This window comes from Ursus americanus, chromosome 14, assembly GCF_024610735.1.
Source record: "Ursus americanus isolate L20-20 chromosome 14, mUrsAme1.1.p, whole genome shotgun sequence".
NCBI classification, from domain to species: Eukaryota; Metazoa; Chordata; class Mammalia; order Carnivora; family Ursidae; genus Ursus; species Ursus americanus.
The window spans coordinates 51,639,674-51,700,621 of NC_142140.1; the positions used below are offsets into that span (position 1 = coordinate 51,639,674).

Consider the following 60,948-nt stretch of genomic DNA (forward strand, 5'->3'; position numbering starts at 1 on the left):
GGAGGCTACACTGTGAAAAAAATGAGGTGCCATCGTGCTGGAGGAGGCCCCCCTTTCCAGGACCCTTAGGCTCCCTGGGGAGCTGCTTGGGCGTCTGTGAGTGAAAATAAGTGGGAGTTCGTAGAGTTCAGGGATGACAGCGCCACATTTGTACATGTCGGAGCTCAGACAGAGTCGCTGCTTTTCATGCCTTCTCAGCATTTGTAAAGCTGGGCTGTAGAACAAGGCTTTGAGTGGAAGTTTCTCCTCTCTTCTAAGCCTCTGGATGCAGGCCTCAAAAAATATCATAGTGGGGGCACCTGGGTGGCACAGCGGTTAAGCGTCTGCCTTCGGCTCAGGGCGTGATCCCGGCGTTCTGGGATCGAGCCCCACATCAGGCTCCTCCGCTATGAGCCTGCTTCTTCCTCTCCCACTCCCCCTGCTTGTGTTCCCTCTCTCGCTGGCAGTCTCTATCTCTGTCAAATAAATAAATAAATCTTTTAAAAAATACCATAGTGGGTTATTGAAATGAGTTCAGATTAATTAAATGAAAGATGTTCTGTTTCTGTCACCAGGGAAGAATATTAATGCATCTGTCTTCATCTTTTTTTGCCTTGTAGACTTCTTTTTAAAGAGCAGTTATGTTTACCAAAACCTTGATCAGAAAGTGCAGAGACTTCCCATATAATCCCTCTTTCTGAACACTGTCTCGTACACACACACACACTTTTTTTTAACAGCATTTAAAAAAAATGTTTATTTTATTTTTTTGGTTATCTCTACACCCAGTGTGGGGCTTGAATTCATGACCCTGGGATCAAGAGTCACATGCTCTTTCAGCTGAGCCAGCCAGGCACCCCTTTATATATTTTATGTCTTGTATTACTTTGGTGCATTTGTTAAATTTGGTGAGCAAACTTCGAAGTAGTTTACGTTAGGGTTGACTCATACAGTCTCAGGTCTTCAGCTAATATGTAAAGACATATTTTCATTATTTCTGTAATATACAGAATATTTTCATTGTCCTGAAAATCTCACGCGCTCCTCCCTGCCCTGCCGTTCATTCCCTGGCAACCAAGGATCTTTTAGTGTCTTGTCTTTTCCAGAATGTCATGCTTGGAATCATAACAGTGTGTAGCCTTGTTATATTGGCATCTTTCACTTAGGAATATGATTTTAAGATTTCTCCCTGTGTTTTTGGCTTTGTAATCGCATTTCTTTTTATAACTGAAGAATGTATCATCCTGTGAATTTACCGGTGATTGTTTATCCATTTGCCTGTGTTTGTTTTGTTTGTTTTTTTTAAGTAAACTCTACCGCCAACGTTGGGCTCGAACTCACAACCTCAAGATCAGGAGTTAACGTGCTCTACCAACAGAGCCAGCCAGGCATCCCCATTTGCCTATAATTTGTGCTCCTCTCAGCCTGTCTGTACCAATTGTTGTGGTTGGACTGGTCCTTGTGGTTCCTGTTATGCCTGTAAGACTCCCTTCAGCAATAACCACCAGGAAACTTTGAAAAAAAAGTTTGTATAACCTAGAGGATCTGGAAATTATACAGCATTCTAGGGCTACACATCAGTGTCCCCAGTAGAGAGAGGCAGCACACAGGCTTGCGTTCTTAGTTTATGGGGGGGGTATGCTGTGGTTTTACTGCTTCCTCATTATTGGTGAATTTAAAACTTAAGAACAGGAATTTAAATCACAAGAGAAAAAAAAAAAACGAGTGGCCGAATGGTCAGTTACCGTAATCAACCAAGATCTCTAAAACAAAGGAGGTGTTTTGGTTCTTTATCTAGTCATGTGGCTGGCAATGTGTTTATTCTAGATACTGTCTTTGAAGTGGGTGCCTCTTTGAAGTGAATGCCTCAGCAATCAAAGCTTAGGTCAGGCACTTGCATTACAAAAAAGAAAAAAAAAAACCCAAACTGTCCTGGTTTGCATTACAATCTGTCCTGTGATGCAGAGGCCACAGAGTCGATGGTGAGGACCTTAACTAACCGCCTGGTTAGCTGATGTGCTACAAGTCAGGGGTAGGGTTTGTCCAAACCCAAAAAGTACACCTCTACGTAGGATTGTAGTAGCAAATACGTAATAATTGAACAGGCAATAGTCTGAAGTCCAGTCCAAAACCTTCTTGCCAAACTTGAAGAGTCCCACATTAAAACTAAGTCAGTGATCTTAGGGGCCCTGGAAATCCTTTTCAAAGAATTGGGTAATATTGTGGAATATTTTAACATCATGGGCCATGTGGTGTAAGTAGGTTTGAACCCGTCCTGAGTTGGTAGATTAGCTCCATAACTCGTTGATCTAGTTTCTTCCTCCTGAGAATGGATCAGTTCAGGTAAAGGGTGTGTCTCGTTTCAGGAGGCAGTGATGCAGGGGGGCTCCCAGCGTTAGGCCTGAATGGTATAAGTATTTGCGGCGGTTAGTAAGAGGTGTTTCTGTGGAAACAAAAGAAAAAGTGGTTAATGATTGGAGCAGGTTATAATCCCAGTTTCTGAGTTCTGAAGGCAGCCAGTCAAGATGCTTCTTGATGTTGGGATTGAAGCATCTTTATAGACAGTGGGAGGGCAGGCAGGGGCAATCTGATGGATCTTCCTGCTTTGCAATTTGAGTGTTTTGTGATCTTTCTGAGAGGCCCACGCAACACTGGCATGAAGATTGACCATACGTATATGAGCTGTTGTAGTGGTTTCCCTCAAGTTTGTATAAGATTGTCCCACATTAGCTTTCGTGCTTTTGGGAAAAGGGCAGTTTTAGTTCTCAGTGATTCTAACTCAGAAGAATGGGAGAAAAATTGGAAACATTAGTTTGGAGAGTTGTAGCCAGATGTTGGAGGAAACAAGAAGAATTTAGAATCCAGTTCAGTTCATAGGTAAAAAACAAACCCTCAAAGACAATGAACATAACTAGAATCTAATATCTATAAAGGTGTATTAATGACCTAATTTTTCTATGTGTAGTCACCCCCATTGCTATCAGAGATAACCATAGTAAACTAATTTGTTTGCAAATTAAGCCTAGTTTTAATAAATTTGGTCTGATATTTACATAAGTGCAATAAGAATAGTGATTGACCATATAGAATGTCTTTTTTAAAGATTTTATTTATTTGAGAGAGAGAGCAGGAGTGAGCGCTTGAGTTGGGTGGGGAGGGACAGAGGGATGGGCAGACTCTCCACTGAGCAGGGGAGCCCGACACAGGGCTTGAATCCAGGACCCCAAGATCATGACCTGAGCCACCCAGGCGCCTAAATGTCTAAAATCTGCTTTGTTGGAACTTTTCAAAGGAATCTCAGGTTGGACTTTTAAAAATCTCTTGTGGCTACGAAGCCAAGCCTAGGACTTAACCTGTCAAACTGCCTGCATGCAACACATATGGATTGGGATTAATTCCTCTCTTCTCGGGGTCCTCAAAAATAGAAGTTCCTGCACCTGCCAGGAAGTGACCTTCCCTATGCACCTGCTAGGGCTGCTGGGATCCCTGTAAGGTACTGGGCCTGATTTTTCCACGGGGCTTTATTGGCTCCATAAAGTCAGCCTTAGTTCCTTAAAGCTGTCTGGTCATACCTGAGTCTATCTATGTATGTGTCTCTGTTAAACATGACTTTTCAGTCAAAGCCTTGGTAACGTAATCAGTGTTTCCAGTTGTGTTTTTACAAGAAGACTAGACTGATTTTATGTAAATTAACCATATTGTCGTGACAATACGAATACTCACTAAAAGTTTCTGAATTCTGGAGGGATCAGGTAGGGAGAAAAGGTGATTGTTTCTTTTTGGTTCCCAAAGGTATACTTAAGAGGAAGGGTTTCCTTATATCTAGAAAACAAAAGATTTAAAAATCCCAGTATTAAACAAAAGTCATAAAAATTATAATCACCCTTACCAGTTCACTCAGTCCGATGTAATGAATTCTCGCTCTTGCTCTTTGGTTAGTAGATTTCCGGATGCAGTTTTTCCTAGAGCACTGTAGATTCTTACCCAGTTCAGTGGAATGATCTGAAAGTTAACCAGAAACATGTATTCTAGAGTACTTTGGTCAGAGTTCTTTCCATGAATATCTCTGAGGATGAAACACTTTTGCAAAAGCATCGGAATAAAACAACTGTCCGTAAGTGACAAAGACTTAAAAATGGCCGTGGTTAAAGATCTGATGAGAGTTCATTATAATGCAGGTGCCAAGAAAATTTGTTTATTTCTGTGGCACACAACATTCCAAGATAACTAGAATTACAGGAGATCACATTATAGCGGGGCATGGCAGATTTTTAGGAATTTCATGTAATTTCTAGAATGCTTACTTTAATAACATTCACCCATACCTTGTGACCTCAGTAAGTTGATCATGAGTGACTTGAAGGTGCTTCCCATGTAATTTAACATACCCGATAAGCCTAATTAGTGTCATCTGTCTGTCTGTGTCTGTCTGTCTTCTGGCTGCAAACATTGCTGGGCAGTTTAGTTACCTGCTGGGGTGTTAATATTTCAAAGGCACGGTAAGATTTACATCTTCAAGGGACAGGGAAAGAAAATACAAGTTTTCTCCTAGGGGTTTAGTGCATTTTGGGTGGTTTTCACAGTTCCATTTAAAATGTAGTAGTGCTGGGGCGCCTGGGTGACTTCAGTTGGTTAAGCAGCTGTGTTCAGCCCAGGTCATGATCCCAGGGTCCTGGGATCCAGTCCCGCACTGGGCTCCTTGCTCAGCGGGGAGCCTGCTTCTCCCTCCTCTGCCTGCCACTCCCCTTGCTTGTGCTCTCTCTATCTGTCAAATAAATAAATAAAATCTTCAAAAAAAATGTAGTAGTGCCATCCTGTAATTAGAGGGAGCGCCCTGCAAGGAATAATTCTCTGGAGTCAGGGTCAAATGGAGCCTCCATTTGAGGAAGTAGTAAAGCTCATCTTAATGTTTTCCGTTCACTGTGAGCCTTAACTGTGGTCACTGTGGTGTCAGGATGGGCCTGGAGCGAGGCAACACATACCAAGTCTGGAGAAGGTCTCTGGTATGAATATTGGTGGCTCTGGGAGCCTTTGCCTTCCCCTTTCCCTCTTTCTCCTCATCAGAGGCCTTGATAATCCTCACAGGGGATTCATTTGGTACGGGATGGCTTGGGAGGCGTGATTCTTGGTTCTGCCCTGTCGAGTGGGGTGGAAGCTGATGGAGCTTAGGATCTGTGGTATATCAGTGGAAAGAAGCATGTAACCCAGATGGATCTTTAAAAAACTTAATGGATTTTAGGGGCTTTGGAGGTACCAGCCAGTTGATGTATTTTGGCAGCTGTGGGTAAGAATTCAAAGCCTGTTCCAAATAATCAAAAACGTGCAATTAGCCAGTTAATTCCCCTCTCTCCTTCCTGCTGCATAAAATCTTCAAGAAACGTTTGAATTTTAGTTAAGGTATAGTTTTCAATCTCCGTTTCTCCTTATAGATTTTTTCCTGTTACTGTAATCTGGTGTGGTGGTACCAGACCCTTTGGGATGACGTCACTGGGAGCCCTCATAGCTAGCAGTTTTCCTCTCCAGGGTGTCCCAAGAGACTTCTCCTGGCTTGAGGTCAGCCTCCACCGGTGTGACATGCACAGGGTCTTTGAGAAAAGCTCATAGGCCTCTAGAACATAGGATGGGAGTGTTGGCATGTTGGTATGTATGGCATTGAAAAACACCCAGGAAGTGTCCCTGGGCTTTTGCATTTATCAAGGAGTTCGTGCTCCTACCAGATGTTGGATGACATTTATATTTGTCCATTATATTTTAGCTACATACTGTCGGGCCCGGGGATGAAGAACCACAGCAGTGAGTGTAGTGAGTGTAGAGACACAGACAGCATAGGCCTCTGTTCTGTTTTTCCTCTCGTGGTGCCATTGGTTTCTGTGGGCAAGACTGTTTGCCCTCTTCTGGGTTAGGACACGGAGTCCTGGCATGACCCACTGACTCGGTGGTCACAGGTGGAGTTCTCCCGAACTGCAACTGCCGTCACATAGACGGTACTTTCCTCCTGCCTTTAGCCTGGAGCTTCTCCTTGGGATATGACAATAGTCTTGTGATTCAGGTCACCCTCCTTAGCTCTCCTGGGCTTGAGGCGCGGAGGACCCTTATGCATATTCATAGTCAATTAAGGCCTTTAGAGTTAGTGCCCTAATTGTCTCATTAGAACAGAAGGCCTCAGTTGCGCTGCTCTGGGGGAGATCCTTTGATGAGTGTGGCAGCTGTGACCTTTTGGGTTGGATCCCGCCAGCGCAGCGCACAGCTGGGGCAGTGTGTGAGAGCACTGGCAGTGTGACAGACGCCCCTCCCAGATGGCCGAAGCTCCCTGAGGTAGGTGCTTAGTAAGCAAGTTGCAGGTAAAGGGCATTTCTCTTAATGAATTACGAGGGCAGTCATGGCAATCCGGCCACCTACGCCAGCTATTTTGTGCGGGTCCCAGCCTTTCAATCCCCGGTGTCCTGGTTGGACTGGCCCTTGTGGTTCTTAGGATTGCAAGACACTTCGCAGCACTCACCATCGGGGGACTTGGAGAAAAACGGATTTATTACTTAGAGAACCTGTTAAATACACAGCCCACCTGGGGGCAGGCAAGGGGCTTGGGATCTGCTTTTATTGGGGTGAGGATGGGCGCCTAGGGTTTCATGAGCTTTCTTTTGCTTGGTGAATTTCAAACCCAAGAGTGGAAATTTAGGGGGCAGGAGGAGAAAAAACAAGTGGCCCAAATAGTTACTGAATCAATCAAGATGCTTACAACAAAGCCCGCCCTCCCTCCCCTCTCTGGGCAGCAGCTTGTTCTTTATCTGGGCGGGGGGGGGGGGGCTGCCTGGGAGTGTGTGTGTTTGAAATGGCAAAATGGCCATCTTTGAAGTGAATGTCTCAGAGCGGTCGGTGCTTAATTCAGGCACTTGCATTACAACCAGCCAACCAAAAAACAGCTGTCGTGTTTACACCAAGAGCTCGGTGACAACGCTTTCTTTTCTGTGCAATTTCCCAATGACGGGATTTTCAGATTGTTTTCATGCGCTTCTTGACCATTTCCGTATCATCGCCGAAGTGCATGTTCAGATCAGTTCCCATTTTTAATTGGGTTGTCTTTTGTTGAATTTAAAGAGTTCTTTGGATGTTTTAGATACCAGCCCTTTATTAGGTAAGTGATTTACAAAGATTTTCTGCCAGTTCGTGTCTTGTGTTTTCATCTTCTTGACAGTCTTTCTCTGAGCAGGAGTTTTTCATTTTAATGAAAACAAAAATTTTATTTTTTTTTCTTTCTTGGATCTTGCTTTCACTGTTGTGTCCAAAAGGTAATCACCAAGATGCCCTAGATTTTCTCCTATGTTACGTTTTAGGAGTTTTGTCATTTTATATTTTATACTAAATCTGTGACCCATTTTTATTTAATTTTTGTGAAAGGTGTAAAATCTTCGTATAGATTTTTTTTTTACACTTATGGTTGTGTAGTTCTTCCTGCACTATTTGTTGTTGTAAAGACTATATTTACTGTTGAATTGCATTGCCTTTGGTCCTGTCGCAAAGATTGATTCTGTATTCTTGTGTGGATCTATAGAAAGTAATTGACTTTTATATATTAACGTTTTGTCCTTCAGACTTCGTTTACTCTCTTCGTGCAGTTGACCCTTGAACGTGTTTTTTTTTTTTAATATTGATTTATTTTAGAGAGAGAGTGTGTGCACACAAGCAGGGGGAGGGGCAGAAGGAGAGGGTGAGAATCTCAGGCAGGCTCCGATTCCCTGCTTAGCACATTGCCTGATGCGGGGCTCGTTCTCACCACCCTGAAATCACGACCTGAGCAGAAATCCAGAGTTGGCCGCTTAACCGACTGAGCCACCCAGGCACCCCTAAAAATTTTTTTTGAAGAGGTGATAGAGGAAGCCACAGGGTACTTACTTACAGCTGCCCACACCAGTCTCCCCTGGCCTGAATCAGAAGCGCCGCACACAGGGGTAGTGCTTGCTGCCTTCTGAATACCTGCGGAGGGCGGCCAAGGCTCTAGCAGCCCCTGGGGACCCTGGGACCCATGTAGTAACCGGGTGGTCGGGTTGAGGGCTTGGTGCGGGTCTTCGTTAGGCTGGGCTGACGTGGGGGAACTCTCCCAGAGGCAGGCTCAGCACTGCACAAGAAGGCCCACGCCAGTGCCGCACCCACTGAATCCTATAAGCAAGTTGGCCTCTGGGGCTGCACTGGGACCTCTTCAGTCCCTGGGCCCCTCCCAGGCCCAACTGGGAACCTTGCTGTGACCTGGCCCAGGTTCTCCTGGATGCAGGAGCCCTCAGGTATGGCTGCAAGGACTGATGGGCATGGGCCTGTGGTGTAGCCCTGAGCAGGCGGGGCGCTGTATGGTGCCTCCAGCCTGCTGTCACCTCCCTCAGGCTTGATCTGTGGCAGCTGCTGAGATGAGGCTCCAAGGCTAGGAACATGGCCATCCTGGGGCCAGTCCCACAGCCACTACCCCCCGCCCCCCCCCCTTGTCCGGGCCTGATCCAGCACAGCTGGGCCTACCTATTGGCAGATTTTTTTCTCAATAAATTTTTATTTATGACTTTCTTGTTTACTCTAGCTTATTTTAGTGCAAGATTATATTATATAGTACGTAGAATATAAACAGTTACATGCTAATTGACTTCGTGTTGTCAGTAAGGCTCCTGGTCAGTAGTCTGCTGTTAGTAGTTAGTTTTTGGGCAATCAAAAGATAAACCCAGATACTGAACTGACCAAGGGTTGGTGTCCCTAACTCTTGAGTTGTTCAAGGGTCAGCTGTAGTTTAAAGGGCTTATTTTGGGGCGCCTGGGTGGCTCAGTTGGTTGAGCATCTGCCTTCGGCTCAGGTCGTGATCCCAGGGTCCTGGGATCGAGTCCCACATCGGGCTGCCTCCTCAGCAGGGAGACTGCTTCTCCTTCTGCCTGCGGCTCCCCCTGCTTGTTTTCCCTGCTTGTTTTTTCTTTCTCTCTCTGACAAATAAATAAGATCTTAAAAAAGAAAAAAGAAAAGGGGTTTTCTCGCTACTTGGGACTCTTGGAGATTTTCTCCATAGACAGTCTTGTCTTTTGCCACAAAAATAGTTTTATTTATTTATTTATTTATTTATTTATTTATTTATTTATAAAGATTTTATTTATTCATTTGAGACAGGGATACAGAGAGACTCAGAGAGCATGAGCAGGGGGAAAGACAGGGGGAGAGGGAGAAGCAGGCTCCCTGCTGAGCCGGGAGCCCGATGTGGGGCTCCATCCCAGGACCCAGAGATCAGAGCCCAAGCCAAAGGCAGACGCTTAATCATCTGAGCCACGCTGGTGCCCCACAAAAGCAGTTTTATTTTATTTACTTTTAAAAAGTTTTTTTTTTAAAGATTTTATTTATTTATTCAACAGAGAGAGAGACAGCCAGGGAGAGAGGGAACACAAGCAGGGGGAGTGGGAGAGGAAGAAGCAGGCTCCTAGCAGAGGAGCCTGATGTGGGGCTCGATCCCACAACGCCGGGATCACGCCCTGAGCCGAAGGCAGACTCTTAACTGCTTTGCCACCCAGGCGCCCCTACTTTTAAAAAGTTTTATTTCTTGCTTCCCAGTCTGCATACTGTGTTTTTTGTTTTTTGTTGTTGTTGTTGTTCTGTGTTTTGTTTTTTTTCGTTTTTGGGTCTAATCGCATTAGTTAAGAATTCCAGTACAAGGTCGACTAGGATTGGTGAGAGGGGACATCTTGCATTCTTCTTGATTTTACCAAAACACATCTAGTTCTTTCAGGGTAGTGCACTTGAATTAAACAAGAGTCCATTTGGTGTAGAGGCAGGTGTGTGGGCAGAAGGGGAAGCATTCTCCACCACAGTGATTTGGTCTCAATCTCCAGGGAGCCTATGTACCTGGACTTGACCTTCTGTGGTATACGGAGAAAGGTGTGTCATCTTTGTCCTTAGTTCCTAATAAAAACCTCTTGAAGATCTTGGAATTACTTGAGTGATAAGGGTGATAGTATCTTTTTTTTTTTTTTTTTTTTAAATAAGGCAACTCTTGGCCAGCTCCTCGATAGCTTCAGTGACACTCTTGTGAAATAGATTGTTTTGAGGTCAGGCCTTGTTAAGAAGCTTAGTATATTCTGGACATATTTTTAAATGGCTACTTTTTTGTCTTTAATTTTGGAGACAGTGCTTTACCTGGTACCTCAGGTCTGTGATGGAAGAGTTGTTGATTTCAGGTTTCTTTGCTTTTGTCTTCTGAGGACTGGAAGCCAGCTTCTAAGCTCCTTAATGCCCAACCAGATATCAGAAGTCTCTGGCTCCTCTTTTGATGTTTGACTGCTGACAGCTTTCAACCTTCATCTCTCCTTCCTCCCCTTATGCCCCACATCTGTATGAGGGGACCAGACAGCCTGGGTGTTTCTTCCTTTGGTTTTGGCAAGTGATTCAATCCACAGAAGGCCCTGCCCCTGTACCCCAACTCTCACCCTAGCCCACCCCCAAACCCAGGCTGGGCTGCTTTCCTTTCTCTCAGGCGTTTCCCACCTGCTTGGGAGGCCTGCCCTGCGCTGCCCTCCTGGACACTTGCATTATGGAAGTAAGAAGGCTTCCATACCCTCTAGGCATGTGTGTGTTGTCAGCGTAGACAGTCTGAGCCAAATGCTGCATATTTTGCGATCCTGTTTGCTTTCTTTTTCTATTGATAAATCCTCCAGATCTTTTGATATTAGTGTATGCTGCCATACGCTGCCAGACTTGTATGAGTCTCTCAGTGTAAATGCACAAAAAAGTCTGTGGACATGGTTGAAAAATTCTTAGGCTGTAGATAGTGATCAGATCAAACTTCGGGAAATAGCAGTGGATTGAATCACTTGACCCTCCTACATTCTTGCATTGTTTATTGAATAACAAGTTACAATTCATGTGGTCTTCTACACTTGGGATTATTAAATTGATGAGTTTTTTTTTCTATTCACAAATTTTTATTCTAATCACTGTGAAATGGGATCTACTGGACTTTGTTGTTGTTGTTTTTAAGATTTTATTCATTTACTTAAGAGAGAGAGAGAGCCTGAGAGAGCACAAGCAGGGGAAGCAGAGGGAGAGAGAGTACAACAGAGGGAGAGGAAGAAGCAGGCTCCTCACTGAGCAGGGAGCTAATATGGGGCTTGATCCCAGGACCCTGAGATCATGACATAAGTTGAAGGCAGCCATTTAACTGACTGAGCCACCCAGGCACCCCTCTGCTGGACATTTTATTTTCCCTTTTATCTCATTACCAAGGTGATGGACATTTTTAATATATGGTATTTCGTCCTCTGTTCAATATGTTTGACTTTTTTCCTTTCGAATATGCATCTGGTCATTTTAACTCTGCCAATTGACCTTTTATATTACAGGTGTTGCTGATACTTTTCCTTGATTGTCTTTTAATTATCTCAATTTTAATATAGTAGAATTTGCCTGTCTCTGAGTTTATGGCTTACTCTTTTTCTTACGAGAAAATTCTCCCTATTCCTGTGTCAATAAAATGTCTGTGAATTCTAAAAGTTTCCTAGTTTTATCTCGCACCTTTTTTTTTAAAGATTTTATTTATTTATTTGTCAGAGAGAGAGACTGAGGGAGGGAGGAGGAGAGAACACACAAGCAGGGGGAGAAGCAGTCTCCCTGCTGAGCAAGGATCCTGATGTAGGACTCGATCCCAGGACCCTGGGATCACCGCCGGACCCGAAAGCAAACACCCAATCAGCTGGGCCACCCAGCTGTTCCTTATCTTGCACATTTAAATCTAAAATGAATTGGCTGTTTTCCATAGACTATTGGGGGGAATACAGTGAGTTTTTGGAAGTGATTAACAGTGTATGCCTGCGCATTTATCAAGTGTTCATGATATTTGCCACTTTGCTTCAGTGACTGCTGTGCCCTTGACTGACTTTTCATATTAAATACCAGCCTGTTGAAGGCACTTCCTACCCTTCTCTGTCTGCTTATCACTCTGCTAGTTAGTACTGTATTGTCTGGAATAGTATAGCTTAAAAATCTTAGTGTGTTAGGTAGACCACCACCTTGTTCTTCGAAAGACTGTCCATTTCTCAACATTTGTTCTATCTGTTGGACTTGGAGAAGTACTTTTGTTGACTGCTAAAGTATCTGGAGGGATTATGGAATTTTATAAAAATACTATTTGGGGGACCCCTCGGTGGCTCAGTTGATTAGGCATCTGCCTTCGGCTCAGGTCATGATCCCAGGATCGAGCCCCATGTTAGGCTCCTTGCTCAGCGGGGAACCTGCTTTTCCCTCTGCCCTGCCGCTCCCCCTGCGTGTGCTTTCTCCCCCTTTCTCTCTCTCTGACAAATAAAATCTTTATAAAAAAAATACTATTTGGGAGTGGCGACATCTGGGTGACACTGAATTCTTGTTAAGAACAGTTGGCATTCGTTCACTTACTTTCTTCTACTTTGACATTAAGCAACAATTTTTACATTTTCCTACAGGATCATTAAATACACTTTAGTCTACTTTGGTGCTGAAATTGGTATGAGTCAATTAGGAGCAAACTGAAATGTCATCTCAGTGTGATCACATAGGATGGGCTCAGTTCTTCAAGCAATGAGTTGTGAATACACATGTAAATTATTGTCTACTGGGGAAGTTTTGTGGACACTCAGTGTCTGCAGAGTTTGTTGGGGGCTGGTCATGTCAACACTGTTTGCCAAACCTGTAACAAATTACAGACTCTCAAAGGGAAGATAGGAGTTTAATGTACCGTAATGTTTGCATTAGCGCTTTGGGCACACTGAGGCACACTTACCTTTAGGGTTGTTAGGGTCACTCCCAAAATTCCAGTCCCGGATACCAGCAAAGGATGAACTTTGTCATCCAGGATTTCTAAGGGTAAGGAATCTCAGGCCTGCTAATGTTCACTCTTGGATAATAGGACTTTTTATGAACATGCTTTAGGGTTCCGTTGTGGAAAGAGTTATTAGGGCTGACCCAGGCAGCTCCTTACTCCCTGGACCCACGACAGGAGGTGTTCCTAGTTTGCTGTCACTCTACTGACTGTCAATTCTAGCATTAGAATTGCTGGAGGGGAGCTTTTCTCTTGTTCCCTAAGCATGGACATCATTGGATGACTGATCTCTTTCAGGGACCAGCACTTAGGGGAATTAATCCACTGAGAGATTCCTGTGCTGGGGATGGGGCTATCCTGCTGCCTTCCCGGCAGAGGAACTCAGCAATGAGTGAAGGAGGGGGGAGAGCCTCCAGAGTGGCTGGTTGGGAATCACTTGCAACAGAAATCAGACAAAAGGGATTTGGTGGGGTTTTTGGGAGGAAAGCACTGCTGAACTCTGTATGTTTCACATCATGTCAAATTCACCGTCAGTGCTATCATGGAATTACGTGTAGTCCCTTGCAAATTCCATGTCTTAACATGTTCCTCAAGGTCACCAAGGCCCTGGTTACAGTGATAGAATTCTGTCAGAAAATCTCTTCTGGTATCTTATCAGTATGTGTGTCTTTGTGTCCTAAAAATTGGTGGGAGGCAACTCTGAGGCTCGTGACTGTATGAATTTGGGGGATGTCTAAGTTGTCACACCTTTCCTTCTCATGTCTGAGTTGTATATTCAGAATATCTTCCTGGCCCGTGAAGCGAGACAGATCACGGAAGGTAAAACTGATCCTGTGATAAATGTTATACAAACAAATTATAATTACACTCTGTTATGAAAATATTGTTGTTTATGCAGCTGGATGTGACTGTTTGTAATGGCCTGGAGGATTTCAGGACATTTTGACCAGCTGGATCTTGTAACAGTTTGCATTCTCCTGGCTTCTCGTGTTTGGGGATGGGAATAGAAGAAAAGGGTTCCATTTTTTCCCCTGATTTTGATCATGCACTTCTGACCCTGTGCTTCATGGAGTGCTCTGTGATGTGGGTATTTAAGAAGGAGATGAAAGTTTTTTTCACAAAAAATTGATGGTCTTAAGATGGAAATATTTCTTTCATTTGTACAGCATTTTTCCAAGGTGTTCTGTTCCCTGACAGTAGAGACATGGAGACTTGAAATGATAACAATAAAAATGTAGCAATAAATTCCTGTGTTTATGATGCTGTTAAATTTATGAGGAAGTGAGTATGGCCAGAGAGGAAGAGTCTGATGGCCCCATCATAGAATAAATGTTGAGAAATCAAAGTCCTCTGTGAATTTCTTACAAATTGACTAGAGATCGCCAGTGCTGTCCGTCTCACCCATCCTCCTGTACACATATGTGGGATGTTTTAGGACTCAGTGGCCTTGGAGGATGTGACTGTGAACTTCACCCTGGAGGAGTGGGCTCTTCTGAATCCGTCCCAGAAGAAACTCTACAGAGACGTGATGCAGGAAACCCTCAGGAACCTGGCCTCAATAGGTGAGGGTGACGACAATCTTATGAGTCCATTAGAGAACCAGTGTGAGTTGCTCATCAGTGCTGTTTCAAGAGGTGAAATGTGGAAAGGGAATGTGTTGGTAAATAAATCAGCCATGGTGACTGTTCATCATGGACCTAGAATCTAAAAAACTAATCTAAAAATATTTTTTATGATTTTTCCTGGTCTGCATTTTAGGAGAAAAATGGGAAGACCGTAACAGTAAAAGTCCATATGAACATCATCAGACAAATCTAAGGTGAGTCCCACTCACATAAGAACAGTGTCTCTGGGGGCGCCTGGCTGGCCTAGTCGGTAGAGCATGTGACTCTTAACCTCAGGGTTGTGAGTTCAATCCCAAAGTTGGGTATGGAGTCTACTTATTAAAAAAAAAAAAAAAGAAAAAGGACAGTTGTTCCATGAGAAAATCTTTGTCATAATGTTAAAAAAAAAAAAGCAAATAAATAAGACCATTTTCAAGTTTGTTTATTTTTAGGATATTTTCATCAAAAGTTTTTTTCTAGTATGACGTAGATGTTCAATGTTGAAAACTAATAATGTGGAGTCAGTATTCAGAAACCCCATTTATGATTGTCACTTTTGATTATAGCTATGATCAATTCCTTGCAGAATGGTTAGCATGTACTCACCTTCAAATAATCAGAAAACACAAAAAACACATTTTTTTGGTAAATGGTAAGAATGTCATTGAAATAACTTAATAAACATGAAATTATTAAGAAGCCATTAATAACTTGCTTCTCATTTTTACAGCAGGCCTGTGGTAGAGAGACCCTGTAAAAATAAAGAAGGTGGTCCATGTGGAGAATCCTTCAGCCAGAATCCAAATCATAAGCAGATAAAGAAAACTCCTACTGGAATAAAGCTGCGTAAATGCAGTTTCTGTGGACAAGTGTTCAGGCATCATTCATCCTTTAGCAGGCATATGATCTCTCACACTGGCCACAAACTGTATGAGTATCAGGAATATGAAGAGAAGCCTTATAAATGTAAGGAATGTGGGAAATCCTTCAAGCATCGCCAATCCATTCGAGTACATGTAAGGACTCACACTGGAGAGAAACCGTACAAATGCAAGCACTGTGGGAAGGCCTTCAAGCATTGCCAGTCCATTCGAAAGCATGAAAGGATTCACACTGGGGAGAAACCCTACGAATGCAAACAATGTGGAGAAACCTTCCGGTATCGCCACAACTTTCAGAAACACGAGCGAACTCACACTGGAGAGCAGCCCTATAGGTGTAAGCACTGTGGGAAAGCCCTGAGTTGTCTCAGTTACTGTCGAATTCATGAAAGGACTCATACTGGAGAGAAACCTTATGAATGTAAGCAGTGTGGGAAAGCCTTCAGTTATGCCAGTTACATTCGAATCCATGAGAGAACTCACACTGGAGAAAAGCCCTATGAATGCAAGAAGTGTGGGAAAGCCTTCAGTTGTCCAAATTACTTCCGGAAACACGAAAAGACTCACACTGGAGAGAAACCCTATGAGTGTAAGCAGTGTGGCAAAGGCTTCAGTTGTCCCAGATCCTTTCGAAGTCATGAAAAGAGACACAGGGGCGAGAAGCCCTATGAATGTAAAATATGTGGTAAAACCTACAGTTGTCCAATCTACTTTCGAAATCATGAAAGGAGACACAGTGGAGAAAAATCCTACGAGTGTAAAATATGCGGTAAGTCCTTCAGTTGTCCAAAGTACTTTCGGAAACATGAAAGAAGTCACACAGGAGAGGAACCCTGTGAATGTAATGAATGTGAGAATACCTTGAGCCCTCTCACTGTATTTCAAAGACATGTGATGAAGCACAGCGGAGATGGACCTTACAAGTGTAAGGAGTGTGGGAAGGTCTTCGATTGTCCCAATAACTTTCGATGTCATGAAAAGATACACAGTGGAGAAAAGCCATATGACTGTAAGGAATGTGGCAAAGCCTTCAGTTCCTCCATGTCCCTTCAAAATCATGAGAGAAGTCACAGTAGGAAAAAACCTCATGAATGTAAGGAATGTGGTAAAGCCTTCAGTTTTCCCTGTTCCCTTCAAAAACATGAAAGAAGTCATACTGGGGAGAAACCGTATGAATGTAAGCAGTGCGGGAAAGCCTTCACTTATCTCAGTTCTATGCAAAAGCATGAAAGAACGCATAGCGGGGAGAAACCCTATGAATGTAAGCAGTGCGGGAAAGCCTTCATTTATCTCAGTTCTATGCAAAAACATGAAAGAACTCATAGTGGAGAGAAACCCTATGAATGTAAGCAGTGCGGGAAAGCCTTCATTACTCTCTCAAACGTTCAAAGACACATGATCAAGCACACTGGAGACGGACCCTGTAAGTGTAAGGAGTGTGGGAAGGCCTTCGATTGTCCCAGTTCATTGCGAACCCATGAACGTACTCACACCGGGGAGAAACCCTATCAGTGTAAACACTGTAGTAAAGCCTTCACTCGTTCTAGTTCTTTACGAAACCATGAAAGAACTCATAATGGAGAGTAGCCATGTGAATGGAAGGAGTGTGGAAAATTCTTCAGTCCCAGTTATTCTTGAATACACGAAATAACTGGAGAGAAGACTAATGAACACAAACAATGTGGTAAAGTCTTTACTCCCTATGATGTTCATATACATGGAATTCATACCAGAGAGAAACTCTCAATGTAGGGAAAGTTGTGCAAGCTGTCTTTTGATCACACAGTCTTTTGAGGACACGTGAGTGCACACGGGGGAGAAACCATATAAACGTGAATAATCAGGGAAAGCCATCCATGCATTTCCATGGGAAGCCATGGAAAAACTCACACTGGAGAGAATTCTGTTGAATGTAAACATTGTAGGAAAATTCACTTGCCCCACCCTCCTAAAAAACCACATGAGAGTGTATAATGGATAGATACCTTATAAATGAAGGGAAGCTTTTTAATTTAAAAAGATATGTTGAAAGTCATTTGAAAAATGCACTGGAAAGAAACAATGTAAGTAATATGGGTAAGCCTGGTGCAAATTACTGTATAATAAGTACTCCCCCAGATTCATGACATGAAAGAAACGTTATTAACGTTATGCATATGTTGTCTTCATCAATGGCTTATTCTTCATTCTCCAGTTTTACTGAGAAAAGTTGACCTATTACTGCGTAAGCTTAAGACCTGTTGCCTGATGGTTTGATTTACATACATTGTGAAAAAGTTACAGTGGCTCATTCTTAAAGTGATTCTCTGTTTTGTGGATTTCTACTTAGTTTTGCAAGGAAACATTGAGGTGGGAAAATACTGTAGGTACTCACTTAGCAGTGGTTTCTAGGTTTCACGGGTAATTTTCTCCCCTCAGTGAAACACTGGTGTTTCCATTTTGAAAGACTCTTTCATCCATGGATGAACTGAAGTGTATTTGTTAACATGCAAAGGTTTAATTTTTATATAACTTTTTCATTTTTTTTTTTGTAAGGATACGACTGTTGAGTAATGACATGTTACCCTTAAAAATAAACTGCCAATTATTTTACCAGCAAAAATGGGTTTGTAGCAGAGAATTGCAGTTCAGGACAAGGAAGCTACATAATGCCATAGGCAATTGTGGAGAACAAAGGAGAGGAATGCTGTCCTGTAAGAGAAAGCAGGGGACTTGGAAGGGGCTGTTACGAACAAAACATTGGTCGGAATAAACTGGGAAGTTCAAAATATAGTGGCTTCTCATTGGCTGAGTCGTGACTGTCATTGGCTGGGCTGTTGCTGGGTGAGGAGGAACCCTTTCTTCCTGGTGGAATGACAGAGTGGTCCCTAACGTGGTGTTTCACGGTACGTCTCTTCCTGCTGAGTGTGCAACTGAGGAGGAGGGGTGGGGCTGGGAGCTTCCACTGCTGAGCTCCTGATGCCATTTTCAGCTACTGTTTCCTTTTGTTAGTATTTACATTTCTTCTTGTGATCAAGGTCTGTCTTTGAAAGCATTGCCGATGAAGAATAAGGTTTTCCAGGGACGTTTGGGTGGCTCAGTTGGTTAAGCGTCTTCCTTCATCTTGGATCATGATCCCACGGTCCTGGGATTGAGTCCCCTGGCGGGCTCCTTGCTCAGCAGGGAGCCTGCTTCTCCCTCCACCTGCTGCTCCCTCTGTTTGTGTGTGTGTTCTCTCTCTTCAATAAATAAATACATAAAATCTTTATTTTTTTTGAAGATTTTATTTATTTGTCAGAGAGGGAGTGAGAGCTGAATTTGAAGGAGAACTTTCAGGCATTTCCCCTCTGAAGTCTGTATCTTCTCAAGGTCGGAAGTGGAGATCATCTTGGAGTGTTGAGCCAGCATCACCTTATTGGGTACTTGACTTTGTTTTTAAAGATTTTATTTATTTATTTGAGAGAGAGCGACAGACAGCCCGAGCAGGGGGAGGGACAGAGGGAGAGGAAGAAGCAGACTTCCCCGCTGAGCAGGGAGCCCGATGCGGGCCTTGATTCCAGGACACTGGGATCATGACCTGAGCCAAAGGCAGCCGCTTCACAGACTGAGCACCCAGGCGCCCCTGCTTACATTATTTTTAAGCATCTTGACAGGCAACCAGATACAACAGAAGTAACATGACAATTGCAAATTGTATGGTGGTTCTGAACCAGGACTCTAGATCCCAGAGTAGCCGGTATTGACAGTTACTCCAGCTTAGAGGAAGAGGGGCCCTCTGTGACTACAGACCAGGAGTCCTGTATCCCTCTTGGAAGTTTCCGCTTACAGCAGCCATGAGTGCAGAATAGTGAATATTGCAGAAACACATGGAAATAATTAGCCACCTGGATTTGGGAAGATACAGTACAGATACAATCATGATGCAATAGCTGATGAATTTTTTGTAGAATGGCAAAGCTTCAAAGACCTTTAAAAGACTATTCTTATCTCAAACTGTTTGTAACCCAATGTGTTACATCCAGTAAGGTTTCTAAGTCACAGATGGTGAATTTGGAGGAGAATCCAGAGTCAGTTAACATTTCACAAGACTTGTGAATTTTGAACTTTCTAACTCTTCAGGATAAGCCGTCGAAAAATTAATTTCTCACGTGATTGTGATTAGGCTATTTCTGAAAGGCCATAATTAAAAGAAGAGATTTCCCCATTTTGCAAGGGTTTGGGATGTGCAGACGAGGGTGTGGTGTTTCCACAAAAGTGGAGAGCTGAAGCAACAGTGAGAAAAAGGTATACTGGCCCAGTCTGGACCATTTGGGAAAGCTGTCTGGTCTGATGTTGGCCCCTTCAGTTTGGGGAAATCTGCACTTGCCATTCGCCAGAGGGTGTGTGGGACGAGTCAGGGTTTGGTACTTTCTTGAGATGTATAATGAGTATCCAAGAGTTTCTTCCCTGAAGTTTGGCAACCCAAGGGTTAGTTAGCAGTTCCTGAAAAGGGTCTTCTCAGTGAGGTTGAAGAGTCTTTCTGGAGTTGTCTTCTCCAACACATGAAATCTCCACGTTGTAAGGTGTAATGCTTGATTGTCTCTCTGGAAGTGCACTGGAGAAAGATTGTTCTACCAAAGCACTTGTAATCGAAGCCATTAGCCTTCGCACTATTGAAGTATATTTCCTTTTATCAGCTGTGGGTCAGAGGAGGCAGGGGCAAGTGCATTGGCTGTCCTGTGACTCTCAAAGGGTGAGAATCTGAGTTCCAGAGAGGGTGGATCTGAGATTTAGAAGGACTGATGGCAGTGTTACCAGCCACGGTATTTGGAAGGTCTCTACAAATTTTGCCTATTGAGGGTTTTTTGTTTTGTTTTGTTTTAAGATTTTTGTTTATTTATCAGAGCACAAGCAGGGGGAGCTGCAGTCAGAGGAAGAAGCAGGCTTCCGGCTGAGCAAGGAGCCCAATGCTGATGTGGATCTCAGGACCCTGGCCTCGTGACCTGACCTGAAGGCAGCTGCTTAACCAGCTGAGCCTCCCAGGCTCCTCTTGCCTATTGAGTCTTAATAGTGTCATTAGTGTGCTCGACTCACCCTCAGGTTTGAGGGTGATAAGCAGCATGACCTTTGTAACACCAGACAGACCACACAGACTCGTGGAAGCGCCTGACTGGTGAAATTGGTTCCCTGATCACTGTGAAGTTCAAGGGGGGGCTCTCGAGGTCGGGATAATCTTCTCTAACACAATTTTAGTGACAGTGAAAGCATTGGCCTGACTACAAGGGAGAGAGCTTCAGACCAGTGAGAAAGTATGCAAACCATGCCTAAAGTTACAGGAAAGTGTATGAAACCAGTTTGCATGAACTGATGTCCCTGGATTATACATGGAAGAGTATGGATAAGCGAGGTAGGCACTTTTTGTGGCCTTAATTCCCCACCAAAATTCGTTCATGATTGCTATCGTTTCATTAGTAGACCAGTTGTTTAATGCATATGCAGTGTTAAGTAGTGGAGATTTTAGAAGTTCTTGTAGGACTGAGTTGTTACTTATCAGACCAACAATTAATTAGATATCTAATATCTTATTTCCTCGGGCCAGTGTTGGGTGTCTCTTTAATTTTTCTGATTATCATTTGGGATATCAGATATCATCTGATAAATATCCCTTTGGGACATGACAGAGGTTTAGCTGTTGATTTCCTCGAGTGGCATTTTTTTTGTGTGGAAATGTCAGTGAGGTGGTTTCCTTTGGCCTCCAGGAATTGAATCTGGAATGCCCGGGAATGTTAATAACAGCTAGAGCAGCTGGCTAATATGTGACATCTGATAACTTTTGGGCATATGAGACGTTTTTAATTTTGCATTTTATTGGAGGTAAGGACACCTTGTTTCCATAATAGTGTGAGGTCATGAGCTGCCCCAAGGGGGGCATACCGACTCTCAGTACAAGTGTTGGTGCTTTTGCCCTTGGATAATGTATAAACTGGTGTATGGGCTTACATAATGGCTGAAATACAGGTGCTCCCAAGGGACTTCAGAAGGAGTTGTCATAGCATACCCAGCACCATAGTTTTCATCTTTCAAATAGGAACCATCAGCAAACCATAAAAAACCTGCGTTAGAGGAGTTCGCGTACGTTTCCATGGGGGAATCAAAAGTAATTTGTCAGCATTAAGCAGTCATGAGGGATTTTTGTCTGGATCCAAATGTAGTCCTTGTTTTGAGATCAGATGCCCTAAATACCGAAACGTGAATGAGTGAACTGCAAGTTTTTTGGGAGACTTTATGTCTCTTGAAGGCCAAAAGTGTTTGTTTTTGTTTTTTGAAGATGTTATTTGAGAGCACATGTGCAAGCTGGGGGGAGAGCAGAGGGAGGGGCGGAGGCAGACCCCACAGAGCAAGTAGGTGCGGGGCTTGATCCGGATCCTGACCTGAGCCGAAGGCAGAGGCTTACCTGACTGAGCCACCCAGGCGCCCCTATTTTTTATTCTTTATACTCATTTTTGTCATAAGACTCGTTTCTCATTCATAATACCAAAAACTTAGTTCATTTTTTTTTCAGTGCCCTCTTCCCAAAGTCCACCAGGATCATATCTATAGTAGGAGAGAGTGATATAATGATTTCTAGCTTTAAGAGAGAGAACAAAGTATAAAAGACTGTGGGGTGTAACAGAAACAGTGCACTCAAAAGGACTTCTTAGCTGGATTTTGTGTTAGGTGAATGCTGTTAAAGGAAACAAGATTTTTTATTTATTTTTTGTATTGGATGCCCTAAGGAAGGGAGATTAATTCTGTCTTGGGCAATTCCAGTAGTTTTTATCTAGGCAGCGGAAGGAATGGCTTGATGCTAAACCTAGTTTGTAATAAGCACCATTTACATTAGAAGAGGGGAATTTTGGTCATTTTTAGTCTTGGAATGTTATCTTTACCATTTATAGAAACATGGTTGCAGAAAGCATTTGTCTTGATCAGTCGTGGTCACAGAGTAGCTTTTCTGATGATGTGATTTTCTTCTGTTCAGTGTTTATCTAGGCTTTGTAGGCAGTGCAAAGGTCAGTTCCTAGTCCTGTGCAACAATTCTGCTTTCCTAGTTTTCTAGATACTGAAATACTTCATGCAGTGTATTGGATGGTTTCCATAAAGCATCTCACTGAAAATGCATGTATTTCTAATCATGTATTTCTTAGCAAACTGTATGGCTTTTGTTACCGCTTTTGTGAGTTAGATGAGGCTTGTAAGTTTAGGTAAATTGCCAAAGAACACAAACCAAGCAAGAGACAAAGTCAGGATCTCTTTTCTAGTAAAGCCTTTCTTGCTCAGGTACTGTGGTCCTGGTTCTAATATTTCAAGATACCTCATCGGGGCGCCTGGGTGGCACAGCAGTTAAGCGTCTGCCTTCGGCTCAGGGCGTGATCCTGGCGTTGTGGGATCGAGCCCCACATCAGGCTCCTCCGCTATGAGCCTGCTTCTTCCTCTCCCACTCCCCCTGCTTGTGTTCCTTCTCTCGCTGGCTGTCTCTATCTCTGTCAAATAAATAAATAAAATCTTAAAAAAAAAAAAAAAAGAACTCTTTCTCTCGGGATGCCTGGGTGGCGCAGTCGTTAGGCGGCTGCCTTCGGCTCAGGGCGTGATCCTGGCGTTCTGGGATCGAGTCCCACATCGGGCTCCTCCGCTGGGAGCCTGCTTCTTCCTCTCCCACTCCCCCTGCTTGTGTTCCCTCTCTCGCTGGCTGTCTCTCTGTCACATAAATAAATAAAATCTTAAAAAAAAAAAAAAGATACCTCATATGCTAGACAGTATGGACTGAAAAACAGCCAGTTTAGCACAAATATTCAAAGCACTCTAGGATGTGGATATGTAGGCATGAAAGAATGAAGATTTTGGTTTTCTTTTTTAAAGATTATTTTAGAGGAGTACAGGTGAGCCAGGGGAGGGGCTGTGGGAGAGAAGCAGACTCCCCTCCAAGCGGGGAGCCCAACATGGTCATGACCTGAGCTGAAATCAAGAGTCAGACATTCGGGGCGCCTGGGTGGCACAGCGGTTAAGCGTCTGCCTTCAGCTCAGGGCGTGATCCCGGCGTTACGGGATCGAGCCCCACATCAGGCTCCTCTGCTATGAGCCTGCTTCTTCCTCTTCCACTCCCCCTGCTTGTGTTCCCTCTCTCGCTGGCTGTCTCTATCTCTGTCGAATAAATAAATAAAATCTTTAAAAAAAAAAAAAAAGAGTCAGACATTCAACCAGCTGAGCCACCCAGACGCCCAAGAAAGAAGTTCTTGTATTAGTGCTTATGTTTCTGTGGGATAAGTGAATTGGTTAAATGGGAAAGCTTTGCTTTCTAAGTAGAAAATTAAAGGCATTGAAGGAAAGAAATGCTAGGTAAGATAGGGAAGCTGGGGGGTACGATGCGTATCTTGTCTGTAGAGGGTCATGGCCTCAGTGAGAATGTCCTTGATCATTTTCTTCCCACTAATATAAATTAAACACTGTGTGAGGAACTGCTTGTGTGTGGATGTAAACAGTGGGCAGCAGCACCTAAAGTCCTGTATCCTGGGATTGACAACAGTGGTTCCCCAGAAAGATGAAGGTATAGACATGGCTCTTCTTGGCGTGTGTGTCTGTGTGTATCTGTCCACTTGGGAGAAATCACTGATTTTATGACTAGTAAGAAAATAGATGAACTTGGAGTATCTTACAAAATTGGAAAGTGCTTATAAACCACAGTTGAGATGGTATGTCAAAGGGACCCAGAGTCAACTGAGAGAGATCCCAAATGTCAGAGCTGCAATAATTCGAGCAAAAGAAGAAGTAGTGTTGCTTTATATAACCCAAAGGACAAAAAATATACATGAGCAGTACGGTTCTTGGGATGAGTGGATAAATGCGGGAAATAAGTAAATATGCAGACGCTGTGATTTACTGTCTCAGGATACAGAAGTGCTTTCTGGTGTTCAGTATGTTTATCATTTTTAACACTTAGCTCTTTGATACGTAAAGAATTTATTTAGCTATCGTAGATAGAAACTGGCACAGTTTATCATATATTTTATTAAATCCTCCTATTTGTAGACCTTCAAGGGATCATCTGAGTAGCTCATGGTTTTGCAATGTTGACACTTGTTTTTAATCAGACAGTGTTCTTTGTCAGAGGGAACACTGTGTTGCGTCTTAGAGGATCCCTAGACGTCTGCAGCAGCACGACCACCTCCCCAAGTCATGACCGCCAAAGCCGTTTCCAGGTATTGCCAAATATCCCCGGGTGGCGAAACCCCCTCCCTGCCCCGTGACACACAACCGGTCAGTTCCTGTGGTGGCAACAGACCATTAAATGATCATTTCTCATTATTTTTGTACTTGGTGTCTCTGATGAAACTTGAACTCCTTTAGTTGCATCAATTTCCTGACTATCTTTTGGACTTATTTGCAGAGATATCATTTAGAATTATTTCATTATGGGGCAGAAAAGATCCTGAGGCAAATTTGATGGGAAAAAATTCTTCACGTTTTGTGGCTCTGTGTAGGGAGATGAGCGTCATTGAGTTCAGGAGTCTTCTACGCACCAAGGTCGGCTCGGGAGGTGATGCTTCTGTTGCTTCATCAGGAGAAAACGATAAGACTTTTCTCCACATAGATCCTGCACATGGTGTAAGACTGCGACCTCCACATTTTATGTATGTTTTGCAAGACGTGATTTTAGTCCAATCTGTGTTATGTGTATGGTATGTATGTACACAATGTTCAGCAGATCGACTCCCTCATCAGTGGCAATTTTCCAGTTATTTCATCTTCAGTTTGCTAAGCAAACAGTACTGTCATCTCCAACGATAATTGCTTCTTCCACCCTATTCCTCATATTGGCTGCTGTGTTCTGACATGAAGTTAGAGGTGAAAGCTGTGGTTAGTAGTTGGAGTGTGGATGAACATGTTGGATTTGGGTTTAGGTCCTCCTTCCAGTGGGAGGCTGCTCACACATCATCCCTCATCATGCTGTGCTCCCCGACACCTTGAATGAGTCCTGGGCTCTCGACGGGGCACTGAGTGTATGGGAAAGTGACCACAGGAGCTGAGCACCAAAAAGTGACTCTCGCTCCCGTGGCACCCTTCTCAGATTTCAGCCAGGGGCCAGCAAAATCAATTCCATAGTGGGGACTTTTATTTTTTTAAAGATACATAATAAAAATATATTTATTCTAGAGAGAACACAAGCGGGAGAGGGAGAGAGAATCTGAAGCAGACTCTGCTGAGCATGGAACCCAACATGGACTCAATCTCACGACCCTGAGATCACAACCCAAGCCGAAACCAAGAGTGGGGCACGTAACCCATGGTGCTGCCCACGTGCCCCTTTAGTGGCATTTTAATAAGGCTAGAGGGGAAGAATAAAGATGTTTCTGAGTCACATGAAGGAGTCCACTCTAGGCAATGAACCATTTTTCCTAATTTCCCTTTTTTTTTTGGTGAGTAAAGTGATAGAAGTTTATTAAGTGAAGATACAGAAAAAGCTCTCAAGAGTGAGAGGGCTTCCAATAGGGTTGCCAACGAGGGCCTTTAGAGTGATCTTTTATAGAAAGCTGAACCAGGGAACACCTTTAATGGCTTACTTCCTTTTTAGGGGCTGGTTATTTGTTGGTCACAGGTGATTATCATAAAGACACCCCACAGGACCCACCCCACATGCCTGGGGTAGGGTGGTCCAATTTGTGCCTTTATCTCTGGTTTCCCACACCTCCACATTTTTGGGATGTCTGTGAGCCTGATCACATAGGCCCCTATCTGTCTGTCCCTACCTAGCGCTGCCTTTCCCTTACTCATTCTTCCCCCTGGAATAGTAACCCTAACTGCCGTTAGGGAATGGGACAATGACCGCTCTGGCTGCTTCCTGCTGAAATGGGGTGGTGGGCTGTGTGGCAGTTAGAATCCCCAGGGGTCGGTCCAGGGGCTTGTGGTATGGCTCCAGAGGGTCATGATGGGCAGCAAACGGTATATGCATCAGCACATGCAAGAGGATGAACAAAGTATCAGGCCCAAAATTATGATCACATCCCTTAGATAAGATCCCCAATTACCAATTTTGTCAAATAGATCAGTGGTTATCTTGATCTAAATTCATCACAAATGTCGCCTTTAACTGGGACACCTTGCAGGAGTTAACTGTAATGCGAACACACAACGAAATTTTTTACACCCCAAATGGTGTAGCAATAGTAGACAGTAATGGTTCTCGAGAAGTCCTTCTCTGAATTTAACTCTTGGCTGAGTGCGTTTAGTGCCTGGGAAGTATCATTTAGAGTCCTGCTGAGCAAGCATACTGTTATGCTTATTTTATATTGCAGTCCTAACCTAAGTCCTGGAAGTCCCATAGTGAGCTTTGAGGCTCTTTTTACCAGGAGGACTCTTGTTTGCTTGGTTAAAGCCTTTGTTTGCAATTGTAGTGTCAGTAGAGGTGGCTTCTAGGTAGGATAAAAGACAGGGATGAAACCACCTGGAAGCCTTTTTTGTTTGAGGTCCACCTTTACTATCCTAATTATAAGGAATCACTGGCAAATGGGAGAAGACTTGTCTCAGGAGATAAGGGCATCCCCAAGTGCATCATCCAATCTCATAAAGTGGGGCCATCCATTATCTTCGTGGGGTGCACTCTGGGTTTTAAAGAGCGATTTTGCCATCCCAGCCACATAGAATTGGTCAAGGTGATAGCTGAATTATACAGTTGTTGGGGAATCTGTCCCATTTCCCAGTTCAAGTAAATGTATGCCCAGGATTCCTGGGTGGTTCAGTCCGTTAAAGGTCTGCTTTCAGCTCAGGTCATGATCCCAGGGTCCTGGGATCGAGCCTACGTTGGGCTCCTTGCTTTGTGGGGAGCCTGCTTCTCCCTCTGCTGCTGCCTGCCACTCCCCCTGCTTGTGCACCATCTCTCTCTGACAAAAAAAAAAAAAAAAAAAAGTAATCATGCCCACAGAGTCCTGTTATCCCCACAGAATGACAAGCAGGGAGATTGTCTGTACATGAACTATTGTGGCAGTTCCTCTGAAGTTTATGTCAAGTTGTCTAGCTTAGGCAAACATTCAAAGACAATCAGAACTAAAATGTAGCATCCACAAAAAAATGTGTTATTGAAACTTAATTTTTCTCTCTGTAATAACCCTCATTTCCAGAGATAGCCAAATAAGACTGATTTGTTTGAAAAACAAGTACCCGTTTAACAAATGGTGTAATTATTTACATAAGCTCAGCAAGAATGATTGATCATACAGATGTTTTTTTTTTAAGATTTTATTTATTTATTTGACAGAGACAGCCAGCGAGAGAGGGAACACAAGCAGGGGGAATGGGAGAGGAAGAAGCAGGCTCATAGCGGAGGAGCCTGATGTGGGGCTCGATCCCGGAACGCCGGGATCACGCCCTGAGCCGAAGGCAGACGCTTAACCGCTGTGCCACCCAGGTGCCCCCATACAGATGTTTTAAAACAATGTATTTTGCTGGAACTTCTATAAGGAATCTCTAGGTTAAACTTTTAGTAGCCTCTCCAGGCCAGAAGCCAAGCCAAGTGCTTGCCATCAGACATGCCTGCGATACCTGGATGTGGGCGGATTCCTCCAGATTCCTCTTTCTGAGGTCCCCAGTATATCCTGAGGTTCCTGCACCTGCCAGGAGGTGACATTCTTTACTCACCTGGTGAGGCTGCTGGGAACTCTGTAAGCAAGGTGTCAGGCCAGCAGTTCCAAGGGCATTTATGGCTCCATGTTTTGTAAAGCCAACTTTCGTTCCTTAAAGCTGTTCGGTCATATCTGAATCTATGCATGTCTCTCTCAAATATGACATTCCAGTCAAAGCTGTGGTAAAATAACCAATATTTTCAGTGATGTCCTGTTACAAGGAGAACAGATTCTTATTGAACTTACGCAAATGACTACCATAGAAGAAAGAATACTTACTGAAACCTTTTGAATTTCAGAGGGTTCAGGTAGAGAGAAAAGTTAAATGCTTCAACATGTTTACGAATGAATACCTTATCACGTTTCTGTATATCTTAAGAGAAAGTTTGTTAATCTGGGGGAGCAAACATTCGAGAATCAGCAATGTTTTGAAAAAGCATCTTTTTAGTTTGGTTTAGTCCCATGTTACTAATTCTTGTTTAATTTGAATGCAGCCTTTTAGTTAGTTCTGGAAATTCTTAACCCATTTCAGTTTTGATCTTAAAGATCTGAAAACCTGTATTTGTCCTAAAGTCTTTTATATGAACCTCCTTGAGGATAAAACTCATTTTGCAAGAGACTAAATACAACTATAAATGCATTTGTCGCAGTTTCCTAACTAGAGGTGAAGTGTGTTCAGTGGCAAAGCTTGGTCTGAGTCTGGCAGCCCTACTGACGGCCTTTGTAATGTGAGACCGGTCGCTTTGCCCTGCCACAGTGTCCTCTCCCATCAAGTGGGATCATAGTAGCACTTCCTTGCTAAGGAGTCTGTGAAGATGAAGAGTAACGAGCCGATCCACCCACGGTGCTGAGGGGAGTGCCTAACACTTCGTGAGCCTTCCTGGTGTGTCTGTTGTTAGCGTTCCTGTTACTACTCCCATTGTCAGTGTCCTCGTCGTCTCTCTAAAGACTTAGGATCAGGAAGCAAAACTTCTTTGAGTGGTGTCTCCGACATTTCACACTGCAGATGAATTGATGTTCCTGGACATGGAAGAGTGCACCTGGCCTGTGAAACTCCTGGAGATAGTGCCTTTAATACCATTCTGTGGTGACTGTTTCGATTTCTTTGGGTGGTGCTTTCCCATACTTTGAAACCTTCCCTAAGTACCTGCTGGGATGCTCGCTTTTGGTAATGCAAGCCTTCTCCATCAGCTAGAACAATTTGGCCGGTTCTCCTTCCCACTACCTCAGACACCATGTCAGTACTTCAGTCAGACCATGAAGAAACAATTAAAAAAAAAAAAAGGAAAAAAAGCAAACCTAGGGGCATCTGGTTGGCTCAGTCACTAGAGTGCACGACTCTTGATCCCAAAGTTGTGAGCTTACTCCCCTCGTTGGGCAAGGAGCCTACTTACAAGAAAAAATAATAATAAAATCCAAGCATAGCCTTTCTTTTTCTTTTCTTTTCTTTCTTTCTTTCTTTCTTTCTTTCTTTCTTTCTTTCTTTCTTTCTTTCTTTCTTTCTTTCTAAGATTTATTTATTTATCTTAGGGGGCGCCTGGGTGGCACAGTTGGTTAAACGTCAGACTTTGGCTCAGGTCATGGTCCCAGGGGACCCCTGATGCAAGGTCCCAGTGGAGCTCCACATTAGGCTCCCTGCTGAGTGGGGGATCAGCTGCTCCCTCTCTCTCTGCCACTCCCCTTGCTTGTGTTATCTTTGTCAAATAAAATATTTTTTAAAAGGAGGGGGTGATGGGGCCCCTGGGTGGCGCAGTTGTTAATTGTCTGCCTTCAGCTCAGGGCGTGATCCTGGCGTTCTGGGATCGAGCCCCACATCAGGCTCCTCTGCTGGGAGACTGCTTCTTCCTCTCCCACTCCCCCTGCCTGTGTTCCCCCTCTCGCTGGCTGTCTCTCTGTCAAATAAATAAAATCTTTTTAAAAAATTTAAAAAAGTAAAAAAATGAGGGGGTGAGGAGGCTGAGGGAGAGAATCCTCAAGCTAACTCCCTTCTTAGTGCAGACCCCGACCCAGGGCTCAATCCCAGGACCCTGTGATCATGACCTGAGCCGAAATCAAGAATCAGCAGCTTAACCAACTGAGCCACCCTCGCACCCCAAAATACAAATCTATATCTTGATGTTCTTCCATTTAAAGATCATGCTTTCCACCATAAGAACTGTCTTGTCTTTTATTCAGAGCTGAGAGCAACTTCTTGAAGCTGGGTAACTCATTCCATTAGGGGCATAATTAAATGTCATAGAAAAAATACCTCCATATGTACAAAGGATTCCCTGAGTTCTGTAAGTGGAGCCCTTTGTTTGGCTTAGGAGACCATAGAATGGGCCTTGAGTTTTCACAGGCTTTCCTCAGTGCAAGCAGACGCACCAACACCCTTGAGTACATTCTGGCCCTCATGTGCCATGGTTAGAGGTCAGCAACAACCACCTGCTCTTACCAAGCACAACCTCAAGATACCATGTCTGGGGGCGCCTGGGTGGCTCAGTCGTTAAGTGTCAGTCGTAAGCCTGGCTCAGGGCGTGATTCTGGGATTGAGCCCTGCACCGGGCTCCCTGCTCTGCTAGGAGCCTGCTTCTTCCTCTCTCACTCTCCTTGCTTGTGTTCCCTCTCTCGTTGGCTGTCTCTCTCTCTGTCAAATAAATAAAATCTTAAAAAAAAAAAAAAAAGATACTGTGTCTAGTACGCCAACCACAGTGATAAAAGGGCCCTTGAGAGCACCATGATGTGACCTCAGGACAGGACCAGACTGTATTGTTACCTGAGCAGAACAGTTCGTTTTATACATATACATATATAGCAATAATTGATATATAATATTTAATATATAATTTAATATCTATAATTTAATATATAATTTTATAATATGTTGTAAAATTTATATATTGTAAAAATTATATAAATATTTATATAAATATTTATATATAAATTACTTATATCAGCAAATGCATAAGCATGGGGAGTGGCAGGCAGAGGGGAGAGCAGGCTCCCCGCTAAGCAAGGAGCCCTATGTGGGACTCCATCCCAAGGTCCTGGATCATGACTTGAGCCGAAGACAGAGGCTTAACCGACTGAGCCATCCAGGTGTCCGTATATTTTTTGTTTTTAAGTAGGCTCCACACCAAGCATGGAGCCCATCATGTGGCTTGAACTCACAACCCTGAGATCAAGACCTGAGCCAAATTCAAGAGTCAGATGCTTAGTCAACGGAGCCACCCAGGCACCCTCAGAAGTAGAGCGATTCATGACTATTTGTGCAGGAAACACATCAGCATTTTCTGTCCAGATGGGGCCACTCCTGCAACTGTGCAATTCCCACCCGTGCCAGTGGAAGCAGGGCAGGGGGATGCAGAGAGGAACTGCAGCTTTCTCAGCACCATCTTCCTGAAGCCCAGCGGTGTGAGAGGAGCAGATTACACATCTCCGGTGAATGCACATTCTTAGTATATCTTATGAGATGGAGATGAGTTAGCAGATAAAAAGAAAAACCCAGAGGTGTTCTTCACCTTAGGAAATCAATGATTTCCTGGGAACCTGCTCCCAAACTATTTTCCAGATAGTTTTGAAAGGGATGATGAAAAACAGATCCTGAAATGGAAGTATCTTCTCCATCTCCTGGTTCTTGAAGCGGAGTAAGAACTTTTCTGCTGTTGTACGGGTGACTGGTTGACGATGCCACTGGCTGCAGTGTCCTCTTTGTGTGAGGAGCACTGGTTGAAAACTGGCCCTCCTTGTCTCCGTTGAGATCAGTCCTGCTTCTTTAGCTCTGCCCCTCAGTAGCCACCTGACAGTTGACTCCAGGGATGCTTCCCGCTCCCGGGGCGCAGTGCAGATACTGCTGCAGTCTGGGAGGGTTTAGTTTAGGTGGCTCGGTTTGACTCAGACAATCTTAACGGTGACCATTTCCTCAGAGAACTGAGAGGTAGTGATCTCTCAGAGTGATTCCATCATCGTCAGAATGAAGGCTACTCTCTAGTATCCTAGACTCACCCATCAGTGGGATTATTTTGATGAAACCCAGTTTTCTGGTAAGTCTCATTATAGATGGGATTAATTCGTGTAATCCCAAGAAAGGGACGGATCATGACCATGGGAGGGATTGGATCACGGGGGAGAAAGAGTCCCTGCTTATATTTTCACATGGTATCTGCATTTTCATGTCAGAAACATTTTCTGAATCTAACCATTCTAAGTACCAGAAGTAATTTTTCTTCCGAAATGCTGGTTGGTTCTGGTTCCGGCGTTTTTCTGACTCTGATGTTCTGGAAGGATGCCCACCTATTGCATCCCTGGTACTGTGTGTGTGCACTTTTTGGACACAATCATGACAGGGTCCAGTTGTCAAGAATCAAAGATCGAAATGGAGCTGTAACCAAACCCAAGTCGTCTCCAGATGCACAACAAAGCTGATTGCTGAGACAACAGGTTTGCAGCAAGAAAAAATTATTTGATTTGCAGCCAAAGGAAGAGACGTGAAGACAAGCCTCTAATTCACCTCCCTGAAGAGGGAGAAAACAAGTTTTTTGTTTTTTGGGGTTTTGTTTTTGTTTTTTTAATAATCAGGGTTGTGATAACATACATTTCAATGAAAAAGGTGGGGAAACAAGATTAGCATGAGGAAAGATGGAGCATGCGCATTGAACTAATATAGGTAATATTCTTCACGTTAAGGTGGAGACAACACCGGGAAGAGGCAGAATTCCACTCCTGAGGTCAAGAAGTTCTCTTAGGACAAGGAGGAGGGGCCTTGGCCATTGCTCTGAGAGCCGGTATAAACTGGATGGGGTCTTAGGCTCAGCTAGTTGGTAAGGGATGTAGGGCCTTACTGTTCGTAGGCTGGAACTATATTCGATCACCTTGAGCCCTGGCTTCTGGAGAGATAGCTGGTGGATTATACTGAGGTCTGAAGAGCCACGATAGCTGAAAAGGGGTAAAAGTCTCCAAAAAGACGGGTGCCTGGGTGGTGCAGTCGTTAAGCGTCTGCTTCGGCTCAGGGCGTGATCCCGGTGCTCTGGGATCAAGTCCCACGTCGGGCTCCTCCGCTGGGAGCGTGCTTCTTCCTCTCCCACTCCCCCTGCTTGTGTTCCTTCTCTTGCTGGCTGTCCCTCTCTGTCAAATAAATAAATAAAATCTTAAAAAAAAAAAGTCTCCAAAAAGACAAGCTTTAAATTTCCTGCTAGTTTCAGCCTCATGAACGCTGTGGTGCAGGGTTTCAGAGCTGGCCTAATTATTGCGCCTAGAGAACTGACTTTTAAGTGTGTGTGCAAGGAAGGGTCAGACCTCTAGTAGTGGACTGGCGGCCGTGCGTTACAACGCACGTGTTTCGGGACAGGAAGCCTTCTGGCCGGCCTTCGGCTCAGACACCTGACCCCCGGCCCAGCTGCGAACTGTCCAATCAGGGACGGCGGCGGGGCGGTGGGTGGGGCGTTGCTGCGCAACCGCGGCGGGGGTCCTTGCTCTTTTCAGCCTATCTTGGTATCGCAGGTCACCTGCTTTTAGAGGCCACGTTGTCCTGGCCTTGTTTCTGTTACGCTTTGATTTCGTATGTCCTTGGGAGTTGAGGGGAGGCCACTGGGTACCGCAGGAAACGTACAAATGGTGAGTGTGCTCGTGGTGTCTGGTGACGCCGTAGGACGTGGAGCTCGAAACGGGCGCAGACCCGCCAAGTCCCGACTGACCTCCCCGGGGTCATCTCCGGGTGACGCCGCTTGGACCTCAGTCCCTTCCAGGGCGTGGCGTGCCTGCTGGCCCGGCTTCGGGGATCCCGTTCCTGCGCACCCCGACTTCTGCGCCGGAGCCTCAGTGCAGCTGTGCGCCCGCAGCCGCGTTCTCCCGCGTTTGAGCGGTGACCGCGGGGAGGGTCGTCAGGGGACCGTCGTGACTCGTTCTCGTTTGTGTGTGTGGGGAGCTGTGGTCTGTGGGGTCCCCGGTCCCTCCTTTGTCCCCGCCGAGGGCCTGTTTCCTCCTGAGCGTTACACATGCTTGGCAAGCAAGGTCTGAAATCCACAACCCTGTTTTGCTAGCGGAGCCCTCCATTCGGCCGGGAGTAAATGCCCGAACTTCAGTTACTTCCCGCAGGTCGGATTGCCGGATTCCCATCTTCCATTCACAGCATCATTACCAACTATTTGTTCTTCGTGGTGCAGTTCTAACAGTCCCAATATTTTAATTGGTCATCATTTCCCCACACTGAATGGTTGGCTCATTTTAAATGGCTTATCTTTTGTCTGTGGATATTTACCTCCGAAGAAAGTAAAGAATAACTACTTGGAACTACGTTTGTGAAATTCTTGTGCGTTTCCTCCCAGGATCTTCACTGAGTGCAGGCGCCTGGGTGGGTCAGTGGGTTAAGCAGCAGACTCTTGGTTTCGGCTTAGGTCTTGATCTCAGGGTGGTGAGCTGGAGTCCGCCCCACCGGCTCCGGGCTCAGTGGGGATTCTGCTTCAGGGGGCTTTATCCCTCTGTCCCTCCCCCTGCACGTGCACCCTCGAGCTCACACTCTCTTTCAAATAACTAATTAAATCTTTAAAAAAATAAAAATTCTTTAAAAAATAAATAAAACAATTCTTTTAAATATAATTTTAATTATTTATTCTTTATTTTTTAAAAAACAGGCCTTATTTGGGGCTCCTGGGTGGCTCAGTTGGTTAAATGTATGCCTTGGCTCAGGTCATGATCCCAGCATCCTGGGATGGAGTCCCGCATTGGGCTCCTGGCTCAGGTGGGGAGCCTACTTCTCCCTCTCCCTCTGCCTGCTGCTCCCCCTGCTTGTGCTCTCTCTGTCCCTCTCTCTGTCAAATAAATAAAATCTTTTTAAATAGGCCTTATTTATTTATTTTATGTAAGTTCTACACAGTGTGGGGCTTGAACTCAGAACCCCAAGATGAAAAGTTGCCTGCTCTCCAGCCTGAGCCAACCAGGTGCCCCTGCTTGTATGAGAAACTCTTGTTCCCCTTTTTTCCTCACCTTATAGGTTCTTAAATCTGTTCTTTTACTTTGGTTTGTTCAAATGGATTTCCAGGGCTTAGATGTGCAGACCAGAAGTGTTCAAATATAATTAATAGTTTATAAAACTGTTTCTTGGGCTGGAAATAATTAACATTTTTCATTTAATATTTGTTTGTTTTTAAAATATTTTATTTATTTATTTGAGAGGGAGTGCACAAGGAGGGGGAGGAGCAGAGGGAGAGGCACAAGCAGACTCCCTGCTGAGCGGGGAGCTCTACATGGGGGTCAATCCCAGGACCCTGAGATCCTGACCTGAGTGTAAGTCGGATGCTTAACCGACTGAGCCACCTACGTGCCCTTAGCCTTTTTTTTAATCCAAAAATTACTTGTGGGGTTTCATATTGAGCTGTCAGTGTGCCTTGCAATTTTCTTCTCTCCTTATAAAAATACTAGGTTTGAGTAATTTTGCTGGATTGTTCAAACAATGAGCTTGTGTCACTTAAAATGTCAGTGGTGGTCCAGAGCACCTCCAGGGGGAAGCAGAGGCCTGAGGTCAGTGTTTCCAAGATAAGACACCCCCCTCCCCCCCCTCCCGCCCAACTTGAAAAGGGAAGTAGTTGAAGGCCTCCTTGGTCTTGGGGAGCCTCCCCCTGCTGGAGCCCTAACCCATGGAACGAGTTCTTTATGCTGAAGTTACAGAGGCCTGGAAATCTGGGGACGCACATGTGAGGTGGGTGTGTTCAGGCGAAGGGGCAACGGAAACCTGTCTGAGGTTGTAACTGTTGTGCCCTTGGACCTTTTCTAGACATAAATTGGAGTTTTGTATCCACAGTGTAAGCGCACCTCAGAGTGTAAATTGTTTACATTGAGAAAGTCTGTGAAGGTCAGTTCTGTGTTCTGAATTAGGGTCAGTGACTGGGGAGTTTATTTGGGTCAGAAGCTTGAACTGAATCCTGCTGAGAGTTTTCTCACCTGGGAGAATGGAATGGAAGCCTGAGGAAGGGAGCGGTTCCATTATGCCCCGGGGAGGGGGAGGGTGTGCGGGGCTCCCAGAGTTGATGCCTGTGGCTGCTCAGGTGTCCCTGCCCTCCCTCCCCAGGGACTGACCCACTCCAGGGCTTCTGTCCCCACCGGGAGAGTCTAGAATGTGGAACCTTCTGAATGTGGCTTTCCTTCTGTCCTGGGGGAAGCAGGCTGCTCCTCTGCTGAGTCCAATGTTCGTTTCCTGGATTCCTTTATTGATTAAATAGTGCAGCCCGTTGGCTCTCCTTTCCCTTAGCACCTGGGCTGCTAAACTGTAAGTTGATTGGGAGATAGGCTGTGAGGAGAGCTAGAAAATTGTGGAACCAAATAGAATTTGTGTGAGACGTGAGATGCATTCGTTTAAGTTCTCAGGTCGTTTTTCATTTTTGGATCAGCTTTTGTTTGTATGTGTACCTAGAGAACTCTGACATGCAACAGGCTAAAGCAATGCAATTCCTTTTTTTTTTTTTTTTTGCTCTTTTTAATTTTATTTTACGTGAGAGAGTATGCTTGCGTGTGCACGTACACACACACACGCACACACACAAGTGGGGGCAGGGACAGAGGGAGAGGGAGAAACAGACTCCTCACTGAGTGACGAGCCCCTTGGTGGGGCTCGATCCCAGGACCCTGAGATCAAGACCTGAGACAAAGTCAGATGCTCAACCAGCTGAGCCACCAGACGCCCCTGAACTCCTATTTTAATTGATGGGAGGAAAACTACTGAAAGCTTATGTAAATAAATCTTTGAAAATCCAGTGCTTTTAAGGACCTAAGCTCAAACCCCTAAAGCATTAGAATATGCTGCTTATCCCGGAAAATAGAAAATATCCCAAGTGGTGATTTAGGGGAAGGACAAACTACAATGCCCCGTGTCATGTTAGAAAGAGACTTGGGGATTTTCATTTTGTACGGTTTACACTATGTATCTGTTAGTGTTATAAGGACTTAAATCTTAGAATGGTTTTTTTTTTAAAGATTTAATTACTTAATTTATTCGAGAGAGAGAGAGGAGTGGGGGGGGTGCGGGTGAGAGGGGGAGAGAGAATCTGGAACAGACTCAGCGCTGAGCCTGGAGCCCGTCATGCGGCTGGATCCTGGGCTTGATCCCATGACCACGCAATCTTGACCTGAGCTGAAATCAAGAGTTGGAAGCCTAACTGACTGAGCCACCCAGCCACCCCTTAGAATGGCTTCTTATGTATAAAAATTCAAAATAAAGAATATAAATATGCTTTTATTTTAAATAAATCTGTAAGATAGGATGTCTAACTTAAGACATAGTGCTTATAAATCCTCCAGCACTGTTAACCTAGCCATCCCAAATAACAGTTCTGTGGGTTTTTTGTTTGTTTGTTTTTTAAGATTCTATTTATTTATTTGAGAGAATGAGACAGAGAGAGAGAGCATGAGAAGGGGGAGGGTCAGAGGGAGAATCAGACTGCCTGCTGAGCAGGGAGCCCGATGCAGGACTCGATCCTGGGACTCTAGGATCATGACCCGAGCCAAAGGCAGATGCTTAACCAACTGAGCCACCCAGGTGCCCCCAAATAACAGTTTTGATAATTTTTTGAGCCTCCTGTTAGGGTTTCTTTTTTTAAAATGTAATTTAAGTTTTTAATTTAAACTCAATAATATATAGTGTATTATTAATTTCAGAGGTAGAGCTCAGTGATTCATCAGTTGTATAGAACACCCAGTACTCATTACATCACACGTCCTCCTTAATACACCTCACCCCATCCCCCCGGCCCCCTCCCCTCCAGCAACCCTCAGTTTGTTTCCTGTGATTAAGAGCCTCCTTTGAAAAAAAGAAAAAAAAGTCTCTTATGGTTTGTCTCCCTGATTTCATCTTGTTTTATTTTTCCCCTCCCTTCCCCTGTGTTCCTCTGTTTTATTTCTTAAATTCCACATAAGTGAAATCATATGATAATTGTCTTTCTCTGATTGACTTATTTCGCTTAGCATAATAACCTCTAGTTCCATCCACGTTGTTGCAAATGGCAAGATTTCATTTTTTTGATGGCTATGTAATATTCCATCCTATATATACCACATTTTCTTTATTCATTCATCTGTTGATGGGCATCTGCGCTCTTTCCATGGTTTGGCTATTGTGGACATCGCTGCTATAAACATTGGGGTGCAGGTGCCCCTTCAGATCATTACATTTGTATCTTTGGGGTAAATACCCAGTATGCAATTGCTGGGTCATGGGGTAGCTCTATTTTTAACTTTTTGAGCAACCTCCATACTGTTTTCCAGTGTGGCCGCACCAGTTTGCATTCCCACCAGCAGTGTAAGAGGGTTCCCCTTTCTCTGCATCCTTGCCAACATTTGTTGTTTCCTGACTTGTTAAATTAGCCATGTTGACTGGTGTGAGGTGATCTCATTGTGGTTTTGATTTGTATTTCCATGATGCCGAGTGATGTTGAGCATTTTTTCATGTGTCTGTTGGCCATTTGTATGTCTTTGGGGAAACGTCTATTCATATCTTCTGCCCATTTCTTAACTGGATTATTTGTTCTTTGGGAGGGTTTCTTAATACTAGAACAAGCAGTTGAAAAAAAATAATAAAACAAGCCATTGCAAATGCATATTTTCTTTGCTATGTTTGTTCTTACAACCAGTCTTCAGGCTCCGCATTTCTGGATGTTTGTGTGCTGAGAGCTTAAGCCTCACCCTGCCCTCTGCCCTCTGCCCTCTGCCCCTTGCGCTCCCTGCTGGATGCGCTAATGGGAAACCTGGGTGGTCTCTCCTCTAGAGCTGGTGGGAGATTCCAACCAGAAAAGCCCCTGCCTGTGTGCAGAACTCTTGCCCTCTCCCCACGCCCCAACCCCAGTGAAAACCCAGGCCAAGCTCGTTTCCTTGCTTTCTGATGCCGTTTCAGAGCTGAGATCTCTATTTTGGGCGTCATAAGCCTTTTCCTCTCTTATCTATATGGGTGAGCCCACACGTGGGACACTGGCATCAGTCTGAACCACCCATCTGCTGGTGACTGTAACAGTTGATGCTGTGGGTAGCATGTGAGTACGTGACCGTGACCCGCGGTTCTGCCTTCTCCTGCCCAGCCTTGCCCATCTGCTCTGCTGTTTGATGAGGACATGTGCAGTGGGCTGCTGGGTGCTGGGGAGCTCGTATTGTGACCTGTGCTGGCCTGTGTGGCATCGCTGACACCATCAAGCCTCAGTTCTAGATTAGGTCTTTCTGAGTTGGCAGTTTAGAGAGCCCTAGGCATTTGGGAGCAGGAGTATGGGGTCAGGGCTCTCCTTAAAGTGGTCCTGGGTTAATGTCTTTGCCAGTGTCTCTGTGTCTTAGAATGAAGCTGTGACAGAGGCTGGGCCCGTCCTGATGTACCTGGGGAGTACCCCGTGTGGAAGAGGAGGGCCCAATCAGGGTTGCTCCTGGAACAGCTGTCATTTAAAAAGAGAAAGACAAGAAAAGAGAAAGGTGGCCATGAGAATCCAGGCTGAGTCCAGACACAACCCCAGAGGGCTCACCAGGACCCTTAAGTACTCCTGCCTCTGCTGCGGCAAAGCTTCTGAGCCTCCAGGTACAGAGGACAACATGCATGGACGCCCTGTGGCACAGCTCGGGGATTGGTTCACTCCCGACTTCAGTCCATGGTCCTTAAATCCTATGAAGCAACCAGTTGTCATCAGGGAGACTCCTAACCCTGATAGCACTGCTTTGAGGTTCTCTAAAGGGAAAAAATAAATTATACACACACACACACACACACACACACACACACACACACACACACACACACACACCAGTCTAGAGAGGACACTTCCTTCCCCCAAAGTACATCCAGTCAACAACAACAAAAAACGGAAAGACAGGAGGGAAGGAACAGAAGAAAATAATACTGAAACAAACGTGTGTCACTTGACCCATTTGGAAACCCAAAATACACAAAAAGAATTCACGTAATAAAGCAGATAAAGGTACACTGCTTGGGTTTTCAGCCTCTACTATATAAGTTCCGGATTCGTTTTTCTATGCAATGGAATGCACTGACCCAGAAACCTCCAAGCAGTTAATCAATCCTGTCTCAAATTACAGATATACCTGGAATCCCTCTCCATTTAAGTAGGGTACCCCGGATGATCTCAGCCTGTTACTGACTAGTATATAGGGGACAAATAGAGCAGCTGTTTCTCCTTGACCATCAGAAATATGGTCCTGTCTAAACCCCTATGGTCATAGCACCCATTGTCCTAAAATATTCCACAGTGTGTTGGGAAGCTCTGAACAAATGATTCATAAACTAAAAGAAAGCCAGTGCCACTTACAAATGATCTTGAAAAAGATGAGACCCCGTGAACCTTATCCTTCAAATAAAGTGGCTAATATGGCCCAGTGGAAATTGCACAGGTCTTCGAAGGACTGAAACCATATGCAAAGTCTAGTGAGTGAAGGGTTGATATTCCCCGTGCCTCTCCTGTGAACAGCTGAGTTTGGCCTGTTAAATCTGGAATGGACAAATGACGCCTCACAGTGGATTACCGCCACCTCGCAGCTGTAGTTGCGCCCAACAGACGTCTGTGCCCATCCCCAACTTTGTGGAAATTACCGACTCCTGCCCATCGCGATCAGGAACATATCTGATTGGGTGGGGTCTGTTCTGTTCAGTGCCTGTCTCAACAGCCTTTGCTTTGAATGGACACAATATCCCTTTAATGGGTTATCCTCTCAGATCTGGAACAGCTCTGCCCTCCGCCCCCCAGTCATTGCAGGCAAGACCTGAACTGCGTCCCAGGTTCTCTGAGAACACAGGTGCCACATTACCTTAATGACTTCCTCCTCCGTGGACTTACAGGAAATGCAAACACTGAAAAAAGTGGCTAGCAAAAAGTGGAGTATGCATGTAAAGTGAGCACTGTCAACTTGGTTAAATTTCTGGAACTTACGGAGAATCTGACACCCCATCCCCCATGATGTCATGATAAAATAGCTGCTCTCCCCATCAGCACCCACAACGTCTGCTATATTCTTTTGTTCCAGCAGTCACATATTCCTTGTTTACACATGTTACTGGAATCCGTTTATGCTGTGATTTGCAGATTGGCCCGGCTCTAGTGGACTTCTGTACCACAAATGGCCGGAGGCTCTTCAAATGACCATGTAACTGGCACTCCCAGCGCCCACATACTCCTTCACTAGAGGCTTCACTGACCTCCTCTCGCGTCTCCGAGTTACTTGTGGTGCTTTGAGTTGTCCATAGGCATCTGATGCAAGAACCTGCCCCACGCTGTGCGTCAGTGGGGCTGTGTTTAGTAGAGAGCTCTGAGCACGTGACCACCTATACAGCAGTCTGTTTTGCCTTGGGGTCTGGAAACAGCACCCCAAGGACTTAGTACATAGACCCACTTGGGCCACGATGGAGCAGACGTTGGCCCTCTATGATGTCCCACCTGAGGGTGGGGGTGGCCCTCCCTCTCCTCGGTCCCTTGTGAGACGTCCTGGTGCCGGAGGTGCTCCTGCCATGGGGTTCCCGGAGTGAAGAGCAGTGGGAGCTCGTAGACACTGGGTATGACACCACCGCGCTGGTACCTGGTGGAGCTCAGGCAGGGGTGCTGCTTTTCACGTCCTAACCAGGATGTCTCGTGAAGGAATAGACGCGAGGGTCATCACAAGTGACCACAGAATAGTCATTCTTACACTCACCGATAGCTGACGCCGGGTTCCCCTGTTTACTACTCTTGGGTGATTCTCTAAGAGTTGCGTCTTTGGGGTAAAAGAGCTCCGGGAAGCTTTGGCCCCAGTTACCCTCATTATTAAAGTAGCTCTTGTCTCTACGTACACTGTGGACTTGCCGGGACCCTCCTCATCTATGTCAGAGTCCCAAACACCACTCACAGTGACATAGGGGTCACTTCACTTCCCGGAATATACTGTGCCGGGCTCTCCAACAGGCATTCGGTGGAAGCTTCTCTATCCCTTCGAGGTCTCAGGGTGCAGGCCTCATAAAGCACCCTTACTGAAAGAAATTCAGATTAATTCATGAAAGATGGTCTGTGCCTGTCATGGGTCAGTCGTCAGGTGTGAATATTAAATGTGTCCGTCTTCATTTTTTCCCCCTAGTATGCTGTTCTTTCTTTCTTTCTTTCTTTCTTTCTTTCTTTCTTTCTTTCTTTCTTTCTTTCTTTCTTTCTTTCTTTCTTTCTTGTGAGAGGTGGGGAAGAGAGAAAGAGGGTGAGTGGGAGGGAGGGGCAGGGGGAGAGGGAGAGAGAGAATTTCAAGCAGGCTCTACACTCAACTCAGAGCCCGACATGGGGCTCAGTCTCAGGACCCTGAGATCATGACCTGAGCCGAAATCAAGAGTTGATGCTTAACCCACTGAGCCACGCCGGCGCCCCCAAGAGCAGTAGTTTTACAGAAAACTAGAACAATATACAGACTTCCTATACAATCCCTCTACCTTGACACCGTTTGTCCTGTATTTTAGATTTCGTGTTACCGTGGTGCATTCATTACATTTGATGAGCCAACTTTGAAGTATGTGTGAAAGTCCGTAGTTTGCGTGAGGGTTGACTTTGTCATGTGGTCTCTGGGCTTTGGCTACTGTAAACGACATGACTCCGTCATTTCTGTATCACAGGACACTCTCAGTCTCCTGCAGATCTCGTGTGCTTCTCCTGGTCACTGATCCCGCCCTCCCACTGCAAACCTGGCAGCCAAAGATCCTTTAGTGCCTCTACTTTTATCTTTTCTGCAATGTCGCATGCTTAGAATCATGCAGTATGACTGGCTTCTCTTAGCAATATGATTTCAGGTTTCCCCATGTCCTTTTGGTTTCATAATCTCATTTCTTTTTATTACTGAAGAATATTTCATCCCGTGGATACGCCAGTGATTGTTTTTCCCTTTGCCTATTAAAATTACCTTGGTTTGGGACGCCTGGGTGGCTCAGTCAGTTAAGCATCTGCCTTCGGCTCAGATAACGATCCCAGGGTCTTGGGGTCAAGTCCCACATTGGGCTCCTCGCTCCGTGGGAAGCCTGCTTCTCCCCCTGCCTGCTGCTCCCCCTCCTTGTGCTCTATCTCTGTGACAAATAAATCAATAAATAAAATCTTTTAAAAAAAGATTTTATTTCTTTGTCAGAGAGAGGGGAAGAGAGAGACAGAGAGCAAGCACTCAGGCATCCCTAAATAAATAAAATCTTAAAAAAAAAACTTAAATGAAATTACCTTGGTTACATCTCAGTCTTGACAATGATCCGTAAAGCTCCTATAAACATTCGGAGTTTTTTGCGAACGTGGGTTTTCAACCCATTTGGGTAATCACGAAGCACATGATTGCCGGGTTATATGGTAAGTAGAGGCTTAGTTCTAAGAAACTACCTGTCTTCCGAAGTTGGCGTACCATTTCCCATTCCCACCAGCAATGCATGAAGGTTCCCGTTGCTTTCGATCTTTGCCGTTATTCAGTGTTCTCAGTGTTTTTACTTTCAGCCTTTGTAATAAGCGTCTGCTGGTAACCCTTCTTTAATTTGCAGTTTCCTAATCTGTAATTTTGAGATGGCTTTCATGTGCTTATTTACCATCTGTGTATCGTCACTGAAATGTGTGCTCAGATCTTTTGCCTATTTTTAATTGGGTCACTTATTTTCTTTTTGGTGAGTTTAATAGTTCTTTGGGTGTTTTGGATATTAGTCCTTTATGAGGTGGTTGATTTCCAAAGATTTTCTGCCAGTGTACCGCTTATGTTTTCATTCTTTTATCTCTGTGTTCACTGAGCAGGAATTTTTTTTTTTTAAGATTTATTTATTTATTTGAGGGAGAGAGAGAGAGGGAGGGAGAGGGAGGGAGAGAGCACGTGAGCAAGGGGGAGGGACGGAGGGAGAAGAAGAGAAAGTCCCAAGCAGACTCTGTGCTAAGGCCTGAGCCCAAAGTGGGGCTCTGTCCTGTGACCCCGAGATCACAACCTGAGCTGAAACCAAGACTCAGTCACTTAACCAACTGAGCCACCAGGCGCCCCGGAATTTTTTGTTTTAATGAAGACAAAGTCTTTTTCTCTTTCTTTCTTGGATCTTACCTTTATTGTTGTATTTTAAATAAATCACCAAACCCAAGGTTAGTTAGATCTCTCCTATGTTAATCTTTCAGAAGTGTTGTTATTCTGCATTTTACACTAAGATCTGTGATGCAATTTGACTTCATTTCTGTGAAAGATGTAGAGTCTGTCTCTAAATTCTTCCTTTCTTCCTCCCTCCCTTCCTTCCCTCTCCCTCCTTCCCCCTTCCTTCCTCCCTCCGTCCTTCCCTTCCCTCCCTCCCTTTCTTTCCTTCCTCCCTCCCTCCTTCCCTACCTCCCTTCCTTCCTTTCCTTCCTCCCTCCGCCCTCCTCTTTCTTTTCTCTCTCTTTCTTTCTTTCTTTCTTTCTTTCTTTCTTTCTTTCTTTCTTTCTTTCTTTCTTTCAGATTTTATTTATTTATTTGACACAGAGACAGCCAGCGAGAGAGGGAACACAGCAGGGGAGTGGGAGAGGAAGAAGCAGGCTCCCAGCGGAGGAGCCCGATGTGGGACTCGATCCCAGAATGCCGGGATCACGCCCTGAGCCGAAGGCAGATGCTTAACGACTGCGCCACCCAGGCGCCCCTCTTTTCTTTTCTTTTCTTTTCTTTTCTTTTCTTTTCTTTTCTTTTCTTTTCTTTTCTCTTTTCTTTCACATATGTCCAGTTTTTCCAGCATGATTTGTTGAAAAGACTGTTTCCCATCGAATTGCCTTTGATCCTTTGTCCTTTGTCCCTGGCGCCCTGTCCGGTCACCGCACGCGGCGTGACCATGGGGACGGTCGTCGGAGGACCATCCTGACTTGGTCTCCAGGGTTCATGACCGGGAGGTACCATTACGGTCTGTGGGGTTCCCTCCTTTGTCCTCAGGGGGATCCGTTTTCTCCTGAGTTTTCCAAATGTTTGATGAACAGGGTCTGAAACCACGACCCTGTCTCCCGGTCTGGTTCTTCCCAGGGCTGGCAGTAAATCCCCAAATCCCAGATGTCTCCCGAGCTTCCCAGACTCCAGATTCACAGCATCATCAACTACTTGTCCTACAAGTGGGGCTGTTATGGAAACCCCAAGTTCTGCTGCCGGTAGCTCAAAAGGTCAGTACCTGGCTCTGTGTCACACTGGAACTACAGTGTATAAAAACAGTGTGCCTCTCCCCTCAAGATCTTTCCTGGCTGCGAACATCCTATGGAAAGTTCTTTGGATGGCAGTTCCTCTTTGAAAACTTTGATCTCTCCTGTCAGCACAGCACTTCCTGGGTCTATCACCTGGAAAATACTTTTTCACTTACTCCATTTGTCAATAGGGATAAAATGTATTTCATTAATAGAACTTGAAAGGCAGTAAAAAATACTTTGAAACCAGCAAAAAAGAGGTGAATTTCATAAATATAAAATATTTCAGTATTACATTCCATTTTTTTAAAGATTTTATTTTAGAGAGAGCAGGATCAGGGGGAAGGGCAGAGAGAATCTCAAGCAGATTCCCCACTGAGCAGGGAACCCAACCCGGGGCTCCATCCCAGGACTCTGAGATCATGACCTGCGTGGAAACCATGAGTGGGAGGCTTAACCAGCTGAGCCACCCAGGCTCCCCTACATTCCATTTGTTAAGAATTTTGGAATCATTCTTTCTTCCTTTGAGCATGTGTATTAAGTTGCTGAGGTCTGCTCTTTACTTTTGGGTGACTTCATGGGGACCCTGCACTTGGCGGGGAGTCTGCTTCTCCCTCTCCCTTTCTCTCTGCCCTTCCCCATGCTCCTGTTCTCTGCTCGCTCTCTTACACATATAGATAAAAATCTTAAAAAAAAAAAAAAGACTCCCTGCCCACATTTCCTGCTCTGTCCCTCTGCTCTTTGCTCTTACTCCAGCCCTACCCTCAAATAACCAGTTTTGATGACTGTGTCATCCTCCCACCAGTGCTTCTTTATATAAAACCAAGCCAGTTTCAATGTCTGTTTTTCTTACGTGTTTGCTCTTGTCATAATTGGTAGGGGTCCGTGTTTGATGATTGACTACTGAAAATTTGAGGGTCACTCCTCCCTTTTCCCTGTAGTGCTACTGCTTTTTTTTTTTTTTTAAGATTTTATATCCTTATTTGAGAGAGAGCACAAATTGGGGGGGTGGGCAGAGGGAGACACAGACTACCCATGGAGCAGGGAGCCCGATGCGGGGCTCAGTCCCAGGACTCTGGGATCATGGCCTGAGCCGACGCTTAACCGACTGAACCACGCAGACATCCCTCCCTTAGTGCTGCTTACCGGGACAGGCTGATAAGAAAGCCTTGGGGGCTCGTGCTCTGGGAGCCTCTGCTTGCTGGGGGGCTGCTCCTGTGTGCTGTGCTGCTCTGTGTCACACTGTGGGCCCCACCACAGCTGGGTTCTGTGTGCGGAGGACTGCGAGTGAGCAGTTTCAGTAATTCCTTGACCTGTTGGAACAGGAGTATGGGAATTGGGCCCTCCTTAATTTGGTCCTGGGTTCGTGTCTTGGCTGGAGCCTATCTGTATTTAGAGTGAAGTTGTGAACGAGGCTGGGCTTGCCCCAGCATTAGGTGGGGTATTGGGGTGCACAAGGATGATGATACCTTGTGAATGAGGTAGATCCATCGGATGGCCACTTCCTAAAGAGCAGGGTTTCGGGTTTCTTTTTAAGATTGATTGATTTATTCGAGAGCGGGAGAATGTGCGTGTGAGAGCGTAGGCTGGGAGGGGCAGAGGGAGAGAGAATCTCAAGCAGACTCCGCACTGAGCACGGAGCCTGACACAGGGCTTGATCCCAGGACCCCGAGATCATGAACTGAGCCAAAACCAAGAACTGAATGCTCTACCCACTGAACCACCCAGGTGCCCCTAAAGAGCAGGTTTTGTTTTTTTTTTTAAAGATTTTATTTATTTATTTAACACAGATAGAGACAGCCAGCGAGAGAGGGAACACAAGCAGGGGGAGTGGGAGAGGAAGAAGCAGGCTCTTAGCAGAGGAGCCTGATGTGGGGCTCGATCCCAGAACACTGGGATCACGCCCTGAGCCGAAGGCAGACGCTTAACGACTACGCCACCCAGACACCCCAAGAGCAGGTATTTTAAAGAAAAAGAGCGGAGCTAGGGAAAGGCAGCCAGTAGCTGGTGGGCTGAGTCCACAGTCCTACGACCAGAGAGCTCACCAGGACCCTTAAATCGCTCTGCTACTGCTGCCAGTCCTGCCCCCACTGCACACAGATCCTGAGCCTCCGGGTTACTGGGGGACAGTGTCCAGCAGTGGGAGTAGATGACACTGATTTAAGCCCGCCGTGCTTGAACTCTGTACAGCAGCCACTTGTCATTGCGGGGGGAGGGAGGGCAGCGGGAGGCCACTAATCCTAATGGCACTGATTTGAGGCTCTCAGGAGGAAAGAATTCATGAATACTGGGGTAGAGGGGATAGCTTCCCAGCCCGAAAAGTATATCCAATGACTTAAAGATGGGGGAAGAACAGAGGGAGGGAACACAAGAAAAGAAGTACTAAAACAGAGGTCTGCAATCTGACCCAATTGGAAACTCAAAGAGACTAAAAGAATTTGTATAACAAAAGACAGGTCTGCTGGGCTTTCATCTTCAACATGGGTTATGAATGAATATTAACATCTGTAATGCACTAATGCACAAGTCTTTATAAACTAGGCTTCAGATTACAAGTAAACCTGGGAATCCCACCAAATGTAAGCAATTTAACTCACGATGGAAGGGGCATTGGTGAGTAAAATACTGGGGAGAAATAAGTGTTTCTTAAGCGTTGCTCATCTGAATCATCAGAACATTTGCCTTGGCTAATTTCTCATATTCCTATCACACATTGTCCTAGACTATCCCGTAGTGAGCAGAGGTGCTCTGAATCCATGATTCCTAAATTACGAGTAAAATGTCTTCACTACTTTTAAATTGCTTGACAAAATGGTATCCCACTGAAATTACCCCTTCCCCCAATTAAATTAGTTAATAATGGCCCACAGTAAAGGCATTTAAGTATTTGAAACCATTGTGAAAAATCTATTTAGGATGAAGCGATTAGCCCTGGGCTTCTCCTTTAAATAGCCTTGTTTGGTCTGTTCTATTTTTTTTTTTTTAAGATTTTATTTATTTATTCGACAGAGACAGAGACAGCCAGCAAAAGAGGGAACACAAGCAAGGGGAGTGGCAGAGGAAGAAGCAGGCTCCCAGCAGAGGAGCCTGATGTGGGGCTCGATCCCATAACGCTGGGATCTCGCCCTGAGCTGAAGGCAGACGCTTAACCGCTGTGCCACCCAGGCGCCCCTTGTTTGGTCTGTTCTTAAACCTGGAAAGAATGAATGATCGTCACTATGGAAAGTCTGAGGTCTGTTCTGAAAAAACAGAACCACAAGAAACGGGATCAAAGCAGGCAGGCCCAAGATGGCTGACAGAGTGGGCGGGGAATCACTTTATTCCTTCACTGTACGCCGTTACGATGCTAAAATCTTTTCCCCAAGGATGCCATGACAGGAAACCTCTGACTTTAAGGAAGAAAAGGTGTGTAACCCACATTCCTGGAAGAGAGCACCCAGCTTTCAAGAAATGCCCGCCAAAGTGTTAACAACTGTCAGTAAAAGAAACCAAAACCCCAGTGGGCACAGCTCTCCTCGAGCTCTCCTGCTGAGAGTGTACTTTTATGTTAAATAACTTTACTGTTTGTCGTGCTCTTCAGCGGTGTTGTGTCTGTCCTGGAATTCTTTCTCATGAGGAGACTAAGAGCCCCTGGCCACATCGTTTGGATGGGCTGGGTCTAGGCTCAGGGCCTAACCAAGGGCTCCCCAGTCTCCCGGGCAACCTTGCGGCTCCTGGTATTACGTCATTACCGACTCCATCCAATCAGCACCTGGTATACATCCTGCTTTCACGGATTTGGCCACGTGTGTTCTGTTCAGTGCTTATTTTCACATACTCTTGGATGTATCTGACCTTCATCTCTGAAGGGACGTGAGACACCTTTACACGGTCGCCCTGGGGGAGCCTCAGCCTGGCCACCTACAGTCTCTGCAGGCAAGGTCTGGACTGCATCCGCCTTGCGCCGAGGGACCCAGATAGGGCCTTGCGCTAATGACACATCGTTCTCTGAGGACATTTGCTTCATAATCATTCAGGACATACAAGTAGTGACAAGGGAGCTCTCGTAATGTGGTCGGGCCGTTGACTCACACCTGCTGGGAGGCCCTAATCCCTTGGTTAAATTTTTTGACATCAGACAGCTGCTCCTTCCCTGACCCTGTGAAGAGGTGGGTGTAATCTTTTCAGCAACCGCAACATCTACTAGGTTCTTTGGTGTTTGGGAGGCAACATAGTCCGTGTTAACAAATTTTGCTTAGGCCCATTTATACTGTTAATTGCAGATTGGCTCTTCTTGAGGTCACCCCTACCTCAGAAGGCTCTAGAATGTGTTTGCCTTGCCATATAACAGGCACTGGTGTTACTGCCTCCGGGTCTCCTTCAGTATAGAGGCTTCAGGATTTCCTCCCCCCCTCCCCGTTTGTGCTCGCTCTCTGTCAAACTTAAAAAATAAAGTTGCATATATATTACGTTTACTGAGCCTCTTTTAAAAAGATTTTATTTGAGGGGCGCCTGGGTGGCGCAGTCGTTAAGCATCTGCCTTCGGCTCAGGGCCTGATCCCGGCGTTCTGGGATCGAGCCCCACGTCAGGCTCCTCCGCTATGAGCCTGCTTCTTCCTCTCCCACTCCCCCTGCTTGCGTTCCCTCTCTCGCTGTCTCTCTCTCTCTCTGTCAAATAAATAAATAAATCTTAAAAAGATAAAATAAATAGAAGATTTTATTTGAGAGTGAGTGACAGAGAGTACAAGCTGTGTGTGTGTGTGCAGGTGGGCGGGGTAGGAGGTAGGCAGAGGGAGAAGCAGGCTCCCTGCTCCGGGCAGCCTGATGTGGGGCTCGATCCCAAGACCCTGGGATCATGAGCCAAAGGCAGACGCTTCACCAACTGAGCCACCCAGGCGCCCTTATGGGCAGCATTTTAAACACATCAAGTTGCAGTATTAACATGAGGAGCTCTGCTGACGTACTGCACGGTGAACGTCTTAAAAATTATGTTAAAAACGATCATTTAAAGTCTTTGGAATTGAATGTAAAGGTAAGTAGGAAATGAGCATCAATTGAAGAGATTCTATGAGAATTCTACAAAAAAGGTGTGAATCTGTGGTATTTCGGCTGTGACTGCTCCCTCCCTCCCACCGTCTCAGCTCACACTCCACTCCAGAGTAGTGCATCCCCAAATTCAATGTTTTCTGTTCCAGCTTCCTTTCGGGGACCTTTTTTCTTTTTTTTCTAGGAGTAACAGGACTTCACCGTGTCTCATTCTATCTCGAGTTACTGATTCTATGAGGTTGCATTGCACACGAGCGTGCTTGAGAAGTGGGAGCTTGTCTTGCGCCTCGCCCCTGCTCGTGTTAGACGGGCTGTAGCAGTGGGCATGGTATGCTAATACTGGGACCTGGTCACCCTTGCCTCAGCTCCTAAGTTGGTGGTTCCGTGTCAGCAAGAGACAAAAGCAGAACAAGCTGCTGTCCTTCCTCCACTGAGCGGTCCGTTCCTAAAAAGAGAATGGAATTCCGACAGAAGCTTGCCGTTGTCCCTCCCCATGCTCCAGAGCCCTAAGCAGAGAAATGATGCCCGAAGGTGAGGGGAAAGCAAGCTGTAAAGCAGCTCAAATCTCTTGGCAAAGTTGTAACTTCTGGTACCAGAGATGACGAGAGTACAAGCGAAAGATGGGGAATGGACACAAAAGACAATTGGCAAAAGATCGGTGGATCTAATGAAAATGCAGCCGGGTCTGTAGGCAGCTCATTCACGGGAGGGAACCGGGAATATGGCTGCTAAGAGGAGTCGGCTAAGGCTCAGAGCGAGGATCAAATGCCACCTTCACATAGTATTACTGTAAAGGGTCCACGGTACGTTTGCATTAGTTTGTAGCGCAAATTTGTCCCAGGACTTTGTTGAGAAGAGTAAAGCCATCAGTCAGCAACGAGTCCGTTTTATCAAGTACGCGTGGTCCAAGAAAGAATAGAAGATGCCCCTGCCAGTACCGATGTCCGGGCTGACGGCCATAATCAGCTGTATACCCCCTTCTCTGCCAAAGAGCAACATCAGAGGCCTAACACTGTCAGGGATAGACTTCGCCAAGATCATCCAGGAAGTCATTAACAAAAGACAACCCTAACAAGGCCTGGAAGAGCGGGGCGTACAGAAGGTGCGGTATATTCTCTAAAGTGTCGGTGCAAGCAAATCACGAGAAATGCAGAGGAACAGGAAGGTATGACTCGTACGCTGGGTGAAAAAGGCAACAGAATATGCATAGGAGAGTTTAACAGATGTCAGAGTTAGCAGAAAAAATATTTCAGAGTAGACATTACAAGTACTTTTCACAACTAAGGGAAAGCGTGATTAAAGGAGTAAAGGAAATGACTGCGCCACCCTTCGGAATTCTGTCAAAAACAGCAAAGGAAGTTGGTGAGAATGTAGACAAGTTGGAATCCTTGGACACTGGTGGGAATATCGGTGCATCTGCCACGGGAAACCGTCTATCACTTTCTAATACAATGACCCTATGATCCAGCAGGTTCACTTCTGGGTATGCTAGAAAGAACTGAAAGCAGGTTGTCAGAGAGATATTTGCATATCCGTGTTTGCAGCAGTCAAAAAGTGGAAGGTTGTCTATTAATTGATGAATTGATAAAAAGTGATAGACACATATAATGGAGTATTACTGAGCCTTAAAAAGGAAGGAAATTCTGACACAGGCTTCATGTGGACCTTGAGGACATTACGCTGAGTGAAAGAAGTCGGACACAAAAGGACAAATACTGCGTCCTTCCACGTATATAAGGTACGTAGAGTAATCCAGTTCCTAAAGACAATGTAGCCTGGTGCTTGCAGGGCTGTAGGCACAGGGAATGGAGAGCTTTTATTTAATGGGTGTAGAGTTTCTGTTTTATAAGATGAAAAGGGCTGTGGCGATGGATGAAGGTGATGGTTGTACAACATTATGAATGTATTTAATACCAGCGCGCTCTGTGCTTAAAGATGGTCCAGATGGGGGGCACCTGGGTGGTGCAGTTAAACGTCGGACTGTTGGTTTCAGCTCAGGTCGGTGATCTCAGGGTCCTGAGATCAAGCCTTGGGTCGGGTTCTGCGCACAGCGGAGCGTCTCCTGCTCTCCGCTTCTCTCTCTCTCTCCTTGCTCCTCCCCCCCACCCTTGAGCTCTCTCTAAAATAAATAAATCTTTAAAAAGAAAGATGGTTAGGATGGTAAATTTTTTTAGAAGATTTTATTTATGTATTTGACAGAACGAGAGAGCACAAGCAGGGGGAACAGAGGGAACAGTAGAGGGAGAGGGAGAAGCAGGCTCCCCTCTGAGCAGGGAACCCAATGTGGGACTCGATCCCAGGACCCTGAGATCATGACCTGAGCCGAAGGCAGACGCTTAACCATCTGAGCCACCCAGGCACCCCAGGATGGTAAATTTTATCTATGTTTTACTACAATAAACATTTTTTGAAAATTAAAAATAAAAGGACAGAGGTGCCTGGGGGCCTCAGAAGAGCAGGCAACTTTTGATCTCAGGGTCGTTAGCTGGAGCTTTAGTAGAGATTAAAAAAAGTCTACATCTCTAGTAGAGATCACTAAAAATATGTAAATAAATAAAAACTTAAAAAACATAAGAGGACTAATGAACAATGAAGCCCTAGGTGAACACACAATGTAGAACTAGGGACGGGCAGAAGAGGAGTGCAAAGAAGTAAAAGGTTGTGGGAACTCTCCAGAAGATGTAATCAGAGCACACCCCAAAAGATTCTTGCAAATGGAAAAGAATAACTTTGAAATATAACAATTCAGTAAAGGATGGTCAAGGCGGAGAACTGAACCAGTGGCCTGTGAGATAACGGGAGAGAAATAACACAGTACGGTGCAAAAAAGAGAGGTCGAAATCGTAAGAGAAAGATAAGAAATGCATGTGAAGTGGCACCTGGTGGCTCAGTCAGTTAAGCGACCAACTCTCGATTTGGGCTCAGGCCGTGATCCCAGGGTCCTGAGATCGAGCCCCACATCGGGCTCCACACTGGCCATGCAGCCTGCTTAAGATTCTCTCCCTCCCTCTCTGCTCCTCCCCCACCTCTCTCTCTAAAATAAATAAAATCTTAAAAAAAAGAGAGAGAGAGAGATGTATGTGGAGGCCAGATCCACCATGAGGAAATGTGGCCGGATCCCACTGGCTGGCTGCCACAACCCTATCCCCAGCCGCCTCCTTTTTTTTCTTACTTGAGAGAGAGTATGGGTGGGGGGAGGGACCAAGGAACAAACACTCCCCAATGAGCGTGGAGCCCAACATGAGGCTGGAACCCAAAACCCTGAGATCATGAGAGCCGAAGTCAGACACTTAACCAACTGAGCCACCCAGGTGCTCCCCCCCCCCCCCCCCAGCTGCCTCCTTTCTCTGACTCCACTCTGGAGGCCAGAAACGGGAAATACACTCATTATCACTTCCCTTGCAGTATAACATGGTTTGGCCAATGAGCCATTAGTCCCCAGAAAGATTTTTGGTTTTTTCTGATTTAAAATGCATATGCAATTGGTGCAACACTTTTTTTCTCCTTTCTTCCCACATGTTTGACTACAGACAGGATTCCTGGAGCTGAAGGAGCAGTCCTGGGACCGCAGGGCTAAGAGCATCAAAGAGTTGCCAATCGAAACCCTTTTGTTGAGCAGCGGAATCTAAGCCAGCACGTTACCTGCCTTTGGGCCTCTTGTTAAGTGAGAAAAACAGGCACCTATTGGTTCAAATCATTCTCTACTCATGAAAGCGAATATAACTTCATTCCGTTTAAGAAGTTAGAAGAAAGATTGGCCAAGTGTATTCCCCACCCCACAAATGCAAGAAAGATGATAATAAACTTACAAACCTTATTATGCTATTAAAGCATATGAACAGAAGTTCTAAACAATGACGAGAAAAATTGAAATCCGTTGCTTTTGGGGGAATGAGTTAGGGAGGCATTGTGGGAGACCACTTTTTTTAAAAACGTATTTTTTGGCAACCACTTTTTAAATTTTTTTCTTAATTTTTAAAATTTGTTAGAGAAAGAGTGGGGAGGGGGTGGGGAGGGGCAGACGGGGAGAGAGAATCCCAAGCAGACTCCCCAAGGAGCCTGACATGGGGCTCAATCTCAGGACCCCGAGATCATGACCTGAGCAAGAGTCGGACGCCCAACTGACCGAGCCCCCCCCACCCCCAGGGCACCCCTGAGACCACTTTTTATTGTTAGAAGTTTTATGGAATTACTTGATTCTAGAACTATATATTACTTTGTTAAAAATGTAAATTAAAAAAATTTAATGAGTGAATGGAAACAAATCTAGGAACTTTGACCCATCTTGATAGAGTAGAAAGATTATGGAGAGTCAGAGCTGAAGTCTTGCTTCTGCTGCTTACTATTAATTCAATCTTGGGCGATTCATTTAGCCTCTAAGGCTGGGTTTCTTCCATTGTAAAATGGGGCACTGATTTGTACAACCTCCGTAGGAGGGGGCAGGCTCCACCCTCCTGGGATAGATCAGGTGTCCACTCCCATCCCTTTCCTGGCTCCGGTAGGATCTCAGACGCAGACACCTGCAGAGTAATGCTGCTTCTGTATTCCCTGGTTTCCATTCTTGGTTGAAAGTGCTGTTTTGGCTTTGTATTTCTCTAAACCATAAACATTTGGGTATTTTCCATAGTCCCAAGGTCCCTGGTTATTCGTCAAACTTTGAGAATTTCAAGTAGAAAACAGGTAAATCTTAGATTTGAGAGCATTAAGGACAAACCTCTCTACGTCCACATTTGAAGAGAAAATGTATTTCTTTATGCTTTGAACACTGTAAACAGATAAACTACAAAAATAAAATGCTGGAGCAAACTTCCAAATCATGAGAATAATTAAGCTCTCATATTGCTGTAAAAATGACAGCAACGTGCAGGGTATTTTTGTCAAAAAACACATGTGGATGTTTCTAAACAATACCTTATTAGCTGTGTTTTCAAATGACTTGTATACTAACAAATGTTACTGTCTTTACTTTTCACTTTTTTTTTTTAAGATTTTATTTATTTATTTGACAGAGACAGCGAGAGAAGGAACACAAGCAAGGGGAATGTGAGAGGGAGAAGCAGGCTTCCCTCTGAGCAGGGAGTCCGACGTGGGGCTCGATCCCAGGACCCTGGGATCACGCCCTGAGCCAAAGGCAGACGCTTAACAACTGAGCCACCCAGGTGCCCCTTTACTTTTCACTTCTGAGCGCATTTATTAAAATATTGCTTGTCAGTAATGGGTATTCTGATCCACTTTGTTACTTTTTCCATTTAACTGTTATACATTCTGATTCAGTATTGGCATATACATGCAATTTCTTCTCAAGCAAATTTAATTTTTATTCTTAAATATTTAATTGTCCTTAAACTGACATGACATAAATGCTTCCCTCTATAAGAGTCTGCAGCCTGGCTCCTTGCTTTGCAGTTCTCTGGACTGTTTGTTTATTTTATTATTTTTTTAAGATTTATTTATTTGTCAGAGGGAGAAAGAGAGAGAGAGAGCACCAGCGAGCACAAGCTGGGGGACCGGCAGAGGGAGAGGGAGAAGCAGGCTCTCTGCTGAGCAGGAGCCTGATGCGGGGCTGGATCCCAGGACCCTGGGATCATGACCTGAGTGGAAGGCAGACGCTTCACCCACTGAGCCACCCAGGTGTCCCGTTCTCTGGGCTCTACAGTGGAGCCTGCCCACTTCATGAAGCGCGAAATAAAATTAGCTTAGAGCAACTAGATTATTCTTGTTCGTTATTTTAACTTATTTAATGAGTCAACAGAGGCCTGCATCTTTTGATATAAAAGGACAAAGACAGGACCATGATTCAAAGTAGGCCTTTCTTGCTGAGGGACTCTCTTGATGTTAACTTTTTGATTGTCCCTTTTCTACCAGGCACTCTAGACTCAAAACACGTAATAAGCACAAAATTAATCAAGGCACGCTAGGTTCTGGATATAGAGAGATAAAAAAAGTTCTTACAGGGGTGCCCGGGTGGCTCAGTCGGTGAAGCCTCTGCCTTAGCTCAGGTCATGATCCCAGGGTCCTGGGATTGAACCCACATCTGTTTCCCTGCCCAGTGGAAAGCCAGCTTCTCCCTCATCCTCTGCCTGCCGCTCCCCCTGCTGTGGTCTCTCTCTGTCAAATAAATAAAATCTTAAAAAAAAAAAAAAGTTCTTACAGTCCTGGTACTTTTAGTTGGGGAAAGAGACATTTTTAAACAAATGATAAGGCTTGGCTTATTAATAAGAGGTTTGAAGGTAAGTGCACAATGGAATGTGAGGTAACGGGACCCAGGGGTGTGTTGTCTGTCTCCTCCACGGAGGGTAGTGACCTCAGTGATTAAGGAAATTAAGTACCCCTAATAGAACCAAGTGCTCGAGAGGTCATGGAATCCTTCAGCTGAGGTACCAGGTGTGTGCGGGTGGAGACGGGGTGGGTGGAGCCTCAGCGCTGTTGACAGTTCAAGTATCAGTATGCAGCCAGTCTTTATTGCATGCGGTGAGGTAATTTTTAAAAAAGATTTTATTTATTTATTTATTTATTTATTTATTTATTTATTTATTTATTTATTTAAGAGAGAGCACCAGCGGTGGGGGGAGAGGGAGAAGCAGACTCCCCGCTAAGCAGGGAGCCCGAGGCGGGGGTGGGGGGCGGGGGTGGGGGGGCGGTTCCATTCCAGGACTCTGGGCTCCTTGCTTGAGCTGGGGAAGATGCTTAACCAGCTGAGCCCCCCAGGCCAGCGGGGTGAATTTTTTTTTTTTTTTAAAGATTTTATTTATTTATGTGCCAGAGAGACAGCCAGCGAGAGAGGGAACACAGCAGGGGGAGTGGGAGAGGAAGAAGCAGGCTCATAGCGGAAGAGCCTGATGTGGGACTCGATCCCAGATCGCCAGGATCACGCCCTGAGCGGAAGGCAGACGCTTTAACGACTGCGCTACCCAGGTGCCCCGGGGTGAAGTAATTTTTAAGTGTGTTTGTAAACAAAGGTCATAGCTCCATGAGTGGCTTCACAGCCTCACGCCAACCCCAGAACACTCCCTGGTCCCTGCTGGCTTGATCAGGCGCCCCTCTTGCTCTGAACAAGGGTGTCGCTCCACTGGAACCGACTCTGGAACTCCCTGCGCACACCTGTGTCCCCACGTTTAGAGGGACCTGCAGGAAGACTCCACTGTCCCTCCAGGGCCGGGACCAAGTTTTGCCTAAGCCATCGGACCTCCTGCCCTGTTGCCACTCAGGTGCGGAGGGGCGGGTCCTTGCGAGCTGTCCAATCAGGGGCGCAGCAGGGGCAGGTGGGTGTGGCGACGCTCCGAAGCCGCGTGGACGCTGATGGTCTTCCTCGCGGTCAAGTTTCACCTGCGCTTAACGGTCACAGGTGGCTCTGCTGCCGCGTCAATCGCGCGGTGACCTTCGCGGGCTGCGGGAGCCATAGGGACAACGCCGGCGGACCGAGAAGCACGGGACATGGTGAGTGTGCGGGACCGGGTGTGCCAGGACGGGGCGGAGGGTTAGCAACGGGCCGCGACGAGACCCGACCTCCCGCGGGAGCCCCCGAGTCTGCGGAGCCGAGTCCCAGTGGCGCCGCTCGGACCTCAGTCCCCTCCGGCGCGCGGTGTGCGGGCTGGGCGGGCAGCCGGGACCGGGCGTCCTGTCCCGTCCCTGCGCGCGTCCTTGTCTCCCCTGATGGTGCGGTGACCACGGGAAAGATCGTCAGGGAACCGTGGTGACTCGGTCTCCGGGGGTCGTGCGCTGGAGGTGCTGTGGTCTGTGGGGTCCTCAGTCTCTCCTTTCTCGCGAAGGGCACCCGTTTTCTTCTGAGTGTTCCCGACATTTGGAAAGCAGAGGGTCAAATCCACGTCCCTGTCCCTCAGCCTGTCCTTTCCTTGGACTGGAAATGCTTGTTTCCAAATCCCGCCCCGCCTCCCCAGACGCCAGCTTCCCCTCTTCAGTTCACAGCATTAGTATCAACTATTTGTCTTCCGTGGTGCAAGTCGAACAGACACGGTATTTTGTTTATCGTTTTCACACAGTCAATGGATGGCTCATTTTAAAAGGTTTATTTTTTGTTTGTGGATATTTTACATGAGAGGAAGCAGAGAATAATCACCTGGAACAACGTTGTGGGAAATCCTTGTGCTCCTCCCCCCAGGATCTTTCCTGGGCTCAGCTACCCTTTGGAACTTTGAACATCCTTTGAAACTTTCTCCAGTGATTTGTCCTGACAGCACTGCCTCTTCCTGGGTTCGTTGAAAACATTTATTCACTCTGTTTTAAAGTCTTTGTTTTACAATAAATGTATTTAATCAATAGGTCTTGAAAAACAGTGTATTTCCAAAGAGGCAAGAAAAAGGAGATATTCAGGAAAAAATAGTATTATATTGCACGTGTTAAAGTTTCTTCTTTTTCTTCCCCTAGGCGGTGGAGTTTGTTTCTGAGGTCTGTTCCTTATTTTTGGGTGATTTCAAATGAAATTCCAGGGCTTGACTTGCAAAACTGGAGTGTTCAAGTGTGATTGTTTATTAAACAATTTCCTGTCATGCAAATAATGAAATAACATCATTATTTTTTGAAAGCAGGATATACTTGTGGGTTTTCTTGTTAGAAAAATACCTTACAGGTTTCTCCCTGCCTTTTACATAGTCGCTGGATCTGAGGGATTTTTTTTAAAAGATTTTATTTATTTGAGAGAGAGATAGAGAGCATGAGGGAGAGAGAGAACATGAGAGGGGGGCGGGTGAGAGGGAGAAGCCGACTCCCTGATGAGCAGGAAGCCAGATTCTGGACTTAATTCTGGGACTCCAGGGTCATGATCTGAGCTGAAGGCAGTCACTTAACCAACTGATCCACCCAGGCGCCCTGAGGGATTTTTAAAAAACATTTCATTTATTTATTTGAGAGAGAGAGAAAGAGAGAAATCGTAAGAGAGCAAGCAGGGGGAGGAGCAGAGGGAGAGGAACAAACAGAGCCTGGCTCAGAGCCGGCCACGGGGCCCAACCTCACCACCTGATGTCATGACCCCAGCTGAAATCAAGAGTCATACTCTCAACCGTGAGCCACCTAGGTGTCCTGGGTTTGAGGGATTTTGCTGGATTGTTCAGACAACTGAGTTTGTGTTACTTAAATTATCAGTGCTGGTCTAGAGGAACTCTAGTGGGGTCAGAGGCATGTAGTCAGTGTCTCTAAAATAAGGTGCCACCGTGGTCTTCGCCCCCTCCCCCCTCCTGCCTGGAGCCTGTAAAGTACTTCAAGGCCCAGTTGTTTCTCTGTGGGGCTTCCCTGCAGGTGTCCTACCTCACACACACCTGAGAAGGAGCCCTTTCTACTGAGAGAAAGTATAGCGCCCTGGAAAGCTGGGATGGAAGTGTACAGGGTGGGGTTGGGGGTGGGGACATGACACTCTCTGAGGTTGTAACTGTTGTTCCCTTGGGCCTTTTCTAGACATAAATTGGAGTTTTGCGTCCACAGTGTAAGCCCACCTCAGAGTGTAAATTGTTTACGTTGAGAAAGTCTGTGAAGGTCAGTTCTGTGTTCTGAATTAGGGTCAGTGAATGGGGAGGTTGTTTGGGTCAGAACCTTGAACTGAATCCTGCTGAGAGTTTTCTCACCTGGGAGAATGGAATGGAAGCCTGAGGAAGGGAGCGGTTCCATTATGCCCCGGGGAAGGGGAGGGTGTGCGGGGCTCCCAGAGTTGATGCCTGTGGCTGCTCAGGTGTCCCTGCCCTCCCTCCCCAGGGACTGACCCACTCCAGGGCTTCTGCCCCACCGGGAGAGTCTAGAATGTGGAACCTTCTGAATGTGGCTTTCCTTCTGTCCTGGGGGAAGCAGGCTGCTCCTCTGTGCTGAGTCCAATGTTTGTTTCCTGGATTCCTTTCCTGATCAAATCGTGCAGCAGAGGGCTCTGGTTTCCCTCAGCACTCGGGCTCCTCAACTGTCAGTTGATTGAGAGAGAGAGTGTGGGGAGAGCTAGAAAATTAGGGAAACCAAGTAGAATTTGTGTTCCATTTAGGCAAGAGAACGTCAAGATGGGAGATGAATGTATTTAAGTTCTCAGGTACATATTGAATTTGGGATCAGTTTTTGTTTGTATGTGTCCCTGGAGAACACCGACATTCAACAGGCTAAAGCAATTGAATTCCTATTTTAATTGATGTGAGGAAAACTGCCCAAAGTTTATGTAAATCTTTGAAAATCCAGTGCATTTAAGGAGCTAAACTCAAATCCCTCAAGCATTAGAATATGCTGCTTATCCCTGAAAATATCCTGAGTGTGGATTAGGGGAAGGACACACTGTTGATGGTAGATTGTGGAGCACAATGGTCAAGAAAGAATCCTTGAGATGTTTTATGGTGCAAAAAAGGAGTTTTTGCTATAGCACCGGACGGGGTCGTGGGCAGAGAGCTGCACTGTGATTGTGAGGAGTGACTGATTATGTAGGGTTTTCTATCCTATGGAGGTGAAGGTGACATTAGGGCTCCAGGAAATTGAGTCTATAGGTTCCTGGAGGCCTATCATTAAGATGGTGTTTTTCTTGTAAATCATTAAGACAGTTAACCAAGTAGAGTGTAGTTTCAGGTCCTAAATGACTGTGATCTTTATCAGCTGACCATTTGTTTTTCCCCTGCCTTTGTTCTTAGGCAGTGACTAGTGCCCGAGGAATGTTATATGTATATCCCACCTTATGGCGGTGGTTTGGTGGTGTCCGCTCGTGTTTTGCCCTCAGCTTGCCTAAAGGCTCTCTCGTCAGTGATGCTGTAACCAACTAATGTGAGTTTGCTCCTTGGTGAGTTACAGTAGAGACTACACCAGGGGGAGTCCTCACACAGAGGAAACTATTTGCAACAAGCAAGGAGATCCCAGGGAATAATTTCCAAAGCCCCGACTCGCAGCAGGGGTGAGTGGGTTCCTTTTCTTTAGGGTTCGGATGAATATCCAGAAAGGAGAATTTTTTCCTCATATGTAGAGGTGAGCATAAGGTTTCACATG

The 60,948-nt window shown here is 45.4% G+C and overlaps 1 protein-coding gene and 1 long non-coding RNA gene across 3 annotated transcripts in view; both read left to right on the plus strand.

Annotated features, from left to right (window-relative positions):
* Positions 1-22,791, plus strand: part of LOC123777737 (uncharacterized) — a 25,635-nt gene extending 2,844 nt beyond the window's left edge. Inside the window, exons 2-4 of one of the 2 annotated variants that reach the window (XM_045774582.2) lie at positions 14,217-14,343; positions 14,540-14,600; positions 15,116-22,791. In XM_045774582.2, the coding sequence (XP_045630538.1) occupies positions 14,217-14,343; positions 14,540-14,600; positions 15,116-16,853 (1,926 nt within the window). In that variant the 3' untranslated portion in view covers positions 16,854-22,791. The remainder of the gene's footprint in view (positions 1-14,216; positions 14,344-14,539; positions 14,601-15,115) is intronic. The other variant, XM_087867250.1, reaches the window with a different exon arrangement.
* Positions 22,792-33,341: 10,550 nt separating this feature from the next.
* LOC148108985 (uncharacterized) lies at positions 33,342-59,315 on the plus strand. The gene is made up of 7 exons (XR_015726711.1): positions 33,342-33,469; positions 47,980-49,118; positions 50,180-51,733; positions 53,526-53,659; positions 55,005-55,154; positions 57,341-57,432; positions 58,055-59,315. It is a non-coding gene; the product is annotated as an uncharacterized LOC148108985 (long non-coding RNA).
* Positions 59,316-60,948: the final 1,633 nt, after the last annotated feature.